The sequence below is a fragment of the Anastrepha obliqua genome, chromosome 6, assembly GCF_027943255.1.
Source record: "Anastrepha obliqua isolate idAnaObli1 chromosome 6, idAnaObli1_1.0, whole genome shotgun sequence".
Taxonomy (NCBI): Eukaryota; Metazoa; Arthropoda; class Insecta; order Diptera; family Tephritidae; genus Anastrepha; species Anastrepha obliqua.
Window position 1 is genome coordinate 32,888,344 of NC_072897.1, and position 72,089 is coordinate 32,960,432.

General features: G+C 40.4%; 1 protein-coding gene, 5 non-coding genes and 4 pseudogenes across 6 annotated transcripts; 1 reads left to right on the forward strand and 9 right to left on the reverse strand.

Moving 5' to 3' along the window:
* Positions 1-15,163: 15,163 nt before the first annotated feature.
* Positions 15,164-15,289, reverse strand: LOC129251020 (U2 spliceosomal RNA; annotated as a pseudogene).
* A 536-nt stretch (positions 15,290-15,825) lies between these two features.
* On the reverse strand, positions 15,826-16,007 carry LOC129251025 (U2 spliceosomal RNA; annotated as a pseudogene).
* A 414-nt stretch (positions 16,008-16,421) lies between these two features.
* LOC129250942 (U2 spliceosomal RNA) lies at positions 16,422-16,617 on the reverse strand. Its single transcript, XR_008582868.1, has one exon. It is a non-coding gene; the product is annotated as a U2 spliceosomal RNA (small nuclear RNA).
* A 12,460-nt stretch (positions 16,618-29,077) lies between these two features.
* Positions 29,078-29,273, reverse strand: LOC129250893 (U2 spliceosomal RNA). The gene has a single exon (XR_008582834.1). It is a non-coding gene; the product is annotated as a U2 spliceosomal RNA (small nuclear RNA).
* Positions 29,274-29,686: 413 nt separating this feature from the next.
* LOC129250882 (U2 spliceosomal RNA) lies at positions 29,687-29,882 on the reverse strand. Its single transcript, XR_008582831.1, has one exon. It is a non-coding gene; the product is annotated as a U2 spliceosomal RNA (small nuclear RNA).
* A 414-nt stretch (positions 29,883-30,296) lies between these two features.
* On the reverse strand, positions 30,297-30,492 carry LOC129250941 (U2 spliceosomal RNA). The gene has a single exon (XR_008582867.1). It is a non-coding gene; the product is annotated as a U2 spliceosomal RNA (small nuclear RNA).
* A 10,719-nt stretch (positions 30,493-41,211) lies between these two features.
* Positions 41,212-41,337, reverse strand: LOC129251026 (U2 spliceosomal RNA; annotated as a pseudogene).
* A 738-nt stretch (positions 41,338-42,075) lies between these two features.
* Positions 42,076-42,260, reverse strand: LOC129251120 (U2 spliceosomal RNA; annotated as a pseudogene).
* Positions 42,261-42,510: 250 nt separating this feature from the next.
* Positions 42,511-42,706, reverse strand: LOC129250940 (U2 spliceosomal RNA). The gene has a single exon (XR_008582866.1). It is a non-coding gene; the product is annotated as a U2 spliceosomal RNA (small nuclear RNA).
* Positions 42,707-61,909: 19,203 nt separating this feature from the next.
* LOC129250315 (uncharacterized) lies at positions 61,910-63,182 on the forward strand. The gene is made up of 2 exons (XM_054889948.1): positions 61,910-62,217; positions 62,561-63,182. Exons 1-2 carry the CDS (start codon positions 61,910-61,912, stop codon positions 63,180-63,182), a joined length of 930 nt encoding a protein of 309 aa, XP_054745923.1.
* Positions 63,183-72,089: the final 8,907 nt, after the last annotated feature.

Consider the following 72,089-nt stretch of genomic DNA (forward strand, 5'->3'; position numbering starts at 1 on the left):
ACGACGACGACATCCCACGAAGCGACGCTTGGAGTGTTTGAGAGAAAGATTCTGCGTAAGATTTTTGAACCTTTGCACGTAGGCAACGGCCAATATGGCAGACGATGTAACGATGAGCTGTATGAACTTTACGACGACATAGATACAGCGCAGGAAGAGGAAGACGAAGGCCTCCTCTGCGTTGGAAAGATCAGGTGGAGAAGGACTTGACTTCACTTGGTGTGCCTAATTGGCGCCGGTTAGCACAAGAAAGAAACGACTGGCACGTTTTAGTAAACTTGTCCAAAATCACGTAAGCGGTTATAGCGTCAATTAAGAAGAAGTAGAACACCAAATGCAAACCTATATGTATTTTTGTTGACTACGCTGCGCTATGTTAACTCTCATATGTTAACTTTTCCAAGGCCGTGGTGAGATAATAAAAATTTTTTAGCCGCGTTTTGTTAGCATTTAACCTATTCATTCGTTCCTGAGCCTTCTCTACGAATTTACGTTCTCTGCTAGTTGCGGAAGAGGGCGAGCCAGCATTCGCATATACAGGAGATTTCGGATAGTTAGTTTGATGTTTGGATTTAATTTTTGCACTTTTAGCTTTCTTATCATGGCACCTAGATGCATGTATACAGCCACGGAGTTCATTAACTTCGGTTGTGAACAAGGCAAGAGTAGAGGTGACACCTTCGATGCTAGTGCTTAACTCTGAGTGCAGGGCTTCAATTTGTTCGATCAAAAACTGTTTGTCAGATCGAAGAGCACTAATAACAATCATTTGATGAGCATACTTTGCTTCAAGAGAAAGAAGGACATTGGACAAACGAACAACGCTTGCAAATCATTGAATTTTATTATAAAAATGCGTGTTCTGTTAAGAAAGTTTATCGCGCGCTTCTTCCATTTTATGGTCAGTTTAATGGACCTATTGAAGTGGCTCTTCGAGCTATTGTGACTAAATTTAGAACCAAATTTACATTATTGGACATCACGAACTGAAGAATATATCGCAGCTGTATCGGCCAGTGTTAATGATGACCAGCAATTATCGATTCGTTGCCGTTCACAGCAATCGGGCCTCTGTTACTCAACAACGCGGACATTTTTGCGAAAGGATTTAGCGACCTAACGAAACGCAAAATTTTTGGTGAATGGGCTCTTGGAAAGCTGGCCGAAGATCCACTTTTTTATCGAAAAATTGTGTTCAGCGACGAAGCTCATTTTTGGATTAATGGGTACGTAAATAATCAGAATTGTCGATTTTGGAGTGAAGATCAGCCAGGAGAATTGCAAGAGCTACCAATGTATTCAGAAAAGGTCACAGTTTGGTGCAGTTTATGGGCTGGAGGTATCATTGGACCGTACTTCTTCAAAGATGCTGCGAATCGTAACGTAACTGGGAATGGTGAGCGCTACCGTGAAATGGTAACCAACTTTTTTTTGCCCAAAATGAAAGAGTTTAACTTGCATGATAATTGGTTTCAGCAACCTGTCAGATCGTGCGATATAACGACTTTAGATTATTTTTTGTAAGGCTATGTTAATGCCCATGTCTATTCAGTGAGATACCGAAAAATTGGAAAGAGTATGCCGAAATTGGACTAAGCGGATGGACCATTTCAAGCGCAGTCGCGGTCAACATTTTCATGAAATAATCTTCAAAAATTAAATTATATGGACTGTACTATCGATTTAAATAAAAATTTCATACATTTTTCTGAATTTTATTGGTGTGTTTTTGAAAAATTTTCCTATAGCTTTTAAAAAATCACCCTTGACATATACATGCATAAAAGTTAGTATAAGGTGTTTTGAAAACTATCAAAAAAAAAGTCACTATCTCGAGCACATTAAATTATAAAATTAGCTAGTTAAATGTCCGTTGTAGAGTGAAAAAACTTAAAAACGCGGAGCGCAGTAAAAATCACGTCTACAGACGAACAGCTGTCAACGGTCTCTATGACTGAGGCAATTTTCCGGGGGTTTTCCCTATCTCTGGAATAACTATAACCTTTACGTCTGCTCATTTCGTAGCTATATATCCTAGCAACAGTCTCGATAAAGTAGTGACAGTATATTGGGTTCCTTGTTGTAAAGGGCAAGGGAATATCCCATCAGATACTGAGATGGATTTTGATATAGCCCATTGAATCCGCTTTTCGTGGTAAAGCTTAGTTGTCAGTTTTACTAGCTTGTCTGTAGCAAGATACTCATATGAAGTTTAACATCCCGGTAAATGAGTCTCCATTAAACGTTGAATGGTTTCGTCTGGGAATGGTTTCCTCCTTTCCATCTGACTTTTCCAGGGTCCGTATGCCGTTTGAGTAATATTTTAGTAAGGCTTTCTGGAGACAGTTGGACGGTTTGAAATCTTGTCACAATGACCACTTAAAGAGTCTCTTTATATATTTTCAATTCTTTATTGAAGTTGGTTTAAGCGGTTGGGAGGCTTAATTCTCTATTTGTTTTTTCTCTATTCCACAATTTTCTAGTTCGAGGTCGTACTGTTCGATCAGGGGAAATTGCTTTGTGGTTTTTGGATTTTTTCCAACAACCTTTATGAAAGGCAGGGATTATATGTTCCCTGCCGGTGAGCTTTTCTTTCCCAATCAATTTGTTGCAGCAAACGCTCTTACTGCGTCCCATTTGACGCTGGACGGACACATATCCTGCACAAGTCCGAACCCATTTGGATGGTATTTTAAGACCCCCTCGAGCAAAGTCCAATCTCTGCGCCCTCTATTGAATTGGGGCAGCTGGGAAGCAGAGGCTCTCTGCAAGGTGGAATCGATGTAGATATTCCCAAAAACAGACGTGACGGGTGATTAGTTGGGTGAGATAACATCAGTGCCCCCATGTCTTCTCTTCACCCACTTCTCCAGGTTCGAGATACGTTTGTACGCCCAACGGTCCTCAGTAGAGTATTCCAACCTTCTTTGCCACTCGGCCATAGATCGTGCTTTTTCCGTAGCATTTTTCCCATCCCATCGGGTTTGCTCCTTGTACACCGTATATGCGATGTACCGCTCTCGTACTTTCTACTGGTATCTATCCGGCAATAACTCATACTTTTTCTTCTTCTTAATTGGCGCGAAAACGATTTTGACCGGGTTTAGCAAAGTGCGCCAGTCGTTTCTTTCTCGTGTTAACTGCCGTGAAGCCAAGTTCTTCTCCACCTGATCTCTCCAACGCAAAGGAGGCCTTCCTCTCCCTCTGCTACCACCAGCTGGACCGCAGCGAATACATCCAGATCCAGAGCATTTGTATCTATTCGGACGACATGACCCAGCCAACGTAGCCGCTGGATCTTAATTCGTTGCGCTATGTCTTCGTCGTCGTAAAGTTCATACAGCTCATTATTCCATCGCTTGCGGTATTCACCGTCGCTATCGTGCAAAGGTCCATAAATCTTCATTTTGTCCTCGTGCACCACCAGACCCATTCGCGTTGCTCTTTATCAAGTTTGGAACAGGCAGAACTTACAGCGCAGTTGTTAAAGCCGATGATGTAAAATATCATCGGCCTACGCCAACAATTGTACGCTCTTATAAAAAAATTGTGCCTCAGCGATGAAGTTCTGCGGCTCGCACGATATTTTCCACTATCACGTTAAAAAAATCACATGACAGCGAGTCACTTTGTCTGAAACCTCGTTTGCCATCAAACGGCCCGGAGAGGTCCTTCCCAAAACTGATGACCTGTTCGTATTGACCAACGTCATCTTGCATAGCCGTATTAGTTTTCCGGTGATATAAAATTAAGACATCGGGACACATATATATATATATATATATAATTGGCGCGTACACCCTCTTTGGGTGTTTGGCCGAGCTCCTCCTCCTATTTGTGGTGTGCGTCTTGATGTTGTTTCACAAATGGAGGGACCTACTCTTTTAAGCCGACTCCGAACATTGCCTGCCGAGGGGCGACCGCTATTAGAGAAATGTATTTCCTAATTTTAGTGATTCACCGAGATTCGAACCGACGTTCTCTCTGTGAATTCCGAATGGTAGTCACGCACCAACCCATTCGGCTACGGCGGCCGCCGGGGCATATATCCAAATCCTTTTCGTACTGTCGAATGCATCTTTGCAATCAACAAAAATACAGTGTGTGTTGATTCTCCTTTCATGGGTATTTTCCAAGGCTTGGCAAATTGTGAATATTTGCTCGATTGTAAAGGCTTATGGCTTACACTATCTTTTGCTCTCTTGGCGAAGAGGTCACACTTTTTGGCGATGCAACTTGTAGCTTCATTGCCAGCGCCGAGATTAGCCTAGCTCTTCGACTTCAATCTGCATAAATACATCTGTGTGTGTGCGCTGTTTTATGTTGCACATTCTTCTAATGTCGCCATACAAATTTTTTCGGGGCTCGACATACGATCCCTGCCCTATGCGCTCCAGTTCGTGAAGTGCACTAATGCTTTGCACGTTGTTTTTATTTGACGTCGCTTTCTGTTGGAGCTATCTGATATCATTTTCTAGATTTGATGTTGGCGTTCCGACCAAACCTACGATCACTTTGCTTGTTTGCGCGCTTTTGATTCGTTCCGATCAGCGAGTTATTTTCCTTTTAATTTTCCGTTGTTGCTGCTTTCTCTGGGGGAGACATACTGATAACAGTGGTCCTCTTAAAGACTTCAACAGTTTCACGGTTCACCTGTTCGCTTCGTTGGATTTTTTTGGATTTATTTGTTTCAGTATTATGGCATGTATAATACTGGGCCCAAACTCACAACCTCTATCTCCGCGCGAACATGTAGTTTCAGTAAGTCCTATAGTTTTTTATGAAATAGGTTATCAAGAATACAAAGGTTGACATTGGACCCTATGGACGCTAATGGTCAGAGCCAGAGTCATTCAGGACTACGCCTTTGGGCACTTTGTGAGAGCTCCTACATTTTAATAGAACGAGAAGTAGTGAGACCTTCTGTAAGTCATTTCAGCTGTATGTCACTTCGCTTCCTTAAATTACAAAGACTCACTGCTTCAGCTTGATACCGATATGCTTCAAATTCCAGTATTCCATAATCAGGATCCTACTGGGGTCAATCCTGATGGCCCGAGACCGCGCCGTCTTGATGAGCTCAGCCGTTTCTAACATGGAGAACAGACGCTGACCAGGATAACCGCTTAATCTGAGTCCGACGCTTCTGTATTTTTTTTTGTTCACAGCGCCGAAGCATTAGTTATGTTTATATTACTCATATCAGCTCTAATGGTCCTGGTTTCTAGCATAGGGATAATCCAATCGCTGATATAATTGTCCATCCCTAAGTCTACTATCGCTCTTTGGAAAGCATCAGTGCTAATGTTATTAAATGCGTCTTCTATGTCTAGAAAAACTGCCATGTTTATTTACTAGAGACCTCCCTATTGATCGGAGGACCTCGTGAAGCGCTGTCTCCCATGATTTTTCTTTGAGATAAGCGTGTTGAGCAGTTGATATTCCTGAATTTTCTAAAAAGAGGTATATCCAAAAGTTTTTAAAAGAAAAGACGAAAGACTGATTGGTCTAAAATCATTCGCGGAATCATGCCTCCTCTTCCCTACATTTGGTATGAAGACGAACTTGACTAGTTTCCAACTACATATATGCAATATGACCGAAGTTTAAACACACTTTGAAAATTTCCACTGGATATGCTATGGTACAGTCCCGGGCTTTCCGTGATATCTTTGAAATTATCTCATCAAGGCCTGGAGATTTAAAAGCTCATGCAACTTTTTTCTTCGTAATCAATTCATCTACAAAACGCTTGTCTCCGCCTAATACTTCCACTCCCACTTTCGTGCTTCTCAAAGCCAGAAATTATGCACATCTACAATTCAAACAAAGGCGCCGTAGGTACCAGGTCAAATGATCCCAAATATGTCATGCAACATAAAAACCAAGCGGTGGCAACTTTGCATATTTTACAACATGTTAAATATAGCTTCAGTGAACTTACTTTTCCAAATGTTAAGACAATGCATTGCGATAACGAAAAATCGCTAAACTCTAACCCCATAAAATCAATATTGTAAAATTTCAAAACTGTATGATCAGCGACCTTCGGTGATATTGCACTAACAAATAACTTATACTAGCCAAGCTGCTAAGTTCAATTTCGAGTGTTTTTTCAATTGTAAAGGGTTTTCGAATAACAGGTGTTACAGGTGAATGGATTCCGCTATCGAGAGATGATTAATGATTTTTTATGGCCGGAACTGGATGGTTTTGATCTGGACAACGTTTATTTGCAACAAGACGGCGCTACGTGCCACACAAGCAACGAAACTAATGATCTTTTACGAGAAAAGTTTCTGGACCATGTTATCTCTCGAAAAGGTTCATGGCCACGTGAAAGAAAAGGTCTATGCTAACAGCTCAGGGTCGATTCAAGACCTCAAAGATGGCAGACGGCATAGCTTCCTCTTTATAATGAAATAAACATCCGATCATTTATATTAAGAAATAGCATTTTTCTTTGAATATCAAAATAACACCTCTTATTGGAGAACTCTTTACTTGCACGAAGTAAGTAAAATAAAATAACTTTGAAATTATTGTTTACTTAATACTTTTGTATATTGCTTTAGGATGATAACGACACCTCCTTAATAAAGGCACGCCACAGCCAAGCAACTCAATCATATAGAAGACTTCTGAATGGAAATCCGGGATCTAGCAGGATCTAAGTCCCAGAAGCTCCGCGGGAAGAGCGAATGAGACAAAAAGTGAAGCAAGCTAGCAAAAATGTGAAATAATCTGGGTGGAGCAGTGCTACACGGAGAGAAAATATTATTTATTAGTGTCAAGATGTTTATCATTTCCCAAAAATCTTATGGCGGGAGAGCCGTACCACCTGCAAGGCACGAGATCGGCGAAGACAGCAGGCTTTGACTAGACTGCTCTTATCGGGGAAGAATATATGACTGGGCATGAACCAACAACGGAAAACCTTTCATTGTAGAAGATAAATTGAATGATTTCTAAAAATATATTTTATCTTACTAAATAAATGTGGATTATATCATTTGTTTTGCTATTATTTAAAATACCCTAGCTGAAAATAGCTCTTCAAGATTCAGGAAAATAAAATGATGGCGGAAGCAATACCGCGAATGCATTCAACAATTTAATGAATGAAAATGTCTTAATTTTTATTAAGAAAATAGAGTTTGGAGTTTTTTTAGATTTCTGAACTAGTTATTTTTTAGGTAGGTAGGCGAAATGACTTAAGTATCACTCAGGCTCTCCCCAAGTAGCACTAAAGTGCCGTTTTTATACCACTATGAGGCCTCTCACAGGCTACAGCCAGCTAGAGCTGTTCATGTACGAGGTGTGCTCAAAAAGTATGGCAAATTTTGTGTTCTTCCCAAAATTATTTATTTATTCATTAATATCTATTTTGTCCCCTTCAAAGTAATCCCCATGAGATATTATGCACCTGTGCCAACGTTTTTTCTAATCTTGGAAGCACTTCAAAAAATCTTTTTTTTTATCTTGTTCAGGTCCTCCTTCGATGCCGTCTTTATCTCGTCAATCATAGCGTAGTGTCGTCCGTTCATGGGCTTCTTCAGTTTCGGGAACAAGAAAAAGTCACAGGGGTTCAGATCTGGGGGGAATATGATGGCTTAGTGCATTGTTTTCGGCCAAAAAGTGGCACACCAGCAACGATGTGTGAGCAGGGGCGTTATCGTGATGCAAGAGCCAATTTTTGTTCTTCCACAAATCCGGGCATTTCTGGCGGATTGCTTCGCGCAAATTGCGCATAACTTGCAGGTAATATTCCTTATTGACCGTTTTACCCTGTGGCAAGAACTCATGATGCACAACAGCCCTGCAATCGACTTTGCGCCCTTTTTTCGGTCTTGGTCATAAACCAACGTTTTGTCACCAGTTATGACCCTCTGGAGCAAATTTGGGTCGTCGCGGACAGAGTCCAACATGTCATTAACAATGTTCATGCGATGCTGCTATTGGTCGAAATTGAGAAGTTTTGGTACGAATTTTGCGGCGACCCGTCTCATGCTTAAATCATTGAAGAAAATCGAATGGTGGTTCGTGATTGGCCAATACCTTTTTCTTCACTTCATCAACTTTTTCGTCTGTTGTTGTACCACCGATAAACAATGTATGACACAGTTAATATTTTTCATACAAAATTTGATACAGGTTCCTTGATCCATATTTTTGAATTGTTAAAATCGAAGACGTGTATCCGGCTTAATTAATAGTTACAGTCGCGAGCCTGCCAAAGAGTGATCTAAAATTTTTAATTACATAACCGAAACCATGAACATTATTATTTACTGATCTCTACTCTACCCTGCTCTAACTTACTACTACTCTATCTATCGTTTCTTTCGTTGCTGCGCTGGCGTCATTGCCTCTGCCAGCGCATCCGATATTGACACAGTTGTTTAAGGGGTTAGGCCACTCTAGGATTTTCAAAATATCGAAATTTTTTTTTTTGCTTAAAAGATGCTTTAAACTCTTTAGAATATAAAACAAAAAGTCCTATGCGTGAAAAAAATGTTTATCTCTAATATTTCGCACTTTTGCGCGAGCGCCTCTGACGTCTCTGAACCGACTATTCAAATTTAAACCGTGTTTATCTCAAAACGTGATTTTTCAAAACGGCAAGCAGCATAACACAAACAATTTTTAATATTTTCACTTGTAATTGTACAAGGATCTTTAGAACATTATTCCGCACTGAAATACGTACGGATTTTTTATTAATTAATTAGAAAAATTTTTATAAACAATTAACGGTTCCATTTTAGACGAAAAATTCTACTTTTGACTTCAAACATCTGCAAAATACACAAATTTCAATATTTCTAAAATCCCGTACGTATTTCTACAGCTATACTCACGTCGATTGAGAAGAATGTTTTTAATTTGGTTTAGGTGGACATTTACGTCAGTTGTACTGCGTGCCGTGAAGTGCCTTTTTCGCAGGGCGCGTTCAGAGATTCACTCCAAAGGCGCCATTTTGTAATATTTTTCAATAAAAATATTTGTAATTACACTTAAATACATGCTTAATAATATACTTAAAAAGTTTTTTCCTAGCACCTTTCTTTCAATGTAAAAAAAATCCTTAAAAAACTGCTTTTTTACAGTAGCTAGAGTGGCGTAACCCCTTAATGCAATTCAACATGTCGTTTTGTTTGTTTTAATGTTTTGCATGGCATTCTCAAAGAGCAGACTTATCGTCAGCATTTCTTGTGGGAAAATAATGTGTGGGTAGCTGCCCTTGATATTGACGTAGCACATCTTGTTATTGTAGCAGCATATAAGCCGGTGCAGTTTCTTATTACTTCAAAATAAGTTGGAATGACAAGTATCAGCCACCAAAGGAGTTTGCAAGTTTTTATGAATAAGCACGTAGCCGGCGTTAACTACTCCGCCTTTTAAAAGCGGCCGTCCTCGGTAGCCAATTATACATCGGACGTTGTGGAAGTTCCTGTGTTTCTTATCACCTCTATAATGGCTAACTTCCGGTGCCGTTTAGACCAAAGATAAGCTTTAAGCACAAATGCAGTTGCAGTTGCAACTATACCCAACGAATTGTTTGATATCTGGTGCTTTGTTGCGATTCCTTGTTGCAATGATGAGATGTGCCTTAAGTTTCTGGCATGAATTTCCTCACGATATAGGAAAGATGGTGTTCTTGCATGGTCCGTAAACATGATTGTCGTTGCCGGAGGGGCTTCGGGGCGCGATTGTACCACCTTTTTCCAGCTGACAAAATTTTTACCATTTATAGTAACGTTCCCTTCAAACATTATCGAAAGATTGCCTTTTATAGTGACTCTTGAGTTTGTTCCCTCTGGGACTTCTACCAGAGAATGTTAATGCAATGAGAAGGTGCAAATGTTACTGTGAGCTTTTTTTAGTACAATTGAGATTTGAAAGATTTGTAATAAGGTCATTTAGCACACCGAGTTTATAGACACCTCACTGACTTTTGCCCACACAAAAATTAGAAACACCACATATCTTTCACCTCAACACACAACACATTTCTCACCTCGACATTAAACCAATTGAATTTTTACTATTTTCGTATTTTTGAAATAATAAGCGAATACGTAAAATTTATTACATAATTTTTTTTTTCAATTACATTAAAAAAAAAAATTTAAATACGAAAAAAAAAATTAATAAAAAAAGTTTGCGCCGGGAATTGAACTCGAGTCTAACATGTGGCGAGGAAAAATAGGCGGTGCGTTTATTTCTTCGACTGCTTATTTTTTGACCATTTTGTTACTTTTGAAATGATAAGCGGATTCATAAAATGTATAACAATTTTTTTTACGATTACATTAAAAAAAAAACGATTTAAAAAAAAAATTTATAAAAAAAAGTTTGCGCCGGGAATTGAACTCGAGTCTAACATGTGGCGAGGAAAAATAGGCGGTGCGTTTATTTCTTCGAATGCTTATTTTTTGACCATTTTGTTACTTTTGAAATGATAAGCGGATACATAAAATGTATTACAAATTTTTTTACGATTACATTAAAAAAAAAAATTTAAAAACGAAAAAAAAAATTTGTGCCGAGAATTGATGGCGAGTCACGTGGGGAGGATAAATACGCAGAGCGTTTATTTCTGCGCCTGCGTTGTGAACAAAAGGTTTTGTACATGTGCGCGACGCGAATAAATTTTAATAAAGTTCTGAAAGTAATTCATGAAGTTTTTCATTACACACATATGTATATAAATGAACGTATACTTTATATGTAAATAAATGATGGTATATGAAATATACATAAGTACATAATATGTATGTACATGTCAATAGGAGGTATTTGCATTCAGAAAAGAAGAACGGTTTAAGATAAATCAACACTTATTTTATATTGTATGTCAATTTATAGTTTATGTATTCGACAGCATTTACATACATATGTATGTATGTACATTTGTATATGAAAAACAATAATGCACAAGCGCAAGAACATCATATCACATATGCAAGTATGCCCAAATAACCTTGACTTATGTATGTACTCATGTCATACCACATCACATTCTTACAAGAAATCAAATACACATACGCACTAGTGAACGAGTTTCTTCCTAACAAGTGCAAAAACAATTCTGCTCTATGTATGTATATATACCTACTTTATGTCCTAGCACATATACATACGTACATATATACCTACTTGCCTTCTAAACTTCCTACAAAATAATTGTATTCATATGTTACTACATCCATGCACGTTCATACATTCAAGCATACATATACATATGCGCGAGCACAGCGCTCCCTTCTTGCTTCCGTGCACTTTTGTCTTTCACCAGTCGATATTCCTAATATTGTACTTACAAAAACACAATACTTTGATAGACGCAAAAGCAACAGCAAGCACAACGCGATGGCCGCTTTGCCACCACACATTCTAAAATGTTCTAGAACACAACAAAAACACATACCTCACATGCGCATGTCGCCCAAAGCTAAAATCTAAGCCTAGCGACTACAAAAACAAAATACATTCGTAGACGCAGTCGCAGCGGCCATGATTCTATCAGCGACGGCGCTGAACAATTCAGAACAAAAACAAAAAGTTCATTCATAAGTTAGAGCTCATATTTCAATTTCATTCGCGACCATTCGAAAATAGTCAATATTGGAATATTTCGCGAGGAATTATTTGCCAATATTTGATAAATCTTAAATTTTTGTCATGTCGAGTGGCCGCGGCTCCGTATGTATGTATGCACCCTTATATGTATGTAAATATGTCTTCTAACTGTGCGACAGTCGCGAGTTAATGCGACTTCCAGCGAATCACACATTGCTGTCCGCAAAGCCGCATATACGTACCTTATGATCAGAAAGTACCGGGAATGTTTAAATTAAACAAAACAGAGTTAAATTTAAGGTAAATTTATATTATCTCCTTCAAAATATGACCCGTCTGAAGCTACACACATGTGCCAACGTTTAACCCAGTCCTCCAAACACCCCCGGCAGGCCGATTTGTATTCTCTTTGATCAGTGCGATGGCGCGTTATCATCATGCAAAATCTGAGAATTGTTTGCTCACATTTCCGGCGGTTTGCAACACACAGCATCTCTCTAAGGTTTGAAAACAGATAAATAATATTCTCTATTGACTGTCTGGCCCGATAGAAGGTACTCATGGTGGACTATGCCTTGGCAATCGAAGGAAACAGTCAACATCACCTTCCCGGTTCTTTTTGCTCATAGGGTATACATATCCCAACTTTTCACTGCCGGACAAGAAGACGGTCGCAGTTGTTGTTTTTTATATGCATACATTTTGCGTTCGTTGAAGGTTTGTATATATTTGTATACATATGCGTGTATGCGCGTTTGGCTTTCTGGATGCATCCATGGATATTAGAATATTTTCTCATCAATATGTGTATGTAAGTAGTTCAGATTTGACTGAAGAGATTAAATATAGGAATGCATATTCATATGATTGACTTTATGGCTGTTTTACATATAAATCAATTCAAATGAATAATGTTATATAGAAAATAAATTTCTAAATAACTGGTATTAGAAAAACCTGAATACACTATTTTAAATCAATTTCAATTAAACCAAATATAAAAAATGAAATAAAAATATCGAACAAAAAACTATGCACAGGATTTGAACCTGAGTCAATTATGAGACGATGTACAGCATATACGACCCGTCTTTCACGATCGCGCTAATCTACATCTATTAATGATCCTTTCTAAATCACTCATTTATTCGATTCGCAGTTTTATATGCACATATTCTGCGTTAGTTGAAAGTTTCCCAGCAAAACCTGCGTGACCGAAGCTCTAACACAATTACACTTTTTTATATGTTACAAACACATATGCACTCGTATTTCTTTGGAAATCGACTTTTTTTTTTGATGCTCCGTCCCCTTTGGAAAAGGTGTAAGCAGTAAGCAAACTTCATTCATATATTTTTTCTCATTTTTGCATCAATAGAAAAAAAAAAAACAAAAAAAACGGCAAGTGGCTGTCAAAGCAATAAGTCAAAAAGATATCTTTTCTCTCTTTTTGATATCAAAGTAGGCCGAGAATCAAATTGTCAACCTTTGGCAAATATGTAAGCAGTAAGCAAATTTCATTCATATATTTTTGCTCATTTTTAAATCAGTCTAATTAAACAAACGCCGTAGCCGAGTGGGTTGGTGCGTGACTGCTATTCAGAATTCACAGAGAAAACGTTAGTTCGAATCTCGGTGAAAGCAAAATTAATAAAAACATTTTTTAATAGCGGTCGCCCATCAGCAGGCAATGGCAAAACACCGAGTGTATTTCTACCATGAAAAAAATCTGCTCATAAACATATCATAAAACAAAATGAAATAAATGTATAAAAAAAAAAAAAATTTTTTTGTGATTCGAACCTAGGATTTCGGATCGGAAGCCCACATTGCTAGCCGCTGGGCTATCGCGCTGTGCTGTCGCCGCTGGCCTAAAAGTTATTTTGTTCGTCGCTACGTTTATATGAAACTGGCACTGGCAAACGAATCCATATGTATGAAGGGATAAAAAATCACACGTACACAAAAAATTTGGCACAATTTTCCCAACGCTTTTAACAAAGTGATTGTAAAGGGGCGGGGCTAGTGACAGTTTAACGACCACGCGTGGCGGTCATGTGCAGGGTAACCTGACCACCACTATTCTTGCTGGGTTGTTTGCGTAATTATATGAATATGCATGTGTGTATGCGCGTTTGGCTTTCTGGACGGATATTATAATGATATTTTCTCATCAATATAATTTGGATTTGATGAAATAGATTATAGATATATGTACATATTTTCTGTTTTGATTGATTTATATAAAAGTCAGGTCATATCCAGTATGAACTATTTTATACCGAAAAGAAATTTCCATTTATAAAATACAAAAAAAAACAGTATTTTAAAGAAATTTTAATTAAAATAAACTCAAAAATTTTACCAAACTTTCCTGGTTTGAATTGTAAAAAAAAATGTGTAAGAAAAAAAATATGACTTCAGGACTTGAACCTGAATTATATACGTGCCAAAAAACAAAACGAATAATTCCGTCGACTTTAGCTTCTGCACCACAAACTAACTGCCGCGCGGCCTTCTTAATCGCAAATTTATTCGCTTCGATTTCCTTAGTAGTGTGCCGAAAAATCTTATGAACTTCCTCAGTAGTTTGGTAAACGCAGAAAATATCTGAATTCTTGTCCTAGCGTGGTAAGTAAATATAGAAACCCTCCACTCGCGTCACTCGCGTGGTAAATATCTGCAATTCCCCACTCGTGAAGATAATTGAATTTGAAATGACCTTATTATGAATCTATAAATTAGAACTCGAAAAAAGCTCATTTAACATTTGCTCCTTCTCATTGCATTAACATTCTCTGCTTCTACTAAGCGATCATTCACCACTATTAAGCCATCGTCAATTTCTTTGATAGCGGCGATGTGGTCCACTGAAGTGGTTTTGCACTGTGCTGAATTTCGATTAAGTAATTGATCCACGCATGATGCTGAAACAAGTGGCTGGCAGAATGCTAGATTTGTGGCATTTTTGCAGCCTTTAAGAGGTTGGTAATCGGCGTTGCAATGCGCTGCTATCTCTGTTTCTAACTGAATTATCTTTTTATCATGAATTACAGGCAAATGCCTTACAAATTTTACAAATTTTAGGATATTTAATTAGAAAATATATATAATCATTATCATGCAATATTCTAAGTTTGGAGGCTGTTAAAATATCACTTCTAGTAACGTTAGCAAAGTGTTCAGCAAATAGTAATGTTTTAGTGTCTTCGATATAAAAATAATAAAAAAAAAATACCAGTACCGTAAAACAAACTGAGAGAGAATAAGACGAAAGCAGCATTAGGAGCGGGATAATTATAGGTTCATTATAATATTGCTATAAAGTTTATATTTTATTTTCTTCATTTTATCATTATTCATCCTCAATGTTTTCAATTTCAACAAATGTACGAGTGGCTTATGATAAATAAAATATGATACAAATGCTTTGGTTTCGATGTTGTCAAAAAAAATACCCAAACGGACCGAAGAAACAGACTTACAAATTTCTTCCATTTTCGTCCACTTGTATTCATATACAAATTTATGTCTCTTCCCATCAAAGCTAAATGTATTAGTATATTTCTTCTTGTATTTATTCAAGGCCGAAATCCCGGCGGTACTGCAATACCGGGCCAACCCGTGGCAGAGGTGGAGCAAGCTCCTAAAACACTCCGCCCATTTGATCACTTTGATCTTAGCCATAAGGCCGAGAAGCGATAACCATACACAACCAACAAACTACCTTGTCATTACATTTTCTAATAAACCTTTTGAGAATTACACGCTCACAAAAATTAATGTACGAAATATTTATACCGATTCACTTAAACACGGCGAGCTGTTTGATTTCATGTTCGTGCCTGTGTATGTGCATTTGTGCGTTCATATCGCCACAGTGCATGACTACCAGCCTTGGTTGAGCACAGTAAGAAAATGTATTCGAGCGTATATATGTATGTATGTACGTTAGTGTGTTTGTACGGTTGTGCTCTGCGCTCTGCGCTCAGCTTTGTGTCGATTTTACTGTGCGCTGCGCAGGTTAGGGTATTCTTGCAGAATTTAAAGATGATTCACACACTGTCGACCGACTGGGTACAGTTGTCACAAGTGATGATATTTATAATTTTTATATGAAAAATCAAGGCGCATCTTTTGGAGGTGGTAGCAATAACACAGCTGATTTGTTATTTTTTTCTTCCGCCGTGTACATTTGGATGTCAACATAAAATTAAATTACGAAACGTTTTACTTAGCTTAGTGTATGAATTCACCTTGGAAAAAATTCAATTTTCAGAGGTGGAGAGCAAGTCCCTAAAACACTCCGCCCATTTCCAAAAATCCGTTTAACATTTGTTGTCCTCCGATGCAGGATCTATCAGATGTTAAGCTGATAAGAACAGATACCACACTACCTAGTCAATAGATTTTCTAATAAACCTTTTGAGAATTACACGCTCACAAAAATTATTTATATCAACATATAATATTTATATCAACATATAATATAACGCTTCGTAACTAAATAACTTTCAGGCCAGCGATGACAGCATGGCGCGGTAGCCGAGCGACTAGCAATGTGAGCTTCCGATCCAAAATCCTTGGTTCGAATCACAAGAAAAAATAAAAGTTATTTTTATTTAGTTCGTCGCTACGTTTATATCAACATATAATATAACGCTTCGTAGCCAAGAGGGTCGCTTTTTCGTTTCACTTTTCCTCAAATCACTCCCAACGATTCTAAAGAAGTTTTCACTTCAAAAAAAAAATCCATTTTCGTCTACTTGTATTCATATAAAAATTTATGCCTCTTCCCACCAAAGCTAAATGTATTAGTATATTTCTTCTTGTATTTATTCAAGGCCGAAATCCCGGCGCTACTGCAATACCGGGCCAACCCGTGGCAGAGGTGGAGAGCAAGTCCCTAAAACACTCCGTCCATTTCCAAAAATCAGTTTAACATTTGTTGTTCTCCGATGGAGGATCTATCAGATGTTAAGCTGATAAGAACAGATACCACACTACCTAGTCAATAGATTTTCTAATAAACCTTTTGAGAATTACACGCTCACAAAAATTATTTATATCAACATATAATATTTATATCAACATATAATATAACGCTTCGTAACTAAATAACTTTCAGGCCAGCGACGACAGCATGGCGCGGTAGCCGAGCGACTAGCAATGTGAGCTTCCGATCCAAAATCCTTGGTTCGAATCACAAGAAAAAATAAAAGTTATTTTTATTTAGTTCGTCGCTACGTTTATATTAACATATAATATAACGCTTCGTAGCCAAGAGGGTCGCTTTTTCGTTTCACTTTTCCTCAAATCACTCCCAACGATTCTAAAGAAGTTTTCACTTCAATAATAGTGTTGATTATACTGTGTCTTCCCAACGTTACCGAATGAACAATATTCGTGAGGTCTTCCGCCCTGTTTCTTGCCATGGCTAACCCAAATAATTGACCTGTATCCACAACTGTTTCTTTCGTTATTGTTAACAAATTATTTATTGTTAGTGTCAGATTATTTATTCTTGCTTGGAGCTGTGTGTTAATTACAATCTGCCGTTCGTTAGACTCTATAAGTTCACGTTCTTTGGTTTCTACCTCATTAAAATCGTCAAAGTCAGGTGTCCCAGTGATATATTTAAGTGAGGTGGCCAGGATGTTAATACAACGTGAGTACCGATGATGGGTCTTAATGGTTTCTAGCAAAGCAAGAATTTGGTTGGCGTCTTCCTGAAGCAATTATTTCGCAAGAGACAATGGGCACTGTGCAATCAGTCCTTGTGTCCCCGACGCTATGGCTTCATAATTGGTCAAGTTAGTTCTATGTATCAAAATTTTGTATTGGTCGTAAATATCAACTTTCCCCGCAGAAATCAGCACATAATGTGAGTTGATATAATTAAATAGTTTCGCCCGTGTCCAGGCAACAAACATCAAAACCAAGTATCTGGGAAAATAAAGAGATGAAAAAGAAATTCGTTACCTTAAGTTTGCTTTGTGAGCCTTTCTCCCATTTATCATGACAGTAGCTCTCAAGTCCCATGTGTAGAAGTCCACGCAAGTGGGGAAAGTTACTGATCGCCATTCACTTGGGAATTGCTAGGACGATTCTTCTGCATATGGTTCAAGAAGCTCCCAACGACCGGGATTAGCCCACGTATCCTCTGGGTAGCTTCCGAACACCCGTTTGGGAGTGAGCTGACATCAGAAGGCAAAACATTCCAGGATAGCTGGTTGTGCATTCGGTCTGGGACCCGCCACTTAAAAATCCCCCCCAATGAAAAGTTTAAAAAAGCTTCGGATGAGACCTCCCTATACTAATGACGACCACTGCAAACGAAATAAGCATTACGATTTGAGGGCATGCACCTGGAATATCCGGTCCCTCAATGGGGAATGTGCCACTGCCCGGCTGGTTGAGTAAAGGCTGACATCACTACCCTCCAAGAGATGCGATGGACGGGGCAAGGCAAGAAAAGAGTAGGACCTTGTGACGTTTACTACAGCTTTCATGTAAAGAAGCGCAAATTCGGTGTTGGATTTCTTGTGGGAGAGAGACTTCGTCGCCAAGTACTGTCGTTCACTCCGGTGGACGAGCGTCTCGCACCAATACGCATCAAAGCCCGTTTTCTTAACATATCGCTAATGTTGTTGCAGCCAAACTGCGCACACGCCTCTGTGCAGCAAAAAACGTGCATCTACCAACGCAAAGAATGTTCGACATCGAAAAGCAGCAATCACAACAGGAAGCCAGAAGATTCGCCACTCGACTCTCACTCCTGCTCTCAGAGAGTACTGCCCAACAAACCGGCATGCACGAACAATGGAGCAACGAGGGATGTCCTGCTGCCGCAGAAAGAAAGGATGCCGCCTATAGAGCCACGCTGCGATCGAACGCAACGCGAGCCATGTAGGATCGCTACAGAGAGCTGAAAAAGAAGAGAGACGTATTATCCGACAGAAGAAACGAGAGGCCGAAATACGTGAGTGCGAGGAGCTTGAGATGCTGGCCAATAGGAACAACGCCCGAAAATTCTACTAGAAAGTTCGGCGGCTTACAGAAGGTTTTAAGACCGGGGCGTTTTCCTGTAAGAATAAAGAAAATGATCTGGTGACTGACGTACAGAACAATCTTAAATTATGGATAGAACACTTCTCGAACCTATTAAACAGTGACAGCTGCGCATGTCACCGAGAATGTGAAGATCCCCATACCCCAATCGCTGACGACGGAATTGTCGCTCCGCTACCCGATCATGACGAGGTGAGAATAGCGATAACGCGGCTAAAGAACTACAAAGCCGCGGGCGCCGACGGACTGCCGGCTGAGCTATTCCAACATGGCGGCGAGGAGCTGGTAAGGTGCATGCATCAGCTCCTATGCAAAATATGGTCGGATGAAAGGATGCCTGTCGATTGGAATTTAAGTGTGCTCTTCCCAATCCATAAGAAGGGCGAGCCTGCAATTTGTGCCAATTAGAGCGGGATTAGTCTTCTAAATATCGCCTATAAGGTTCTCGCGAGCGTATTGTGTGAAAGGCTGAGGCCCACCGTCAACCAACTGATTGGATCTTATCAGTGTGGCTTCAGACCTGGAAAGTGTTCCATCGTCCAAATATTCACAATACGCCAAATCTTGGAAAAGACCCATGAAAGGAGAATCGACACACACCATCTTTTCGTCGACTTCAAAGCTGCATTCGACAGTACGGAAAGGAGTTACCTGTATGCCGCGATGTCTGAATTTGGTATCCCCGGAAAACTAATACGGCTATGTAAGATGACGTTGCTCAACAGCAGCAGCGCCGTCAGAATCAGGCAGGGTGACTCGCTGTGTTGTGACTTCTTTAACCTGATTTTGGAGAGCATCGTACGAGCCGCAGAACTTAATCGCTCAAGCACAATTTTTTATAAGAGCGTACAATTGCTGGCGTATGCCGATGATATTGACATCATCGGCCTTAACAACCGCGCTGTTAGTTCTGCCTTCTCCAAACTAGATAAAGAGGCAAAGCGAATGGGTCTGGTGGTGAACGAGGAAAAAACGAAGTACCTACTGTCTTCAAACAAACAGTCGGCGCACTCGCGTATCGGCAACCACGTCACTGTTGACAGTTATAATTTCGAGGTTGTAAAATACTTCGTTTATTTAGGAACCAGCATTAACACCGATAACAATGCAATCCAACGAAGAGTCTCTCTTGCCAACAAGTGCTACTTTGGACTAAGTAGGCAACTGAGCAGTAAAGTTCTTTCTCGACGAACAAAACTAACACTCTACAAGACTCTCATCATGCCCGTCCTAACGTATGGCGCAGAAGCTTGAACGATGACAACATCCGATGAAGCGACGCTTGGAGTGTTCGAGAGAAAGATTCTGCGTAAGATTTTTGGACCTTTGCGCGTTGGCAACGGCGAATATATCAGACGATGGAACAATGAGCTGTATGAGCTTAACAACGACATAGACATAGCGCAGCGAATAAAGATCCAGCGGCTACGTTGGCTCGGTCATGTCATCCGAATGGATACAAACGCTCCGGCTTTGAAAGTATTCGATGCGGTACCAGCTGGTGGTAGCAGAGGAAGAGAAAGGCCTCCTCTGCGTTGGAAAGATCAGGTGGAGAAGGATTTGGCTTCACTTGGTGTGTCCAACTGGCGCCGGTTAGCACGATAAAGAAACGACTGGCGCGCTTTGTTAAACTCGACCAAAATCGCGTAAGCGGTTATAGCGCAAATTAAGAAGCAGAAGAGAGCTCTCAAGTCCCGTTCAACAATGCTTTCCAGGTACAGCTTTGTCAGCTTATTCGCAACCCTTTTGTTGGTCTTTACAAACACTGTCCCCAGTACAGTATTTAGAAGCCAATACCACTATATACATTTATTTAAAAAAAAGAAAGTTAACCCGTTATTTAATTATATATTTATTCATTCTTATTGATAAAATTGTGACACCTTTTAAATCTGCAGGTCAGTTGGTCGTTTGCGCTTAAGACTCCTCGTATCGGTTTCGTCTTTTAATGGAAGTTGCCGAAGTTCCCTGTTAGAATGTTCTAGTAGTCGATTTGTGTGTCTTAAGCTGTTGTTGCGTATTTCTTCGTGGTATATACCACTCATCTTTTGATATTATATGGAGTATCTTATTTTGCGTTTGTTGTATAATTTTTATATTTGTAAGTTTGCAATCTCTGTTAGTGTGCTATGAAACCTCTCGACTTGCCCATTAGTACCATGCTGTGAGGAGTTGTAAATATGGTCACTGAAAAATGGTCTCTCAACAATGATTTTATCGTGTGTGAATTAAAGGATTTTTCATTGTCGCAAACTATGACCTTGGTGTTTTTGAAGAAGTTAAGAATCTGTATAATTGGTTCTTTTATGTCAACTATTGATCTAGAGGCATTTGGTGAAACTACGGCGAATTTCGAAAACTTGTCAATGCATGTCAGGAACGGTTTTATATCCGTCGAGTAAATGTCATAGTAGAGAACGTCACCAGGGTATTGTGGTATAGGCGTTTTGCCTATCGTTGGATTTTGGGGGTGTCACTGGTATTTAGCCTCCCGGCAGACTTTACAGTTAATAATTAACTCCTTTAGTCTAGACTGAATCTTTGGAAAGTAGTACTCCTTCAAGATCTGTGGCTGATTCTCCTTCACTCAACGGTGGGCTCTGTTATGTTCTGTTTCCAGTATCTCCCTTTGATCGTCCTCGTTTGTTACGTCTATCACCTGTCTCGTTTTATGGCGGAATTTACAGATGGGAATCTTGTCAAAGTCACGTTCTGAATTTGTGCCAGTACTGCATACTCGCATAATAGCCCGTTGACAGCACCAGAAATAATGCAGTTCTCCAAGGTCCTCAACAATTCGTTTCTGTCATTATAAATTATGTGGTGTCGCATCTGAGTCCTAAACATAATTTTCAAAGTCTTAGAGGCTGAATTACCCTTTTCAAGAATTATGTGATTTTTAAAGCAGTTAATAGGATTTTGTATGAGTTTGAGTGAGGAATTCTTCGCTCTGTACAGTGGCACCTGTAGAGGAGGCTGAATCATCTAACTCGTTAATATGTTGACGCGATAGCGCATCTGCTACGACATTATCCTTCCCTGGCTTGGGGGAAAACTCCTGAAAAAAACGCTCGCCAACGCTTCAGTTTCGCGTTTGGGTTTCTGTCCGATATAGCAAATGTAAGGCGCCGGTGGTCTGTGTAGATATTGAGCTGTTTAGCGTCATAAAGATAATTTCTCATTTTTTGAAGGGACCAAACTATTGCCAACAGTTCACGCTCATCCGTAGCGTAATTTTCTTTCTGGCTGCATTTGCCAATCTCCTCACGCAGAACGTAATCAATTGCCCGCTGAATTATGCTGGGCGCGTTCTTAAGACCGAATGGAAGACGATAGAACTCGTACTTTCCATTATTAACTGAAATGGCTGTTCTTCCCTGTCTCGTTCAGCAAGTTTTATCTGGTGAAACCCATATTTCAGATCAAGAGTGGTAAACAGATTACCTAAGATGACTGAGGTATCGGGAATTTGATACTTGTCCCCGACCGTTTCTTGTTCAATTTTCTGCAATCAATAACCAGGTGTATCCTTTTGGCACCCGATTCAGTAATCCCCTTCTTTGCAACGACCCCATCCCCATATTCTAGCGCTCCCAGGTTATTTATACGCTGTTGCTTTGGCAACGTCTTTCTATCGCTTTCAACTTTCCTCTTTTGAGCCCCGTCACTATCTCTTAGTGCCCCCTGGGTCCGGTAAGAATTAAAAGGATTTCTTTGGGGAAGGCTACCTGTGGTAGGTCCCTATTGAATCGGTGAAAGGGTAGAATCAACCTCCCTCGACATCACTACATCCTGACGTCCTGCTTCGCTTCTCAGATATTGCGGATAATTTTGGGTATTGTGCTGACCTGTCCGCTGCAAAGTCTCTAAAGACCGATCGTTGCTATTGAAGAATGATTGGGCAAATGAAGACCTTCCCTGATAAGCTTCCAGCTGTTATGCAAAAGCCAAGTGTAGGCATGTCAGTAGGCCTCGAGAAAAACAAAATATCACATAAAGGTCTGTTAAGTCTTGAAACAAACACGCGCAGCGCATCCTGGCGATGCTTTTCATTTAAAGTGCTTATAAGTTCAGAATTTCCGTTATAAGTCATCACCGTTTTATTTGCAAGAAGTATTAATTTCCGTTCCACGTCATCATAGAGCTGTAAAATATTTTTGCCACCCTGTCTTAATGTCGACATTTCTTGTTCGATCATATGAACTGGTCTCTTGTGGGAATATGTAACATCTAGCCTGGCGATAATCGCCTTAAAATTTAAAACCGTATTAAAGGTTGCGAGGACAGTATCGGCTGCCCTGGTAACCTTATTTATGATTATAACCACCGCCTGATAGGGACGAGAACTGCCATCATAGGTTTCATATAATTTGTACGCGGCCTGAGCTGTGTTCCTCCACGACACGTATCGTGATTGCGCCCCGTTAAATTCAGGAAGTGACTTTATGACGTCGAGTGACTCATCACACTGAACGTTTCTTGCAATTGTTCCAGGTGAATGCGAGGGGTGCCTTTTATATGTCGGGATTTGGCAACTCTGGTGTTGCAATCTGGCAACTGATAGCTGTATCACAAAGTTTGACATTTTTTGACCTTTACGTACTCAGAACGTTTTGAAATACCAGCGCTATTTGTGTTGTTTACAGTAACTTAAAAGATTCATCTCGGTCCAAAAATGGAATGAAATCGAGAACATTTTCGTGCGATTATTCTTTACAACTTTCGACATGGATTAACTCAGCAACATTGCATGGATGAACTTAATTCATTTTTTGGTGATGAAGCTCCATCAAGGACCAGTGTTTATCGATGGTATGGTGAATTCAGTCGTGGTCGTAGTTCACTCCAAGACGAATTTCGTGAAGGTCGTCCAAAATCAGTTGTTGTTCCGAAAACCATTGATGCTGTGCGCGAACTGATATTGCAAGATCGTCATGTGACCTATCGTGAGATTGCGACAATCTTAAGCATTAGTGGGACCAGAATACATTCAATATTGCATAAACATTTGACTGTCAAAAACATTTGTTCGCCTTGGATCCCACACAATTTGTCAATCGCTCAAAAACAGGCTCGTGTCGATTGGTCGGAGGAAATGCTCAAAAAATACGATCGCGGGACTTCGAAACACGACTATGACATCGTGACAATCATGGATTTACGCGTATGAGCCCGAAAGTAAACAGCAGTCGACTGTATGGGTGTTTCAAGTTGAGCCAAATCCAACAGAAGTTGTTCGCGCACGAAGCACTTCCAATCAAATGGTCGCCTGTTTTTTCGGAAAAACTGGACATGTCGCAACCGTACCACTAGAATAATTCGGAACAGTAAATTCTGAGTGGTACACAACCATTTGTTTGCCAGTTGTCTTCCAAGAAATTAGGAAAACCAATCGCCAAAGACGGATCACTCTTCACCAGGACAATGCGAGCTCTCACACATCGGCTCAAACAACTGCATTTTTGAGCACCCAAAACAACGAATTAATGGGTCATCCGCCGTATAGTCCTGACTTGGCACCGAATGACTTCTTTTTATTCCCGTACGTAAAAAACAAACTGAGAGGTCAACGTTTTTCGACACCTGAAGAAGCAGTTGCGGCATTCAGAATGCATGTTTTGGAAGTACCTCATTCAGAGTGGCAAAAGTGCTTCGACAATTGGTTGAAACGCATGGATAATATTTTGAAAAACAATAAAGTGATTTTCGATGATTAAAATTTGTTTTTGTTCTCTAATCCCGACATATAAAAGGCACCCCTCGTATTCTACAACTGCAGCAGGGGTAGTTTCTAAAGCTGCAAGTATGTTAGTAAATGTGTCAATAGTCGCTCTTCGTTTGCTCATTAGCAGTTGGCTGCCGTCACTAAAACCTGTAAAGTCGCTGCATCCATGGTCAATCACTCACAAGTACAGAAACACAACAACAAAAAAAGCTTAAAAAAAAGAAAAACAAAAATCAATTCAATCAAAAAGAATCATTCACAAAAATTGATTATATCCTCAGCAAGGATCTGGCAAGACGGTATTGGCCTCCCTTTTAAACAAGGTAAACTAAACGAGCACAAGCTTTTTTGTCAATTAATCGGCTTATACCAATTTTAGAATTGAACAAAAATTTATAGACTACTTCTTTAATATTGAAAATAAATTATACTCTTATCCTTATAGTTTTAGAAGTCGTTTGTCAATTAATCAACTTACACCAGTTTTTTTTAATTGAACAAAATTTATAGATTATTTCTATAGCACTAAAAAATCGTCTCAATTTTTGTTGAGCACTCTACCTACATATTTAACTTAATTTTTATCATCTTAGTTATAAGCTTCCCACGGTGCAGCGTGAGAGTAATTGCCCGCATCCCGCGGTGGCAACGTCTCTGCTTGACGTGCAACGCCTAAGTTATTATTTAATTATTCTCCCTACGAAAACTTTATTATTTCATATTTGTATGACAGTTGTTAACCCGTTTCATCTTTCAAATCAAGTTGGAGTTTTGACTCCTTGGCGTATTAGTTCGCGAAATGTTCTATTCAGCAACCGGATTGTGTGAGTATCACGGCAACGTTAAACAAACGTCTTCTTATGAAGATTTTTTACGTTTAATAAATAAGTTTTACGCGTGGCCATACCTTGGGCGCCAATTAATATTATACGTTATTGTATTTATTGCTCCTAATACTTAGGAGTATCCGGTTTAATAAACAGTTACAGTTACGAGCCTGCCAAAGAGTGATCTACAATTTTTAATTAAACAACCAAAACCATGAACATTATTATTTACTGATATCTATTCTACCCTGCTCTAACTCACTGCTACCCTATCTACCGTTTCTTTCGTTGCTGCGCTGCCGTCATTGCCTATTGCCACAGTTGTTTAATGCAATTCAACATGCCGTTTTGTTTGTTCAGACTTATCATCAGCATTGCTTGTGGGAAAATAATGTGTGGGTAGCTGCCCTTGTTATTGACGTAGCACACAAGTGTCAGTCACCAAAGGAATCTGCTAGTTTTTATGAATAAGCACGTAGCCGGGGTTAACTTATACCTTCAAACCAGAGGAACAAAGAGGTTTCAAAGTTATTTGATTTAACATGCATTAATCAACAAACACCTACGAAATCATCCGAGAACTTAACGAACTCGGCCATGAAGTGACGCATATACACAACATTTTACAGTCAGGTACCAAAAACCCACTGCCATTGTTTTTAATTGATCTAAATCTAAGCCTAAACAATAAAGATATATATCCCGTAAAATCTTTGCTTCATTGTAAAATAAATTTTGAATCCCCTCATCAAAAAAGGATGACACCATAATGCACAAATTGCCAAAAATATGGCCATACACAAAATTTTTGCACTAAGATGTCAGTCTGTGTTAAATGCGCCGGAGAACACAAAACAAGTGAGTGCAAACTAAGTATGGACAACAACAACATTAAATGTGTCCTATGTGGAGGAAATCACACTGCAAACTACAACGGATGTATGGTGTACAAAACACTAAGAATTCAACGCTTTCCACCGCTATGACCAAAAGCGTTCACCACAAACAATATAGAGGACAACATGCAACTGCCCACACAATCCACAAAAGATAAGCCATCGCAACCATCAACCGTGACACCTAACTTAACATTCGCCCAAGCAGCAGCTGTAAACGCCACACCACACCAGACACCACCGGAACTCACAACAATAAATAACGAAATCCCCGAAATTAAAGATATGATGAAACAACTAATAACACAAATGTCGAACATGATGTCCATAATCGCACTCCTCGTTAAAAAACTAAATGAAAAGACAAAAACAATTAAAAATCGCACTATGGAACGCAAACGGCCTATGCCAGCATATTCACGAACTGAAATATTTCGTACTTGACTCCGAAATAGTTAGATATCCTACTAGTGGCCGAAACTCACTTGACAAGTCAAAGCTACGTTAAAATTCCTGACTACAAATTATTTCACACCAATCATCCAGGCAACAAGACACAGAATGGCAATGCCGTAACTGTACGACAAACAATCAAATGCATCAAAATGGACGCCTACAAAAGAGACAACATTCAAGCTACGGCGATTCAAATTAAGGACCAATCCGGATTCTTGACAATGTCCAGCACCTACGGCCCGCCGAAATACAGCAACACGTCTACCCAATATCTGGACTACCAGAGAACTCTTGCCAGCCGATAGCAATGTAAAAAATACAGCATGAGGATTAAGGCTGACAAATAGAAATGCCACGAATTGCTCGACGCGATTAAAACAAACAATGGCGACCACATAAGTACAGATGAGCCCACCTACTGGTCCACTGACATAAAAAAAAGCCAGACCTGGTTGACTTCAATATCTATCAAAACGTAAGCCGATACAACTTGACAATAGAATCAAACTATGACCTATCATCCGATCACTCACCAATATTCCTTGCATATCTCAACACACCTGACATGAATGCTTTCCGAGAAATACTACGACATGCTGTTAACCACAATGTTCCATTTAAAACAGAAAAGCAGATTGATAGTGCCGCTGCGCACTTTGCAGACTGAATTATGGACGACGACATTAATCAAGACTAAAAATAAGAAAAATCCCGAAATGTAGATTTTTTTGTCCAACCCAGATCCAACAACAAACAACACCTCTCCAACCTGCAATTTCAAAGGAAGCAACACATGAGCCAAAACGCCACTAGGCAAGGCTAGACATTCACAAATTAAAAGGACACTCAAAATTATAAGGTGCCTGCTACATCTGACATAGCCAACAAACCAATCAAGAGAGTAACTCTCAAAGCCATAAATAACAAAAAATCTTCTGGATATGACAAAATCAAATTGACAAATATTAAAAGAAATACAATACGATGGAATAATATACTTAAGAAACATCTTCAACTCATCCATTAGACTAAGACATTTCCCCCCTTCCATGGAAAGCTTCAAAAATAATTGCATTGCCGAAATCAAATAAAGACGCCAGTAAGCCATCATCATATAGACCTATAAGCCTATTACCAATTCTTTCAAAATTACTTGAAAACTAGATCCATGATCGTCTTGACCCCATCATACAAGCGGAGAAGATACTTCTCTCCCAACAGTTTGGACTCCGACATAACCATTCGACCATTCAACAAGTGTATCGAGTAACTAACAAAATCATAAGTGAAATTGACAAGAAAAACTACTGTGTCGCAATTTATCTCGACGTAGCGAAGACTTTTGACAGGGTATGGCACCTAGGACTACCATATAAGTTAAAACAAATATTCCCACTTGACTATTATCTCTTACTGCGAAGTTACCTAAGCGGTACTTCTATGTTAAACATCAGGACGAATGCTCGGAGGCATTAAGACATGTATACCGGTGTATCAGAAGGCAGCGTATTGGGACCATATATAATATATATAATTGGCGCGTATACCCTTTTTTTGGGTGTTTGACCTCCTCCTATTTGAGGTGTGCGTTTTGATGTTATTCCACAAATGGAAGGACCTACTATTCAAAGCGGACTCCGAACGGCAGATATTTTTCCATGAAGACCTTTTTCATGGCAGAAATGCACTCGATTGCAAGCAAATCAAATATACCAATAATTCTATGGCTTCAATCAAAAATCTTAAGGACAAACGTAAATGCACCCTGGTACGTAGCAAATCAAGACTTACACGACGACCTTAAAATTCAACCCGTCTTCCAGAAATACAGCACGAAACACACACAAAAATTACTAACTCATTCGAACAAAAAGGTACAAAAAATACCACACATGGAGCTGACGCAGAATTTAAGACTAAAGGGAATCACACCAACAGCATTAGCAGATACAAAAGCTATTTTGGAAAAATATAACTAAGTATATTGTTGTTGCTTATATAGTAAATCTAAGCTATGTAAATATCCATTGAAACATGTTATTTAAATGTTGATTTCAAGTAACAAATAGTCTCCCACCCCAGGCTGCAAAAATTACTAAGTGTCCATAGACAGATGTAATAAAATTGGGATGTAAAAAAAAAATACCAGTCTAACGGTTAGACTCGATAGAAGTGAAACCTTCCGTAAAACAAACTGAGAGAGAATAAGACGAAAGCAGCATTAGGAGCGGGATAATTATAAGTTCATTATAATATTGCTATAAAGTTCATATTTTATTTTCTTCATTTTATCATTATTCATCCTCAATGATTTCAATTTCAACAAATGTACGAGTGGCTTATGATAGATAAAATATGATACAAATGCTTTGGTTTCGATGTTGTCAAAAAAAATACCCAAACGGACCGAAGAAACAGACTTACAAATTTCTTCCATTTTCGTCTACTTGTATTCATATAAAAATTTATGTCTCTTCCCACCAAACCTAAATGTATTTGTATATTTCTTCTTGTATTTATTCAAGGCCGAAATCCCGGCGGTACTGCAATACCGGGCCAACCCGTGGCAGAGGTGGAGAGCAAGTCCCTAAAACACTCCGTCCATTTCCAAAAATCAGTTTAACATTTGTTGTCCTCCGATGGAGGATCTATCAGATGTTAAGCTGATAAGAACAGATACCACACTACCTAGTCAATAGATTTTCTAATAAACCTTTTGAGAATTACACGCTCACAAAAATTATTTATATCAACATATAATATTTATATCAACATATAATATAACGCTTCGTAACTAAATAACTTTCAGGCCAGCGACGACAGCATGGCGCGATAGCCGAGTGACTAGCAATGTGAGCTTCCGATCCAAAATCCTTGGTTCGAATCACAAGAAAAAATAAAAGTTATTTTTATTTAGTTCGTCGCTACGTTTATATTAACATATAATATAACGCTTCGTAGCCAAGAGGGTCGCTTTTTCGTTTCACTTTTCCTCAAATCACTCCCAACGATTCTAAAGAAGTTTTCACTTCAAAAAAAATTCCATTTTCGTCTACTTGTATTCATATAAAAATGTATGCCTCTTCCCACCAAAGCTAAATGTATTAGTATATTTCTTCTTGTATTTATTCAAGGCCGAAATCCCAGCGGTACTGCAATACCGGGCCAACCCGTGGCAGAGGTGGAGAGCAAGTCCCTAAAACACTCCGCCCATTTCCAAAAATCAGTTTAACATTTGTTGTCCTCCGATGGAGGATCTATCAGATGTTAAGCTGATAAGAACAGATACCACACTACCTAGTCAATAGATTTTCTAATAAACCTTTTGAGAATTACACACTCACAAAAATTATTTATATCAACATATAATATTTATATCAACATATAATATAACGCTTCGTAACTAAATAACTTTCAGGCCAGCGATGACAGCATGGCGCGGTAGCCGAGCGACTAGCAATGTGAGCTTCCGATCCAAAATCCTTGGTTCGAATCACAAGAAAAAATAAAAGTTATTTTTATTTAGTTCGTCGCTACGTTTATATCAACATATAATATAACGCTTCGTAGCCAAGAGGGTCGCTTTTTCGTTTCACTTTTCCTCAAATCACTCCCAACGATTCTAAAGAAGTTTTCACTTCAAAAAAAAAATCCATTTTCGTCTACTTGTATTCATATAAAAATTTATGCCTCTTCCCAACAAAGCTAAATGTATTAGTATATTTCTTCTTGTATTTATTCAAGGCCGAAATCCCGGCGCTACTGCAATACCGGGCCAACCCGTGGCAGAGGTGGAGAGCAAGTCCCTAAAACACTCCGTCCATTTCCAAAAATCAGTTTAACATTTGTTGTTCTCCGATGGAGGATCTATCAGATGTTAAGCTGATAAGAACAGATACCACACTACCTAGTCAATAGATTTTCTAATAAACCTTTTGAGAATTACACGCTCACAAAAATTATTTATATCAACATATATAGATCCAAAATCCTTGGTTCGAATCACAAGAAAAAATAAAAGTTATTTTTATTTAGTTCGTCGCTACGTTTATATTAACATATAATATAACGCTTCGTAGCCAAGAGGGTCGCTTTTTCGTTTCACTTTTCCTCAAATCACTCCCAACGATTCTAAAGAAGTTTTCACTTCAATAATAGTGTTGATTATACTGTGTCTTCCCAACGTTACCGAATGAACAATATTCGTGAGGTCTTCCGCCCTGTTTCTTGCCATGGCTAACCCAAATAATTGACCTGTATCCACAACTGTTTCTTTCGTTATTGTTAACAAATTATTTATTGTTAGTGTCAGATTATTTATTCTTGCTTGGAGCTGTGTGTTAATTACAATCTGCCGTTCGTTAGACTCTATAAGTTCACGTTCTTTGGTTTCTACCTCATTAAAATCGTCAAAGTCAGGTGTCCCAGTGATATATTTAAGTGAGGTGGCCAGGATGTTAATACCACGTGAGTACCGATGATGGGTCTTAATGGTTTCTAGCAAAGCAAGAATTTGGTTGGCGTCTTCCTGAAGCAATTATTTCGCAAGAGACAATGGGCACTGTGCAATCAGTCCTTGTGTCCCCGACGCTATGGCTTCATAATTGGTCAAGTTAGTTCTATGTATCAAAATTTTGTATTGGTCGTAAATATCAACTTTCCCCGCAGAAATCAGCACATAATGTGAGTTGATATAATTAAATAGTTTCGCCCGTGTCCAGGCAACAAACATCAAAACCAAGTATCTGGGAAAATAAAGAGATGAAAAAGAAATTCGTTACCTTAAGTTTGCTTTGTGAGCCTTTCTCCCATTTATCATGACAGTAGCTCTCAAGTCCCATGTGTAGAAGTCCACGCAAGTGGGGAAAGTTACTGATCGCCATTCACTTGGGAATTGCTAGGACGATTCTTCTGCATATGGTTCAAGAAGCTCCCAACGACCGGGATTAGCCCACGTATCCTCAGGGTAGCTTCCGAACACCCGTTTGGGAGTGAGCTGACATCAGAAGGCAAAACATTCCAGGATAGCTGGTTGTGCATTCGGTCTGGGACCCGCCACTTAAAAATCCCCCCCAATGAAAAGTTTAAAAAAGCCTCGGATGAGACCTCCCTATACTAATGACGACCACTGCAAACGACTTCTTTAACCTGATTTTGGAGAGCATCGTACGAGCCGCAGAACTTAATCGCTCAAGCACAATTTTTTATAAGAGCGTACAATTGCTGGCGTATGCCGATGATATTGACATCATCGGCCTTAACAACCGCGCTGTTAGTTCTGCCTTCTCCAAACTAGATAAAGAGGCAAAGCGAATGGGTCTGGTGGTGAACGAGGAAAAAACGAAGTACCTACTGTCTTCAAACAAACAGTCGGCGCACTCGCGTATCGGCAACCACGTCACTGTTGACAGTTATAATTTCGAGGTTGTAAAATACTTCGTTTATTTAGGAACCAGCATTAACACCGATAACAATGCAATCCAACGAAGAGTCTCTCTTGCCAACAAGTGCTACTTTGGACTAAGTAGGCAACTGAGCAGTAAAGTTCTTTCTCGACGAACAAAACTAACACTCTACAAGACTCTCATCATGCCCGTCCTAACGTATGGCGCAGAAGCTTGAACGATGACAACATCCGATGAAGCGACGCTTGGAGTGTTCGGGAGAAAGATTCTGCGTAAGATTTTTGGACCTTTGCGCGTTGGCAACGGCGAATATCTCAGACGATGGAACAATGAGCTGTATGAGCATAACAACGACATAGACATAGCGCAGCGAATAAAGATCCAGCGGCTACGTTGGCTCGGTCATGTCATCCGAATGGATACAAACGCTCCGGCTTTGAAAGTATTCGATGCGGTACCAGCTGGTGGTAGCAGAGGAAGAGAAAGGCCTCCTCTGCGTTGGAAAGATCAGGTGGAGAAGGATTTGGCTTCACTTGGTGTGTCCAACTGGCGCCGGTTAGCACGAGAAAGAAACGACTGGCGCGCTTTGTTAAACTTGACCAAAATCGCGTAAGCGGTTATAGCGCAAATTAAGAAGCAGAAGAAAGCTCTCAAGTCCCGTTCAACAATGCTTTCCAGGTACAGCTTTGTCAGCTTATTCGCAACCCTTTTGTTGGTCTTTACAAACACTGTCCCCAGTACAGTATTTAGAAGCCAATACCACTATATACATTTATTTAAAAAAAAAAAAGTTAACCTGTTATTTAATTATATATTTATTCATTCTTATTGATAAAATTGTGACACCTTTTAAATCTGCAGGTCAGTTGGTCGTTTGCGCTTAAGACTCCTCGTATCGGTTTCGTCTTTTAATGGAAGTTGCCGAAGTTCCCTGTTAGAATGTTCTAGTAGTCGATTTGTGTGTCTTAAGCTGTTGTTGCGTATTTCTTCGTGGTATATACCACTCATCTTTTGATATTATATGGAGTATCTTATTTTGCGTTTGTTGTATAATTTTTATATTTGTAAGTTTGCAATCTCTGTTAGTGTGCTATGAAACCTCTCGACTTGCCCATTAGTACCATGCTGTGAGGAGTTGTAAATATGGTCACTGAAAAATGGTCTCTCAACAATGATTTTATCGTGTGTGAATTAAAGGATTTTTCATTGTCGCAAACTATGACCTTGGTGTTTTTGAAGAAGTTAAGAATCTGTATAATTGGTTCTTTTATGTCAACTATTGATCTAGAGGCATTTGGTGAAACTACGGCGAATTTCGAAAACTTGTCAATGCATGTCAGGAACGGTTTTATATCCGTCGAGTAAATGTCATAGTAGAGAACGTCACCATGGTATTGTGGTATAGGCGTTTTGCCTATCGTTGGATTTTGGGGGTGTCACTGGTATTTAGCCTCCCGGCAGACTTTACAGTTAATAATTAACTCCTTTAGTCTAGACTGAATCTTTGGAAAGTAGTACTCCTTCAAGATCTGTGGCTGATTCTCCTTCACTCAACGGTGGGCTCTGTTATGTTCTGTTTCCAGTATCTCCCTTTGATCGTCCTCGTTTGTTACGTCTATCACCTGTCTCGTTTTATGGCGGAATTTACAGATGGGAATCTTGTCAAAGTCACGTTCTGAATTTGTGCCAGTACTGCATACTCGCATAATAGCCCGTTGACAGCACCAGAAATAATGCAGTTCTCCAAGGTCCTCAACAATTCGTTTCTGTCATTATAAATTATGTGGTGTCGCATCTGAGTCCTAAACATAATTTTCAAAGTCTTAGAGGCTGAATTACCCTTTTCAAGAATTATGTGATTTTTAAAGCAGTTAATAGGATTTTGTATGAGTTTGAGTGAGGAATTCTTCGCTCTGTACAGTGGCACCTGTAGAGGAGGCTGAATCATCTAACTCGTTAATATGTTGACGCGATAGCGCATCTGCTACGACATTATCCTTCCCTGGCTTGGGGGAAAACTCCTGAAAAAAACGCTCGCCAACGCTTCAGTTTCGCGTTTGGGTTTCTGTCCGATATAGCAAATGTAAGGCGCCGGTGGTCTGTGTAGATATTGAGCTGCCAACAGTTCACGCTCATCCGTAGCGTAATTTTCTTTCTGGCTGCATTTGCCAATCTCCTCACGCAGAACGTAATCAATTGCCCGCTGAATTATGCTGGGCGCGTTCTTAAGACCGAATGGAAGACGATAGAACTCGTACTTTCCATTATTAACTGAAACGGCTGTTCTTCCCTGTCTCGTTCAGCAAGTTTTATCTGGTGAAACCCATATTTCAGATCAAGAGTGGTAAACAGATTACCTAAGATGACTGAGGTATCGGGAATTTGATACTTGTCCCCGACCGTTTCTTGTTCAATTTTCTGCAATCAATAACCAGGTGTATCCTTTTGGCACCCGATTCAGTAATCCCCTTCTTTGCAACGGCCCCATCCCCATATTCTAGCGCTCCTAGGTTATTTATACGCTGTTGCTTTGGCAACGTCTTTCTATCGCTTTCAACTTTCCTCTTTTGAGCCCCGTCACTATCTCTTAGTGCCCCCTAGGTCCGGTAAGAATTAAAAGGATTTCTTTGGGGAAGGCTACCTGTGGTAGGTCCCTATTGAATCGGTGAAAGGGTAGAATCAACCTCCCTCGACATCACTACATCCTGACGTCCTGCTTCGCTTCTCAGATATTGCGGATAATTTTGGGTATTGTGCTGACCTGTCCGCTGCAAAGTCTCTAAAGACCGATCGTTGCTATTGAAGAATGATTGGGCAAATGAAGACCTTCCCTGATAAGCTTCCAGCTGTTATGCAAAAGCCAAGTGTAGGCATGTCAGTAGGCCTCGAGAAAAACAAAATATCACATAAAGGTCTGTTAAGTCTTGAAACAAACACGCGCAGCGCATCCTGGCGATGCTTTTCATTTAAAGTGCTTATAAGTTCAGAATTTCCGTTATAAGTCATCACCGTTTTATTTGCAAGAAGTATTAATTTCCGTTCCACGTCATCATAGAGCTGTAAAATATTTTTGCCACCCTGTCTTAATGTCGACATTTCTTGTTCGATCATATGAACTGGTCTCTTGTGGGAATATGTAACATCTAGCCTGGCGATAATCGCCTTAAAATTTAAAACCGTATTAAAGGTTGCGAGGACAGTATCGGCTGCCCTGGTAACCTTATTTATGATTATAACCACCGCCTGATAGGGACGAGAACTGCCATCATAGGTTTCATATAATTTGTACGCGGCCTGAGCTGTGTTCCTCCACGACACGTATCGTGATTGCGCCCCGTTAAATTCAGGAAGTGACTTTATGACGTCGAGTGACTCATCACACTGAACGTTTCTTGCAATTGTTCCAGGTGAATGCGAGGGGTGCCTTTTATATGTCGGGATTTGGCAACTCTGGTGTTGCAATCTGGCAACTGATAGCTGTATCACAAAGTTTGACATTTTTTGACCTTTACGTACTCAGAACGTTTTGAAATACCAGCGCTATTTGTGTTGTTTACAGTAACTTAAAAGATTCATCTCGGTCCAAAAATGGAATGAAATCGAGAACATTTTCGTGCGATTATTCTTTACAACTTTCGACATGGATTAACTCAGCAACATTGCATGGATGAACTTAATTCATTTTTTGGTGATGAAGCTCCATCAAGGACCAGTGTTTATCGATGGTATGGTGAATTCAGTCGTGGTCGTAGTTCACTCCAAGACGAATTTCGTGAACGTCGTCCAAAATCAGTTGTTGTTCCGAAAACCATTGATGCTGTGCGCGAACTGATATTGCAAGATCGTCATGTGACCTATCGTGAGATTGCGACAATCTTAAGCATTAGTGGGACCAGAATACATTCAATATTGCATAAACATTTGACTGTCAAAAACATTTGTTCGCCTTGGATCCCACACAATTTGTCAATCGCTCAAAAACAGGCTCGTGTCGATTGGTCGGAGGAAATGCTCAAAAAATACGATCGCGGGACTTCGAAACACGACTATGACATCGTGACAATCATGGATTTACGCGTATGAGCCCGAAAGTAAACAGCAGTCGACTGTATGGGTGTTTCAAGTTGAGCCAAATCCAACAGAAGTTGTTCGCGCACGAAGCACTTCCAATCAAATGGTCGCCTGTTTTTTCGGAAAAACTGGACATGTCGCAACCGTACCACTAGAATAATTCGGAACAGTAAATTCTGAGTGGTACACAACCATTTGTTTGCCAGTTGTCTTCCAAGAAATTAGGAAAACCAATCGCCAAAGACGGATCACTCTTCACCAGGACAATGCGAGCTCTCACACATCGGCTCAAACAACTGCATTTTTGAGCACCCAAAACAACGAATTAATGGGTCATCCGCCGTATAGTCCTGACTTGGCACCGAATGACTTCTTTTTATTCCCGTACGTAAAAAACAAACTGAGAGGTCAACGTTTTTCGACACCTGAAGAAGCAGTTGCGGCATTCAGAATGCATGTTTTGGAAGTACCTCATTCAGAGTGGCAAAAGTGCTTCGACAATTGGTTGAAACGCATGGATAATATTTTGAAAAACAATAAAGTGATTTTCGATGATTAAAATTTGTTTTTGTTCTCTAATCCCGACATATAAAAGGCACCCCTCGTATTCTACAACTGCAGCAGGGGTAGTTTCTAAAGCTGCAAGTATGTTAGTAAATGTGTCAATAGTCGCTCTTCGTTTGCTCATTAGCAGTTGGCTGCCGTCACTAAAACCTGTAAAGTCGCTGCATCCATGGTCAATCACTCACAAGTACAGAAACACAACAACAAAAAAAGCTTAAAAAAAAGAAAAACAAAAATCAATTCAATCAAAAAGAATCATTCACAAAAATTGATTATATCCTCAGCAAGGATCTGGCAAGACGGTATTGGCCTCCCTTTTAAACAAGGTAAACTAAACGAGCACAAGCTTTTTTGTCAATTAATCGGCTTATACCAATTTTAGAATTGAACAAAAATTTATAGACTACTTCTTTAATATTGAAAATAAATTATACTCTTATCCTTATAGTTTTAGAAGTCGTTTGTCAATTAATCAACTTACACCAGTTTTTTTTAATTGAACAAAATTTATAGATTATTTCTATAGCACTAAAAAATCGTCTCAATTTTTGTTGAGCACTCTACCTACATATTTAACTTAATTTTTATCATCTTAGTTATAAGCTTCCCACGGTGCAGCGTGAGAGTAATTGCCCGCATCCCGCGGTGGCAACGTCTCTGCTTGACGTGCAACGCCTAAGTTATTATTTAATTATTCTCCCTACGAGAACTTTATTATTTCATATTTGTTTGACAGTTGTTAACCCGTTTCATCTTTCAAATCAAGTTGGAGTTTTGACTCCTTGGCGTATTAGTTCGCGAAATGTTCTATTCAGCAACCGGATTGTGTGAGTATCACGGCAACGTTAAACAAACGTCTTCTTATGAAGATTTTTTACGTTTAATAAATAAATTTTACGCGTGGCCATACCTTGGGCGCCAATTAATATTATACGTTATTGTATTTATTGCTCCTAATACTTAGGAGTATCCGGTTTAATAAACAGTTACAGTTACGAGCCTGCCAAAGAGTGATCTACAATTTTTAATTAAACAACCAAAACCATGAACATTATTATTTACTGATATCTATTCTACCCTGCTCTAACTTACTGCTACCCTATCTACCGTTTCTTTCGTTGCTGCGCTGCCGTCATTGCCTATTGCCACAGTTGTTTAATGCAATTCAACATGCCGTTTTGTTTGTTCAGACTTATCATCAGCATTGCTTGTGGGAAAATAATGTGTGGGTAGCTGCCCTTGTTATTGACGTAGCACACAAGTGTCAGTCACCAAAGGAATCTGCTAGTTTTTATGAATAAGCACGTAGCCGGGGTTAACTTATACCTTCAAACCAGAGGAACAAAGAGGTTTCAAAGTTATTTGATTTAACATGCATTAATCAACAAACACCTACGAAATCATCCGAGAACTTAACGAACTCGGCCATGAAGTGACGCATATACACAACATTTTACAGTCAGGTACCAAAAACCCACTGCCATTGTTTTTAATTGATCTAAATCTAAGCCTAAACAATAAAGATATATATCCCGTAAAATCTTTGCTTCATTGTAAAATAAATTTTGAATCCCCTCATCAAAAAAGGATGACACCATAATGCACAAATTGCCAAAAATATGGCCATACACAAAATTTTTGCACTAAGATGTCAGTCTGTGTTAAATGCGCAAAGGATGTATGGTGTACAAAACACTAAGAATTCAACGCTTTCCACCGCTACGACCAAAAGCGTTCACCACAAACAATATAGAGGACAACATGCAACTGCCCACACAATCCACAAAAGATAAGCCATCGCAACCATCAACCGTGACACCTAACTTAACATTCGCCCAAGCAGCAGCTGTAAACGCCACACCACACCAGACACCACCGGAACTCACAACAATAAATAACGAAATCCCCGAAATTAAAGATATGATGAAACAACTAATAACACAAATGTCGAACATGATGTCCATAATCGCACTCCTCGTTAAAAAAACTAAATGAAAAGACAAAAACAATTAAAAATCGCACTATGGAACGCAAACGGCCTATGCCAGCATATTCACGAACTGAAATATTTCGTACTTGACTCCGAAATAGTTAGATATCCTACTAGTGGCCGAAACTCACTTGACAAGTCAAAGCTACGTTAAAATTCCTGACTACAAATTATTTCACACCAATCATCCAGGCAACAAGACACAGAATGGCAATGCCGTAACTGTACGACAAACAATCAAATGCATCAAAATGGACGCCTACAAAAGAGACAACATTCAAGCTACGGCGATTCAAATTAAGGACCAATCCGGATTCTTGACAATGTCCAGCACCTACGGCCCGCCGAAATACAGCAACACGTCTACCCAATATCTGGACTACCAGAGAACTCTTGCCAGCCGATAGCAATGTAAAAAATACAGCATGAGGATTAAGGCTGACAAATAGAAATGCCACGAATTGCTCGACGCGATTAAAACAAACAATGGCGACCACATAAGTACAGATGAGCCCACCTACTGGTCCACTGACATAAAAAAAAGCCAGACCTGGTTGACTTCAATATCTATCAAAACGTAAGCCGATACAACTTGACAATAGAATCAAACTATGACCTATCATCCGATCACTCACCAATATTCCTTGCATATCTCAACACACCTGACATGAATGCTTTCCGAGAAATACTACGACATGCTGTTAACCACAATGTTCCATTTAAAACAGAAAAGCAGATTGATAGTGCCGCTGCGCACTTTGCAGACTGAATTATGGACGACGACATTAATCAAGACTAAAAATAAGAAAAATCCCGAAATGTAGATTTTTTTGTCCAACCCAGATCCAACAACAAACAACACCTCTCCAACCTGCAATTTCAAAGGAAGCAACACATGAGCCAAAACGCCACTAGGCAAGGCTAGACATTCACAAATTAAAAGGACACTCAAAATTATAAGGTGCCTGCTACATCTGACATAGCCAACAAACCAATCAAGAGAGTAACTCTCAAAGCCATAAATAACAAAAAATCTTCTGGATATGACAAAATCAAATTGACAAATATTAAAAGAAATACAATACGATGGAATAATATACTTAAGAAACAGCTTCAACTCATCCATTAGACTAAGACATTTCCCCCCTTCCATGGAAAGCTTCAAAAATAATAGCATTGCCGAAATCAAATAAAGACGCCAGTAAGCCATCATCATATAGACCTATAAGCCTATTACCAATTCTTTCAAAATTACTTGAAAACTAGATCCATGATCGTCTTGACCCCATCATACAAGCGGAGAAGATACTTCTCTCCCAACAGTTTGGACTCCGACATAACCATTCGACCATTCAACAAGTGTATCGAGTAACTAACAAAATCATAAGTGAAATTGACAAGAAAAACTACTGTGTCGCAATTTATCTCGACGTAGCGAAGACTTTTGACAGGGTATGGCACCTAGGACTACCATATAAGTTAAAACAAATATTCCCACTTGACTACTATCTCTTACTGCGAAGTTACCTAAGCGGTACTTCTATGTTAAACATCAGGACGAATGCTCGGAGGCATTAAGACATGTATACCGGTGTATCAGAAGGCAGCGTATTGGGACCATATATAATATATATAATTGGCGCGTATACCCTTTTTTTGGGTGTTTGACCTCCTCCTATTTGTGGTGTGCGTTTTGATGTTATTCCACAAATGGAAGGACCTACTATTCCGAGCTGACTCCGAACGGCAGATATTTTTCCATGAAGACCTTTTTCATGGCAGAAATGCACTCGATTGCAAGCAAATCAAATATACCAATAATTCTATGGCTTCAATCAAAAATCTTAAGGACAAACGTAAATGCACCCTGGTATGTAGCAAATCAAGACTTACACGACGACCTTAAAATTCAACCCGTCTTCCTGAAATACAGCACGAAACACACACAAAAATTACTAACTCATTCGAACAAAAAGGTACAAAAAATACCACACATGGAGCTGACGCAGAATTTAAGACTAAAGGGAATCACACCAACAGCATTAGCAGATACAAAAGCTATTTTGGAAAAATATAACTAAGTATATTGTTGTTGCTTATAAAGTAAATCTAAGCTATGTAAATATCCATTGAAACATGTTATTTAAATGTTGATTTCAAGTAACAAATAGTCTCCCACCCCAGGCTGCAAAAATTACTAAGTGTCCATAGACAGATGTAATAAAATAGGGATGTAAAAAAAAAACATACCAGTCTAACGGTTAGACTCGATAGAAGTGAAACCTTCCGTAAAACAAACTGAGAGAGAATAAGACGAAAGCAGCATTAGGAGCGGGATAATTATAGGTTCATTATAATATTGCTATAAAGTTCATATATTATTTTCTTCATTTTATCATTATTCATCCTCAATGTTTTCAATTTCAACAAATGTACGAGTGGCTTATGATAGATAAAATATGATACAAATGCTTTGGTTTCGATGTTGTCAAAAAAAATACCCAAACGGACCGAAGAAACAGACTTACAAATTTCTTCCATTTTCGTCTACTTGTATTCATATAAAAATTTATGTCTCTTCCCACCAAACCTAAATGTATTTGTATATTTCTTCTTGTATTTATTCAAGGCCGAAATCCCGGCGGAACTGCAATACCGGGCCAACCCGTGGCAGAGGTGGAGCAAGCTCCTAAAACACTCCGCCCATTTGATCACTTTGATCTTAGCCATAAGGCCGAGAAGCGATAACCATACACAACCAACAAACTACCTTGTCATTACATTTTCTAATAAACCTTTTGAGAATTACACGCTCACAAAAATTAATGTACGAAATATTTATACCGATTCACTTAAACACGGCGAGCTGTTTGATTTCATGTTCGTGCCTGTGTATGTGCATTTGTGCGTTCATATCGCCACAGTGCATGACTACCAGCCTTGGCTGAGCACAGTAAGAAAATGTATTCGAGCGTATATATGTATGTATGTACGTTAGTGTGTTTGTACGGTTGTGCTCTGCGCTCTGCGCTCAGCTTTGTGTCGATTTTACTGTGCGCTGCGCAGGTTAGGGTATTCTTGCAGAATTTAAAGATGATTCACACACTGTGGACCGACTGGGTACAGTTGTCACAAGTGATGATATTTATAATTTTTATATGAAAAATCAAGGCGCATCTTTTGGAGGTGGTAGCAATAACACAGCTGATTTGTTATTTTTTTCTTCCGCCGTGTACATTTGGATGTCAACATAAAATTGAATTACGAAACGTTTTACTTAGCTTAGTGTATGAATTCACCTTGGAAAAAAATCAATTTTCTTCTATAATCAATTTTAATAAAAAAAACTGTTTTCAATAAATAATCAGAAATGTCCTACAATGCAAATTAAAAAAAAAATTGCATTTTCGTCTACTTGTATTTATATAAAAATTTATGTCTCTTCCCACCAAAGCTAAATGTATTAGTATATTTCTTCTTGTATTTATTCAAGGCCGAAATCCCAGCGGTACTGCAATACCGCGCCAACCCGTGGCAGAGGTGGAGAGCAAGCCCCTAAAACCCTCCGCCCATTTCCAAAAATCAGTTTAACATTTGTTGTCCTCCGATGGAGGATCTATCAGATGTTAAGCTGATAAAAACAGATACCACACTACATGGTCAATAGATTTTCTAATAAACCTTTTGAGAATTACACGTTCACAAAAATTAATGTACGAAATATTTATACCGATTCACTTAAACTGACTTTCAGTATCTAAACCAAAAAACTGTTTTCAATAAATAATCAGAAATGTCCTACAATGCAAATTTCAAAAAAAAAAAAAAAAAAAATTCCATTTTCGTCTACTTGTATTCATATAAAAATTTATGCCTCTTCCCACCAAAGCTAAATGTATTAGTATATTTTTTCTTGTATTTATTGAAGGCCGAAATCCCGGCGCTACTGCAATACCGGGCCAACCCATGGCAGAGGTGGAGAGCAAGTCCCTAAAACACTCCGCCCATTTCCAAAAATCAGTTTAACATTTGTTGTTCTCCGATGGAGGATCTAACAGATGTTAAGCTGATAAGAACAGATACCACACTACCTAGTCAATAGATTTTCTAATAAACCTTTTGAGAATTACACGCTCACAAAAATTATTTATATCAACATATAATATTTATATCAACATATAATATAACGCTTCGTAACTAAATAACTTTCAGGCCAGCGACGACAGCATGGCGCGGTAGCCGAGCGACTAGCAATGTGAGCTTCCGATCCAAAATCCTTGGTTCGAATCACAAGAAAAAATAAAAGTTATTTTTATTTAGTTCGTCGCTACGTTTATATCAACATATAATATAACGCTTCGTAGCCAAGAGGGTCGCTTTTTCGTTTCACTTTTCCTCAAATCACTCCCAACGATTCTAAAGAAGTTTTCACTTCAAAAAAAAGAAACTTTCAGGTGGCAGCGAGAATTCGGAGTCGAACCCCAAAACCACCACTCTTAAGGCAGAAAAGATGAAATCGTGTTCTCTCAAATTTCTTACCTGGTGAGGTAGCCCCGAGGTCTTTAGGAACAGTAAAGCATCGGAAGCGATGTTAAGTGCAATGACCGAGGGCGACTCTGAGGCGGGGGATAAGAAGGATCTACCTGTGCGTGCGTGAGCACGTATCTGGCTCCCTTCTGAGCCGTCTACTTCAGAGGCGATGGAACAAATCCTCCGAAACTGCAGCCTGAAACTTCTCACACACAACTGGTAGGTGCAGAAAATTGAAGGATCCTATCCGCAAGCACTGATTCTGCTGAACTCAGAGCCACTCTGTCCTCTCGCCTAAACAGGGGGAGTCATCACCGACGGATTCAAGAGGATAGTCCTTAAGGTATACAAAACCGATGCCAGAAGGGATTTCCCTGCGCATCCGGATGTGGTGGGAAAAGATAAGCCCACAGTAGGGGAGGCTCCTGTGGACATGGACATCAAATCAGTAACGACGGACGCTGGCAGTGTTGGCGCCCCGGGGTCTGTCTTCAGCAACGGAACACTGTTCAAAAGCGCAGAAACAGAGAGGCTCCTGACCTCGGAGAGCGAGGACATCGTCCTTGAGATACTGGAGAGGATTATCGAAAATGATTATTTTTCAGATAAATCTTTAGCACCCTAAAGCGGCCTCCGCCAATCTATTAATACACCTTGAGCAAAGTAGAGCTGATATAATCTGGACTCAGAAGCCGTGGCTGAGCAGCTGCAATATTTCTGGGCTCAGGGCGAAAAGCTACGAATTGATGGTGGATAGCGGGACAGGTAAACCAAGATCCTGTATGTAATTTCAGCAATGAAGACACTGTAACTGTGAGCCTGGAGAGCTCTACCAGGAAGCTTTGGCTGATGTCGACCCATATGCTGCACCTCCGGCGATACTAAGGGAAGTCCTGGCTGAGGCGGGACGTAGGAAAAGCGGAGTTATTACAGGGATGGACGCAAATTCCCACCACACCTGGGGGGGCGTTCCAACATAAATGCTCGAAGTGAGTCATTTTTGATTTTATTTAAAACGAGGACTTGTTCATTTGTAACAGGGGTAAGGACCCTCCTTTTATCATTGCAACCAGAAGTGCTGGACCTCAGTTTGGCCTCTTCCTCTTTGTTGCATTGAATCTCGAATTGGAGGGTCCTTAGTACTCACTCCTTCTTGGATCATAAGTATATTCCTTTCTTTCTCACTGAAACCCGTCCAAAAAGAACCTCCTATAGGAGTCTGAGGAGAACGGAATGGGAGACATATAGCAGAAATCTGCTGAGCCTACTGCCTGAAGAACCGAGGAAAAAAATATATAGATCTATCGGAGGATCGATCGACGAGCTGGTGGAGATTTTCACCTCAGCTTGTAATAGTGCCCTTGGAAGCTCCTGCCCACTAAGATTGCTCCGTAAGAAGAAAAAACGGGCTTAGTGGACAACTGAGCTCTCTGAGCTTAGGTCTAAATGCCAGGGCATATTTAATAGGGCTAAAAGAATTACGTTTCCCCCAGGATGGGAACTGTACAAGGTAGGGGTAAGAATTTATTAGTTCGAATTATAGAGGGACTTCTGGAGAAGCTTCTTTGAAAGCGCGAAAGGCTGGCATGACTCTTCGAGGTTTAGACAAGTTTTCTCGAGAAGTTCCCCTCCCATGGGGTACTTGAGAGACGAATCACGATTATCGTCGAGGAGTCACGAAAGCTACTTTTCGACGCTTATTTTCTTACATCTTGTAACACCAGTCGGGGAAGCGTTTCAATTCATTCTCTTAACATTGGTTAGTTACTGGATAATATGCTCCTGGTTTGTGCCATAGGCATCTTCAAGCCCTTCAAATAGCCTGGTTCCTATGGTATTATATCTGGCCAACTGCAGAAATTCTTCGGGGATGCTTGGCCTAAAGTAGATATAGAGGAGTCTCTATATAAGAAGGAGTTTGCAGTGGGCGCCTTTCTCGACATTGAGGGGGCTTTTAATAATGTCCTACCGGGAGCAGTTACCAAATCTTTGGATAAAATGGGGCAGTTAGACCCGTCCTTATCAGGTTTATTTACAGAATGCTTAGCGACAGAGTGGTCGTGGCAGAGTGGGGTGACGTGCCTCCGCCGACAGATGGGTAGGAGCACTCCACCAGACGGTGTTCTCTCACCATTTATCTGGGCTTTCGGTGTCAATGAGTTGCTGGAGAAGCTAGTGAGAAGGAGCTGTAGGTTCATTGTCAACCCGAACGACGTGGCGCCTATTGTTAAAGGAAAGTTTGTACGATTTGATGCAGGGATATCTGAACATAGTTGTTAGGTGCGCAGCAGATTGCGGCTCTCAAAACGGAGCTTGTGTTATTCACGAGGAAATACAAATTACCAAGATTCCAATTCCCTAGTGCGAAGTTGGTGCATTCTGACAAGGTGATTAACCTTGGTCTAATTTTTACAGTGAGCTAGCGTGGAAGCCCAACATGGAGAAGAGGATAAGGAAGGCAACAATAGCCTTGCACGGATGCAAAGGCGCTACAGTTACAAGATGGGACCACTCGCCTTAAGTTGCTTGTGGCTCTATAATACCACCATAAAGCCAATGATGTTGTATGGGGTCGTTGTCTGGTGGATCTCACTGGCATCGATGACGAAACTGGAGAGAATCCAAAGTTCTGCCTTCGTTGGAATCAGGCGGGCGCCTCAAACTACTCATACTTTAGCGCTTAATGTAATGCTAAATGTGGTACCTGTAAATATTGCAGACTGTGATACTCAGGCTACGGGATTGACCTAAATTACGGACACTCAGGTATGCTTAGAAACTTTGGGCTTATCCCTTTGGAGGATCAGTTCCAATGATGACAGTTGTTTAGATACGATTTATTGTGAGATTTGCCCTTCGATTTCATGGTCTTTTGTGCCCTCTATTCATCACTGCACCTCACCCAGACCCAGTTCTCTTATTAAACTAAAGATATAGCTGGGTTGGATTGAGTGTATGTGCTTTTTTTCTGGCTGCAGTTGACCAAGATGTCTCAACCTTCTTCGCCCTATAGCACTGCATTCCAGGAAAAGGTGCATTGGAGTCTCTTGAGACTGGTCGCAGAAACGGCAAGAGTCCGTAGAGTCCTTTTTTTGGCAGAGGAGGTTTAAATTGAAAAGGTCAGAAACATCATCAAAGGTGCTCCCACTAACCCTCTAACATTCCTCCCCTCTCGGCTGATTCCATCCTGAGACTGCTAAAAGCAATTTCATCAAGGTGAAGCCGTGTTTATGTCTTTTAGACATACCAGGTACCTGACTCCAGGTTCCTCTCTTAATTGCGTATTGGGGTTATACGGTATCGATAGAAAGAAAATATGAAAGAAACTGTCTTCTACTTTGTTGGGGTCCTCCAATATTGGGTAGCATACGCATGAGTGCGTTATTCACTCTCAATGCCTTATTAGTGGTTATTTTTAGATGATCCTTGAATGTTTGCTTCTCGTCGATGTGTACTCTAAGATACTTTACCCATGTTTGGGATGCAATATCATGACCTCCAACCGATATAGTGAGGCTCTCGCTCCGACTACATTTACTGATAATGGTCAGTTTTTTGCTAGCTCTAGACTAGGGTTCCTCAAACCCCTTTAGATTCTCGCAACAGCATCATTGCACATGTGCTTCAAGCAGTCGTTACGCTTATCAGTTACTACTAGAGCAATATCATCTGCGTAACCCACCACAGTTACGTTTGCTGGCATCACAATCTTAAGAATCCCATCGTACATTGCATTCCACAGTGTTGGCCCTAGAACGGATCCTTGTGGGACGCCCCCCGTTACTATGTATTTTTTTTTTGTACCTTACTATGTGTTGTAAAACAGGACTCGCTGGCTTAAATAGCTGCTAGTGATACGAGTCAGATAACATGGTCCGCGAAGCTTCTGAGTGTCGAGAGGATTTTTTGCCAGTTTGCAGAGTTAAACGTATTTTTTACGTCTAGCGTAATCACTGAGCAATTTTTCCCTTATTGACGGCATCCTTTGCAATATCAACCACCGTTCTTATAGCATCGATTGTAGGTCTTGCTCTTTGGAACCCGAACTGGTTGTCTGAGAGTCCGCCCGGCCCTTCCAAATATTCCTGTAATCGCTCTCTAATTATGCACTCAAAAGCCTTTAAAATAGTGTCCAGCATGCAGAGAGGCCTGTACGCTGTCGGCTGGTCAGGTTGCTTACCGATGCGGCAGGTGTCTCGTATACATCCAAGTGCATCCTCATGTGATTATTACTTTCTTGTTGGGGAAAGAGTGTTGCGACTATTTTTTCTAGCAGAATAGGGCATGTTGGTTGAGGAGATTTAAAGCCTTTAACCTTTGCCATCACCTTTTTGTACGCAAGACCCCACGGATTATCATCAACACCATCAATCATTTTTTTAAAGCACTTGTTTTTACTCGCTTCAATGACTTTTCTTAGTTTTCTGCGTTGCGCTCGGAATTCGTCGTGAAGTTGTTGGAAAAACGGTGTTCCCCTTCCCTCTGGTAACTTCTTCTCAACTTTTTGCATATTTTTCGCAGATCTGCTATTTCTCTGACCACCAGTACACCGGTTGTCTCCTGCTATTAGATTTATATCTGGGCATTGCTGCATAACACGCTGCCATTAGTCGCTTCTCTATAATTCCTGCCATCATCTCTGCCGAATCGGACACTATTTCGCAGCTTTGCCATGCTTTGCGGAAAGGGCTTTCGTTGAAAGACCCTCGTTTTCATGCAAGCTGCTGGACTTTGTTGTGGCGAAGTTTACTCGCAGCTATACTGGTCATTGCGCCAGTTTCCACCTAACTTTTGATGCAGTCGCACGATCTGCAAAGGGTAAAAAAATAACAGATTACCCTCTCCCATTGTCGAATGTGTGTACTCCGGGATCGTTCAAAAGTACCATATACATGCTCGCGAATGCTTCTTCGGTAGCCCTTCCTCTTTCGTTGGTGTTTTTACCACATGGGGAAGGTATACCAAGCGTTGAAGTCTCCAATAATTATTATTGGTCGTCTTCCGCTCAGCTCTGTTTCCAAAAGTGATAGCATTCTTTCAAATTGTTCGATTAACCAGCGAGGTGGAGCCTAGCCGCTCACTAGGTAGGTTTTTTGTACCTTAACCCAGGTGAAACCCTCGTATTCTGCCGTTATACTACATTGAGCACTTTTGTCTCCGGCTACTCAAATCGCAGCAAGGTTCTTTTTATCTGCCTTCCAATCACACGTATTCCGGCTCCGTCAACAGCACCGCATCAATCCTTTTCTCCGTCCCCAATTGGTCTAAGAGGCTCTGTGCCGTTTTGCATTGGCTGATATTAAGCTAGTTTCATGGTCTTCGCGTTTTAACAGCTTCTTGGTAAAGCGGACACTTTGCACTTCCTTCGGTGCATGTTCGCCTTTGCATAATGCACATTTCGCTTTATTGCTGTAATCTACAAATTTGTGACCTCCTTCACCGCACCTTCTGCACTGTTCAGCGCGATCAGAATCCTTGTTGGCTGTGGCATCGTGTCCATATCCCCAACATCTATACAGTGCTTGGGTGACACTACTTTCGAGACTCGACATCTTATCCAGTCAACTCTTAGATGCCCCAGTGCTAGGGTCCTCTTAGCATCTGCTGCCGGAAGCTGCATGTAAACGGAGTGCGTACCTCCATATGCTGCTCTAGTATTCTTTATCGCACCTTTGTCTGGCCTCTTCATATGCGCTTGCTCCACCAAAGCATCCAATAATTCGTCTGTCGAACTTAGTTCCAAAATTGGGTCTATAATCTACACTGTGACCATGTTTGTTCGCAAATCGACCTCACTTCGGTTCTTTAACTCTATAAGGAGTCATCTTTCTGTGTTGACCCGAATCGTTCTCACCTCCTCGCTAAATTCCTTGAGATCGAAGTTGGATTTTACTGCCTTCAATATGCTCGCGGAGGAAATACTGTCAGACTTTTTTGCGATTATAAAGGCATCTGCCCTTGGGTCTATTGCTATTGCCCTTTTATCCTTATTTTGCCTCGAACTTTCGTCCACTCCTGCTTCTTTTGCGTTGGCTTTAACAATTGATTTTGTTTCGCCGTTGAGGCTGCAGCTCTCCTTTTTTTTGCCTGCGGAGTCTTCTCAGAGTCAGTGCGGTTAGATGGGAAAGTAGTGCAAACAATACAGCCACTCCCCTCCAAATGGCAACCTTTAGCCACGGTCAAAGACTTGATGTCCTAGACTTGGTACTCCCTGTTTTCACAAACGAGGCTCCGTCGACCGGTGACAAGGCGGTATAACCTTGTCAGCACTTTAGGTTAAGGGGTTGAGGTACCCGCGCCGAGAGCTGCATGGCTGTTAGTGCGTAAATAACCAGTCTCTAACGGTCCCCTTCGATGACCATGCAAGGTCGGTTGTATTAAGTGCCTTACCGCGGTATGCCGACTCTGAGGTGGCGTACCACCCCTTCCTTGCCAACTCGTGGAACCAAATAGCATATGGAAAAGTTTAAAACAAGGAAAGAAAAAGAAGAAGAAAAGAAAAAAATTGAGAGTCATTCGGGCAAAGATTGTCAAGAATGAACAGGCCGGTAAAGCGCACGAGCAGGACCTCGACGATGCGAGGCTGCGATCAAAAAGTACGACGCTCCGACCAGCTGCGGTCTTAACCAGCCACAACCTCAACCACATCAACAGCCTAAATCGGCACGGAGCTCGGCTAAGCGTAATCATTCACAGGATGAAAGTGGACGCGAAGCCAAGAAGAGCAAATACTCCCCAGCCCAGGGTGTTGAGGGCCCTTCAACCAGTGCGGCAGCCACGGCCGAAAGGGCCAAGTTGTCCTCGCGGACGCTAAAACCAATAGTGGAAGGGTGGTGTTGCCCCTTTGGGATTCTATTGAGAGACGGATATCTAGTATGGTCGTCAGACACCTCATAGGCAACAAAGGACCAGCACCTCTCTTCGACTAGGGTTAAATCTGTCGAGGTTATAAGGTAATAAAACGTGCCAATGAGTTATCGGAGGAGTGTCTGGAAAGGAGCCTTGCTAAGGTAAGCAGCGACGCCTGGGAAGGGCTTTCGCTAAAGCTCATCCCTGTTTCAGAAATTCCAAGGCGACCACGATCTCGAATTTGGTTGCCGAAAATGGAGCTGGATAGTTCGGAAATTGTCCAGTGTCTCAAGATGCAAAATTATAAGGTACCAATGGATGACTGGTCTGTCATCAAGGTAGAAGAACCTCAGCAACACAGCTTCGCCGTTTTACTAAGCTTCGCTTTGGCCTCAGGACGGACGCAGATTCCGAACAATGGCAGCAGACGGTAAAGTAAGCAACACTTTTGATCAGTTTGTTAAACCTTTCTGCTTCGCAGTAACCCTAAAAGAACTAATTGGTGTCTTTTTCATAGGGTTTTCAGCAAGAAGTCGAACAAAAGTAAGTTGTTGACTACCACTAGAGAATAACTGGACATGCAAGTTAGACACTTAGAGAGGTCCAATGAGACTGCCTCTACAGTGGCCTGTCCAGTATCCTTTAGCAAGAAAGACTTTCCTCCCTGGTGGAGTAAGTCGCTGACCGACTTGAAACAGAAGGTTAGGAGAGTCTTTGATAAATGTTATCAAATATGGAACTTTCAATATTATCGAGTAATTTTGAAAAAGTATAAGAAAGCCATTAGAGATGCGAAGCGCAACTCTTGGAAAGAGTACTGCCAGAAACCGTAAAAGCCTCGGCCAGACTCAGCAAGATTCTCTCCAAGGACTATTCGTGTAAAACTCTTGTCAAAAGAGAATTTCTAAAAATCCTTGTTGATGACCATTTCCCGGAAAATGCTATTGCTCCAGTCTGTAACGAAGGTGCGAGTCGGCAGAAGGGGTTACCTGCGATGACCCTGACATCTGTTCTGTCCGTCAAAAGAATAAACTGTAAGCACGTAAGTGCTACCTGTAGTGTACCTGGGGTACTCTTGCCATCTAACCTATCTACCTACCTTCTCAGAGTCTTGCGAGTTTTCCTTGGGACTCAATTGAGCCCTGATTCGCTTACCGCTTTGTGGTGGACTTTGTATGGCTATGACACGGCTGTCGGCCGCTGTTTGGACTTCCACCGTCTTGCTGTACCGTTTTTTGATATCGCCATGCACGTTGTGCCGCGGTTCAGAGAAAGGGATGAGCTCCTCTATTTCAGAACCCAACTTGCCGACGAGAGCAATAAGCTTCTTATTTTGCGTAGGTAGAACCGTTCCGTTTGCCTCAACTCTATTGTCACAGCTCAAAAAGCTCGTCAAAAGTCTTGCTGGCTTTGCTGCGGCCTTTTAGACTGGCGTAGGGCCTGGTTTGTCTCTGTTTTGGGTAAATTTTGGAGCACCTTGTTAACTGTCAGTAGGTGTCTCCGTTGACATTAGGGACATGCGGTTTTCGTGCACTGCGGCTGCCACCATTAGGTTCGTTGCTCCGCCTGTTTCTCTATTGCTTCGGTTATGTTTAAGGGGAGGTAAATTCATCACAATCGAGCCTAAATTTATTTGCCTGCTCATCTGTTGTTTATTTTTTGTTTTGTGTTAGTTAGTATTATTCATGATTTTGGGTCCAAAAATAAACCGCTATCTCCGATCGTGTGTGTAGTTTCCTAAAAAGCGCCATGATTATCTATGCAAGCACGGAGTCATACAAGGGTTGACTCTGACCCTTATGGGGTCCAGAGTTCAGAGCACAACCTCAACCGGAATTAATGGGGAGTCAACTCAACCCAACCTACACAACCAGTGTTAGTGGTTAAGATCATTGAACATATATTAAAACCTGCCAAGGTTTAAATAGGACGGAGGAGATGGTGTTCCTTTCTGCACGCCGTTTCCGCGGGGTTTTAAGCCGTTTATTAAGGCTGCAGGGGAACACATCCCAGCCCAATTGCCTCAATTCGAAATCGTGTCCAGCATGCCGTAATCAGAATCTTATTGGTCTCGATCCTGATGTCCTATCTGCCAGGAAAACTGTTAGGTAGTTAGACGCTCTAATGACGGCAGGATTCCCATCATCGCCAAGCCGTTTATGTACTCGTTTCCATCAGGCTTTTGTCGTTGAGTTAATGGTCATGGCTAATAGGCTGAGGAGGGGACTTTAGTCGCCTCTTGCTACAGGCATCCGTTACCGCGGGCAAATTCTATCCTCCTAACCCGTAGAGTCCGATATTTCATTTCTAGTTATACACCTGTGTCCTGGGATCCAAATTAGCAATTGTACATCCCTAGTAAACTAAGTTTCTCGTTACACTCAATGATCAGTGAGGATTTGATTCACAGAAAAATAGGGCCATGAGTGCCGCCTGACTGTCACTAAGAATGCAAATTCGCTCATTCCTGACATTCCTGTCTAAGTTATTCTCTGCACATAGACAAATGGCATACACATCCACCTGAAAGATACTTGAAAACCTGTCCATAGGCACAGAGTGCTTGGTTCTGGAGCCATAAATTCCAGCACCTATGCCTTCTGGGGTCTTCGAGTCACCTGTGGAGGAATGCAAGGTACACTCCAGTTTTCTTAGCTTATTGTTCAGCTCACCTCTGAACTTATTTTCGAATTCATTATTCTAGTGATATCGTCTCTGAGTAGCTGGGTAAGTGGGAGCTGCACCCTTAGCACTTCTATGCTTTTACATGAGATCAATTTTCCTCTCCTGAAGCCTTCCTTGGTAATATTCATCAGGGTATGCTCGACTGATTACTGAATAACTATATGAAGCGATGTTAGCTCAAGCATCACCTCCATCGCGGCTTTAGTTCAGGTCCGCATTGCCCCCGCGATGCACACGTGTGATAAGCGCTGAAGCACACTGACTCTCGATGACGAGCGACCGCTCCATACACCACCATTGCTCTTATTATCATGATTGATTACCAAACCAATAGCAACCCCATCTATGCTGATGTGTTTCATTGCTGGTATTGCTATTTTTCTGGTAAAAGGAATGATGGCTGTTTTGGACGGGCTTACATCCAGATCCACTCCAGCACACCATGCACCAGGTTAATTGCTCTTTGCAGAATATCGCAAAGGTTGTTCTCGAACCTGCCCTTCGCTAGAATTACAACGTACGTTATCCCCGGCAGCCTTCTACCTCCATGGTTTCATGGTGGCAGAGCTCAACCGGTAATTCAGTCGATAGCCCATTCTTCTTACGTATGAGTCGTCGACAATCCTCAAGTTAGGCCGTAGCCCTGCATCCTCGACGCTGCTGCTCAGAATGCGCCCGCTTCTGTTTTCAAGCCACCTTCAGCAGCGCTACGGCGAATTCCGCAGATTTGTCCGCGTCCCTCGACAGGTACACTGTGACATTGCGCATTGGGGTATATCATCCCCCCTTTTCGTGTCAGGCTGCTGGCCTTCCATGCCCCGAGCTTGGGTACTGCAAAAGGACAGCAGGTGAGTGTTCCTTAGAAACCTCCTGCATTATGGCCTCCCGAAGCACAGTAAGGTCTTCTTGCCCTAGCGTCTCCACAGGATAGTTCTTGGGTAGCACTGCCAAGCAGATGCCTTTTTAAGGGTCCGAATAGCTTATGTGCTGCCCGTTACTATCCTCCGGAGCTGCCAGGGGAGGAGTCACCTGCCGCTCCCTGGGCCCCACTGAAGGAGGTGTAGATACGCTCGCGGCCTCTTAGCATAAAGTACCCGCTTGGTGATCTGCCCGCTTTGCAGCGGGTGCGTGCTCAACTATTAATTTCTCGCTTCCTTGTTCTGGGGCGGGTGCAGGAGCAGTTCCTTTCCTGCCTGACCTGTAGCAGATTGGCCATCGGTACGTTCTTCGGCCGTTGCTCCATAAGTTGGCGAGCTGCTCCTGGGATTTTGCCCTCCTCCAGGTATTCGACCTTGTGCTAGGCAGCAACGGCGACGGTGTCAGTTGGTAAGAGCCGCTAGTAGCGGTTCCCACTGCTGGATGGTTCATTACCCTCATTGGCCTCAAAAAGCTAAAATTCCGACAGTGAGGCACGCGAGAAGATTTTTACCCAGCTTTTTACCGCTGCTCTTTTTGTTGTTGTTATTTTTGGTTTGGTTGTGTTTTGGCAAGGCAAGCTCGGCAATCTTCATTTTTTTTAGGTATCACAACGCATCCGCCGCGCCTCTTGTCGCGGTAAAGCCACTCCTCAATTCCGCCCAGTGTTATGGAGGCGCCATCATAATACAGACGAATTTATCTCCTAACTGTAAGTCATCCAATGGGCACTGTGACACATAACATCCTGTATTAGGAGGTAGCCGTTCTCAAGCGGTAGCAAATATCAGGGTGTGTTATCGTCAGAATGACAATTCCTCCCGATGCCTGGATCTGTTTTGAGATTTGGTGAACGTATGAAACCTGGTGAATGTATCGTCATTGACGAGTCGATGATGCCGTTTAGAGGCAGGATATCATTCCGTCAATACATCCCATCAAAAGTTCATAAATACGGCTTGAAAATCTATAAACTGTGCACAGAAGAGGGTTTTGTCTGGAATTATGATATTTACATAGGGCGTGACCCCGAGATTGCTGATTTGGATAAGCCTGGGAGTGTCGTAATAAGAAATAATTAAAAATAATTTGTGATGTCTGCGTAAAATAAAAATATTTTTTCGTATGTCCCGGCGTTTTTCTTTACTTTATTATCGTACCAGCACGTCCAGTGCAGAAACTGTACAGTTCCGTTACGTCCAGTCGAATAACTTGCTTTAGAAGTTTCATATACCCCCTGATGCACATATGGCTCAGGAACGTATCAGTGCTTATCAGGCGCACGTTTCCTGAACCATATGTGGCTCAGCGGACAGGGAACGTGTTAAGCGCCTGCACCGCGTCACGGTGTCTGTCGTAGCAGTAAAATGATGACGGTGGTCTTCCGTCTTCCCGCCTCAGCTATAGTTTTCCGTAATAACATGGGAGGGTGGTCTACTTCGTTCTCGTCTGCAATATGTACTGACACTAGCCAAGGATTCTCCACAGGCGCACCGTAGCAATGAATCCGTTGCTGAAATTGTGCAAAATGAATGTTTTTAGTTCTTTTCAGATGAGTGCAAAGAATCGGGGCTTATCTTCACTTCAATAAATCATTTTTCGTCCTGATACCACTACTGCTCTGCCATGGTTTCTGGATCAGAACAACATCGGCTCCACATTGCCCAAGGTGGTGCAATAAATTGGCGGACGCCACCTTATAGTGCTTCGATAATTCTCTCCAACACCTCCAAGTTAGCACCCTGCCGAACAGTTGTTCGATGCTGAAGACAGCCCCGTTAATGGCCTTGTCGATAGTTCTGCCAACATCCAACGCAACAGATTCATACCCACAGGAGCTTCCTTTACGGTAGTCTGTTTCCACCCGGCGGTTTTACAATTGCACGAGCATCCCTCCTATGAGAAATTGTGTGATAGGTCGTCGAACCAGTTAACTGGGAAAAGGGTGCTCCACATTACTCCCGTTCTAGACGAAAGCTTAATAAATCGGCTGGTGAATCTAAACGTGTGTGGCTTCCTGCAGCTCCTGCGATACAAACGTTGCGGGAGGCGAGTCATGTGAAGTTTCAGTAGGGCGTAATTTGACTTACGAAAGTTTGCTACTGCGTCGATAGCTGCTTCTGTAGGGTTTGTGGAATTAAAAAAACTCACCAGGGATTTTTAAGGTTGTTCCGTACACGAGCTCTGCCGGGGATGCTCCAATGCCAGGTTTGAATGCTACTGTGAGTCCGTGAAGTATTGTTGGTAAATAATGTATCTATTTGTTGGCATTATGGCAAAGTTCGCGGATTTTAAACAATGATTAATGATTCCGAATTGACGGCCGCGCTCGGACGTGATACGTTCGGGAACACCAAACCTCGAAATCCACTGCGACATTAACGCTTGACAACAATTTCCGCTGTCATATCAGGGACGGGAACAGCTTCTGGTCACCGCGTGAAACGGCCTACAATAGGTTAGCAATATCGTTGCCCTTCACACAGTAAACTGGACCAACGATGTCAATGTTTATTTGTGCAAATCTTTGTTGAGGTGTTACGTATTTAGAGAGAGGAGATTTCGTATGGCGATGCATTTTTGCGCGCTGGCATGCCTCAAAACTTCTCATGAATATTGACGTATGCTTCCTTATGCCTTTCCACACAAAATGAGTTGTAACTAACTGAGCTGTGGCACTAAATCCACGATGTGATAAGTCAGGAGTTGGTGTCGAAAATCTTGTGGAATGTATAGACGTATTATAGTTGTTGATGTATCGCAAATTAATGGACGTTGGTTCCTGGAGGCACAAACGGTTTTAATATTAGTCAAGATTTCGAATTTTCGAAATCTGCAGTTCTTGGTCGTCTTGTTGTGCTTTTGCAATTGTGCTATAGTCGACAACTCACTCTAGAGTCTATAACCGAGAGAAAAGATCCGCAGTAACGTAGGATTCACCCGTCGGTGGTAAATTAACCTATGTAGGAGGAGAGTTTCATATGTAGAAGTCCACGCAAGTGGGGAAAGTTACTGATCATCATTCACTTGGGAGTGGCCAGGACGATTCTTCTGCATATGGTTCAAACAGCTCACAACTCCCGGGATTAGCCAAAGTATCCTCTGGGTAGCTTCCGAACACCCGTTCGGGAGTGCACTAAAGTGAGAAGTCGAAGCATTCCAGTATAGCTGGTTGTACGCTGGGTTTGGGATCCGCCATTTAAATGCTGTGCGAGCGTAAGTGTTTTGGAGTAGAATCCTACAGGCTGAAATTTTCCACCGACCACTTGATGCAAAGCAGCACCCACCGCAAAGTCTGAGGCGTCGGTGTGCAGAGATAACTCTGCATCTGGTGATTGATGAAATAGTAAGGTTGCAATCGCTAGTTCATCCTTGCAGAGTTGAAATGTGGCGTCAGCATTCGAATTCCAAACGAGTGGTATAAGATCGTTTTTCTTACTACCTGTGATTAACTGCTGTAGCTTAGATTGACGACAGCGTGAGTAACAAATTTTCGATAAAAATTTAGAATAAGTTACGCTCCTGTATTTATATGCAGGAAAACCAAGCGACCTAGTAGGACTTCATCCATCAAGCGTTGAAAGGTCTGTGCCGCGTTGCAAAGTCCGATTATCATGTATTGAAATTCATACAAACCGAAAAGCGTCGTTATTGCGGTTTTGGGCACGTCTCCGGAGGAATTGGCCAATTGTGAAGCGCTTTTGGAAGTCAATTTTAGAAAAGTGGGATTTTTCGCTAATAATATTAGCAAAGTCTGTTAGATATGGAAGCGGATATCGATCCGGCAAGGTTTGCGCATTGAGCGCCCCATAGTTTCCACATGGCCTCCAAGTGTTAACTCTTTTTTTGAACCTTATGAAGCGGACTGGACCAATTGCTGCTAGAAAGACGATAAATTTCGGTTTTCGAGTTTCGGCTTTCAATTTTTTGATACCAGGAAATTCGCATAAAATTTCGTTGCAAAGTCCGTCTATTACAAATGTTCTTAGCTGTGCTGTGTTATGATTTCTATGTAATTGACGAAATTGTTGTTTCTAATGATGTCGTGTTGTCTGTAAGCTTATTCCGACGCGTGTCTATAAGAAGGTCGTAGAATTTAGTGAAATAAGCTCCGATTATTGGTTACGTGACATCGGCGATTATAAATGACTACGTAAACTCTCGCCGAAGACCAAGGTCGACCTTCATTCGCTTCTAACCCAGAACTTTATCGCAGCTCTGTTAGCAGCGTACAATTTCGTGGCGCTAGGGCGGATATCGTATGAGTGTTTTGTACGGAAGGATTGACACATCGGCGCCGGTGTCGACAAGGAACGTTGTTTTGGAGGCGAAAAATTGTAGTGTATGTTGAAGGCTTACAATTCCTTATTTTGACGTGGTCAACTAGGCATTGTTCTCGTGTTTCCGTAGTTACTGCTTGGGCTGTACTGTCTATGACAGCATGGACTACTACATTTACGTGCGTTTGCTCCATACTTTTGATGGTACCAACATTGATAGTTAGCGGATGAAACGGGTGAGCTTGGCTTAAATCGTTGTAGGTCGGGTCGATTGGAGCTACGTGGACGAAAATTGTTAATAGACTGCTAGCAAGTGCGGGAGCATGAATGTATGATGAATCTATCTAAACGCTTGCCGAAATCTTGTATAGGTGCGCGAAGTTGGTTTATTTCGCTCGAAACTCCAGATTTAACTCGGTGGACCTGTTGCGAGGTAACTGCGTCTATAACGGAATCAGTGATTTTCAATACGCTTTCGCCTACAGTGCCTCCGGGCAAGCGTTTCATTTCGAAGTATAACTCAGACGGCTTTTTATCACGAAGGAAAAGTTCGGAAAGTAGTCGATTCAGGCGCGCTGCTCACTATCGGCGAAGTGTTGGATTATCTGCGATTTGGCATACTCGAAGCGATCCAATTGCGGTACTTCAACTATAACCTCTGACAATTGACCAATCACTGTAGGGTCGAGCGCTGCGAATACAGTTGTTGCTTTTTGCTTGTCTGATTTAATTCCGGAAGCTGTAAATCAAAAATCCATCGAAGTGAACCAGTTTTCTATGTTGCTGCTGAATATGGCAGGAATCGGTAAGTGAGCGAAAACGGCGACAGCTTGTCTCTCGACTGTTGGTGGAGTCCCATTTGAATAGCGGGAATTCTGAGACGGCGCAATGTTTGCGGTACTGATGAAATTCCGTTGTCGGTGTTCAACATATTGGCTGACTTGTAAAGACACGAGTTTTGGGGTTGTAAAAATGCGGCTCAAAATGGGGACACCAGTTTTTAGTGCTTTATTGTAACTTTATTTTATAACAAAACCAATGGTCACGATAAATAGCTATTTACACAACGAGAGACTAAACGTAAGTGACGTTAAAATTCAAGCTAATTAATACTAGGTTTATGGTTTGTTAAAATATAGTAACGGGAAATGGGATTACCGTTGGCTTATGTACTAGAAATGTAAATGCTTGCAAGAATGATTTAGCAAGAGAGATATGAGCAAATGAGTAAAGCAAGAGAAAAATAAGCATGGAATATTAACAGTATACAGTATAAAACGTAATAGAAATTGTGTAATATGTGGTCAAGCCAGTTAACTGGGTAAAGGGTGATCCACATCTATAGTTCACTAGCAATTTCAACCGACTTTCACACCTTCGTACTCAAGAAGTGGAATACCACACGTGGTGGTTGCGTCAGAGATCAACGATAAAATAAAGTAAAAGTTAAGGTATACTCCAAATGAAAGCAAGAGTCTTCGTCTAATGCGCATTTAATGTTTTACATGATTAGTTGGTGATGAAAAATTGTTGGCTCTATGGTGCAAAACTATCGCGCTATAATCCAAGCGGTTGGGCTGGCCGATTATTTAACCCTAGAAGGGTACGGTTAAATTGTAGGCGCTTATAGGTACCGATGAGTAAATTTTACTCACTTCAGAATTTTGTCGTTATTATCTAATTTATTTTGTAAAATAGTAGTTTTAAATGAAAAAAATTTAAAGCCAGCATATAATATAAATGTAATTTTTTATTATAATATGTAAAATAAGCAAAAATAATACTTTATTATTGATTCAGGACACTTTTTTTGTGCATGTTCACCGCAAATAGCTAAGCCTCTTGGCTTGCGCCTACAATATTCTGAATGGATTTTTTCAACGCGAGGTTCATGTTTGTATTAGTTGCTAATCTTTTATTTTGAAATCCTTCCGTTAACTCCTTGTGTAGAGATAACATAAAATTATAGTCGAGATTCTGGGGTTTTCCCACGGCTACACATGTTGTGCGCGTAAATGATGTATGCGTTTATTGCAGCTATGTTCATCATATTTTGGAAAAATGCTAGAGGCCACCTTCTGGTTTTCCTGACATGGTTAATGTTTTGGCACATCTGGTCAAAACTGTCAACTCCTCCTTTTGTTGAGTTGTACACATGCACTATTTCTGGTTTTCCAGTGGTCTCATGAATACTACCCGTACTGTGCATACTAGACGCCAATAATACAAGTTTATTATTATTGGGCTTGTATGATACAACTGTCAAATCCTCATGAAATATAAACAATGAAGTGGATGCGGCTCGTTTTTTGAAACTTAATATCTGTAGCTTCAATAGGCAATTGTGGTATATTTTTTTTTATTGTGCCAACAGTTGTTGTTTTGTATTCATGGCGGAGACGTTGAATGAAAGGTACACTCGTAAACCAATTGTCTATCGTGACATTTCGATTGGTGCCCTTTACATTTTTCAGCAGTTCAAGAACGTAATATTCACCAGCAGCCATTGCAGGTGGAACACTTCCTTTTCCAAGGTAAACAATGGCATCCAACATATACTTTGTTCCGCTATCACAAGACATGACAATTTTGATGCCATACTTGTTGGGTTTAGAGGGAATATACATCCTAAATGGGCATTTGCCTCTAAATCCAACTAGTTGCTCATCAATGGTTGTATAGCTTCCAGCCTTATAGTTCGCTCTGCAAACTGGAGCTAGTTTGGTCATTTCTCTTCTAGCTGTTCTTGTTTCTTTGTCATCGAACCTTAGACAATTTAGGATAAATTTGAACCTTCTCTCAGGCATGGTTGCCTTGTACCTTTCCCCACAGTAGGTAGTGTCAAACATCATATGTGTTGCCAAGTGATTATCTTTGAGAGCAGCGGACAAGACTAACAAACCAAGAAATGCTTCAAGTTCGTCCATTTCCAAATTTGACAAAACCGCGTGAGATTTATCGTATAGTTCTCCCTTTGAATGTTTATTTCTTTATTTGTATAAACCAAAATCTCTTCCAATATGTCTGCGGTAAAAAACAGTTTGAAGCAGCTGGCAGGACACAACGAATTTTTAGCATTTGCTGTTGGGCCAGGGCGAATGTGAACAATATTTTTTGAGGGAGGTTTTTGACCTAGCGCAGCAACAGGTTCCTTACTCCAACTAAAATTTCCATCTTTTCCGATCAGATTGTTGTTACTAGGTGTAATAATTGTAATTACCTCTTCTGTTACACGAAATTCTTGGGCAGCTGATCTTTCATTTCTTCTCCCCTCAATAAGTTTCTGTTTTTTACGTTTGCTGCTTCCAGGTGTTTCCTCCCTTTCTTCCTTTTCACTAAGTTACTGATAAATAAATTTGACTCACACAATTTAGTACGTAAAGGGTACCGATGAGTAAATTTTACTCACTAACTTTTTTTAAATTGTCCACAAGCGCGATAAATCAAACAACACCATTCAATACTTGCGGCAGCCGATTAATGACAGAGTGGGCCAAGCACTGCTAGTGGCTTGACTTTCAGTGTGGCCAACCTGCAGATTTACGAACAAATCTATTCCTTATGTGAGTAAATTTTACTCACAGTACCCTTCTAGGGTTAAACGGTCTTGTGTTGCTTAGTGACCTTGTTGCTAAATTGCCAAGCGATCAAAGGCTCAATTGGGGCAGCTATCGTATGTCGCTCAGTCGCGTCGACATTGCTGTGTTTGATAACTGGCTTTTTGGACTTGCTACCTGCGTGAGTCAAGTAACAAGATGTGACCCACCCAGAACAACAAATGCCTTTGACAATATTGAAATAAAGCGAGGTGGCCGTAATTCCCTCAAGGCGAGAGTTTTAGTTCATGAAGTTATCCTAAAAAATATAGAAGTAAACGCGATATGCCCAAAATGTGGTGCCAGCTATAAGTTGTTGGCAGACTGTGCAGAATTAACTGCGCCACCGCACAGTGAGCGATGGCTATTTGTATGAGAGAAAAAACTTTGCTTACGCTGTTTCAATTCACACTATGTTCGCCGATGCAATTTGAAGAGTTAGAGTGGGGTTGACGGCTGCCAGATGGCACACAACGCTTTTGTGCATACACCTGTTCCCGTTAAGAGCAACGTCGGTCATGAGCAAACAGCGCTATACCACGAACGTCATTCAGGCTCACCAAAAGAGAAGCAGAGCTCGCTATTCAGGTACGTCGACATTACTATTCGTAACGCACCCAAATCTGTTGACACCTATGCACTCACGGACGAAGGTGCATCTTGCATTTTAATTGAGAGCGAGGTTGCAGATGACCTTGACTTGGACGAGCCGTCCAAGGCGTTGTACCTGCGATGGACTAACGAAATTACTCAAAGCGAAAATAACTACAAGTTTGTAAGTTTTGAGATCGATGCGAGTCCTACAGCTGGGTTCTCCAAACTACTTGTTAAGAGGTGTACGCACTATTGCTCATTTAGGTCTGCCTGTTCAAAAATTGGACAGTGATACAATGGGGAAGCATTCCCATCTCAAAGGTCTACCTATACTACCATATAACGATGCTAGGCCCCGGATTATTTTTGGAGTCGACAACGCGAAAGTTTGTGTGACAATTGAAGTTAAGGAGAGGAGCACCTCCAACCTGATTGTTGCTAGATGCCGACTGGGATGGACCGTTTATGGTCGAGATACATCTGTACAACATGTGACATCCCGTGTGCTCCACATCTGCAGCTGTGATCCTACGGGCAGGGACCGAATGGATGATCAAGTGAAGGCGTATTTTACTATCGACACTATCGGTGTCTATGCGCCAGCTAAACCGCTTTGCTCAAAGGATGATGAACGTGCTTTACAATTGATGAAAAAATCCACCAAGTTTCTACCAACAGAAAAGAGATGGGAAACAAAATTGCTATGGAAACAAGACGTCGTCGCTTTACCCGATTCACTTCCTATGGCGCGCCACCGACTAATGTGTCTGGATGCCAAGATGAAGCGGGATCTCCAACTCCACCGCTTTATGGTCGACGAAATTGACGACTACAAAAAAGGGTTACATACGCAAATTGGAGTCATGCGATATATCGATATGCGCCAGATCATGGTACATCCCGTATTCATGGTGCTTATCGTCAACAAGAACAAAACTAGATTGGTACGGGACGCTGCAGCCAAAGCTGAAGATATGGCGCTTAACAACATGCTGTTAAAAGGACCTGATCAGCTAAGCTCCATGATGGGCATTCTCCTTCGCTTCCGCGAAAAGCCTTTTGCAATATGCGGAGATTTACACGCGATGTTTCACCAAGTTAAGGTAGCCAAAGAGAACCAAGTAGCGCAGAAGTTTTTATAGCGCGGCGGTGAGTCTAATCGACAGCCAGATGTCTATGCCATGTACCGAAAATTATCCCGAAGCTGTCGAAGTTTTTATAAATAACACTTTTGTCGATGATTGGCTTCAGAGTGCAGACAATGAGAAGAGTTATCGCGTTTGGCCACTGTTGTTCCCAGGATCCACAACGAAAGAGGCTATGAGATGTGAAACTGGGTATCCAATTTTAAGAAAACTTTGACTGCACTCTCTGCTGATAGCACGCTACTATCCAGATATTTTGAGGAACCTGAAGCTACTATCGAAAAGGTGTTTGGAATGTGGTGGCTACCAGCGTCGAATGAGCTTACTTTTGTAGAAAAGTTTCTACAAGAAGGTTTTGGTGAGCATACATATCCGTCGAAGCGGCAAGTTTTGCCTACAATCATGAAAATATTCGATCCCCTTGGACATCGTTCTACAGGACATTTGGCGCTCAGGTGTTAATTGGGACGAGCCTATCAGAGAGAATTATCACAGTAACTGGTGGAACTGGTTGAAAAGAATTTCTTCGATAATTTATATATATGTATATAATAATAATATATATATATAATAATATATATATATATAATTGACGCGTACACCCTTTCTGGGTGTTTGACCGAGCTTCTCCTCCTATTTGAGGCTTGAGTTTTGATGTTGTTCCGCAAATGGAGGGATCTACAGGACAGCTATGAGGAGCTTTTTCATGGCAGAATATACACTCGGAGGTTTTCCATTGCCTGCCGAGGGGCGACCGCTATTAGAAAAATGTTTTTCTTAATTTTGGTGTTTCACCGAGACTCGAACTTACGTTCTCTCTGTGAATTCCGAATGGTAGTCACGCACCAACTCATTCGGCTACGGCGGCCGCCTCTTCGATAAACAACGTCAAAATTCCTCGCTGCTTATACTTACTTTCCAGCTGTAGCCAGAGTAGTCATTTGCACATTTACGTGGATGCAATTAGCAACACTTATGCTGCTGAGGCATATTTGCATGCTGAAGTTGGTAACGCTGTGAACTGTTCATTGGTGGCTTCGAAGACAAGGGTCACGCCATTGAAGCTCATTTCAATACCGAGGTTGGAGTTAATGGCAGCAGTTCTGGATCTGCGGTTGGCAATTTTAATAGGGTAGCAACTTCCTGTTCAGGTAAACCGTAGAATTTTTTGGATAGATTCGAAAAACGTGATATGGGCATTTCTCCAATGTCGAATGCGACATTCGTACGCATTCAAAGTGAAAAAAACATATACCAAAACATTATTTTATTTTGAAAAAAGGCAAAAGCTATAGCACTTGATTAGTACTATGATTGGTGCTAAGGTTGATTTTGGGAAATTGTTCGTTTTCAAGATAATTACAAAAAATGAAGCCATTCGCATGCGACAAAAACAGAAGTCGCTTTCAAAGCAAAAAAATCAAACACTTTTTTCAGCGAAACCTAAAGAAATATATTAATGCGACTAATTTTTAAATATTACACATTGATGTATCTTAATAATGCTTTTTATTTTATTCACAAATATTAAGTAGTTTATTTTTTATTTAATTTTAATCACTGTCGCACGCGACATGTCGCATGCGACATTTTGTTCCATCATACTTTTTATGTTTATTTTTTTACTTTATATGTAATAAGACATGTTAAAGATGATTATAAATGATTTTTAATATATTCAATATATTTATTTTCACAACCAAAATTATAAACTTAACAAAATATCTTCAATAAAGAAAAACGAAAATAAGTATATTAATCTTATATACTATGTAAAAACAAAGAACAGAAACTAACTTAACTGAGAATAGTATTACTAATGTCAAATAAAGTTCTTTTAATGGAATATGCAGCCCTAGCTGCTTCTAACTGTTGGCCATCGCAACAAAACGAATGCAACTGGGATATACCTGGAATATTTTTCACTTCCTTCCATTTTTCGTCCAACTTATAATGAAGAGACAAATTTTCAATTTGAGCAGATGGCATAAAATACATTTTAATTCCATTTGTGTTGTTTTGTGCACATTGATAAAACGATAGTGCATCTGGTAAAACAACGATTTTAGATTTTGTTATTTGCCACACTTTTCTTTTAATGGCGGCTCCAACTCCATCAACGGCTCCCTCTCCGTGAGAACTGGCATTACTAGTCATTAACATAAAGCGCTTAGCTACTAATTTGCCTTCAATTATAATGGCATCTTTCTTTCCCGGCATGATGGCATTAATTAGGCTTTCTGGTACGGTTCTGTTGGATTGGTTAACGTTTTTCTTTTCTTCAAACTGCTTATGTTTTTTTACCAGGACTTGAAGAACTTTTAGCCTTCTGTGCATGTCTTTTGGCATCGCTTTCTCCACGTTTTTAACAGCTTTCGCCATGGTTTGTCTACATTCGTAAGATGCGTTTTGGCTTGACGTGCATATGACATTCCATTTTCTAAGAGTTTTTGGCGCCTCTCTCGTTGTCGTATGCGATTATATTTCCGTTTTTCTTGAATTATATCTTCTTTGCCTTCAGCCAGTGCTCTCCACGTTTGTCTAGCTTTCCGCATTCTTTCCTTGTTTCTTAATTTATAGTTTTGTAATTTTGTTTCATCATCCTTTAACCTTTCTCTCCACCGTTTACAGTTCGCCTTATTTTTCTCGCCGCCGTTTTTACTCATCTACATTCAAAAATTTTATATTTTGTATTTACATATACTAATAAAGATATTTTCGAACGAAAATTTATTTTGAATCTGTACATTTTACACTTACGATGTCGCACGCTACAAGCTTTAAATAAGTAAAAAGAGAAAAGCGCTGATTATTTTCCAGCACAGTTTTGTTTATTTAATTAGCAATAAAAATATCTATTTGCTACTAATATTTGATGCAAATTGTACAAATACCTTCGACTCACTGATAACAAATGTTCTTTTTCAATGTCGCACGCGACATCGAGTTATACGGTAAATCAAAGAAAAAATTTACCGTAATTGGCAATCGCATCGTTCCTTTTACATTTTTCTTACATTCTTTACATATAAACCGAGATTTAAAAAAGCAAATGTCACGGCATAATATATCTTATCAAGATCATTAATCAAAACAAAACATGCAACAGAAATGTTTAAAATGGAACTTTTGCACTGGTTCGACTTTGCATTCGAATATTTCAAAATGTGGTTTGTACAAATTTAAAATTTGTTTACATTAGTTACATTTGATAGATTCCCTATAAAAATATGTTAAAACAACATAATTTTATAGACTTTGAATTTTTTGGCTTCGGTTGACATTTCTGTGGAAATGCCCATATGCTATGTGCGCTCATATGCAAGCAAATTCCACCAATTCGTTGTGTTACGTATTGGCGAAATTCTTGAGGGCTCCTGCGCTAAAGAGTGGAGGTGGTTGCCATCTTCTTAAAATATCGCTGATGAGGGTACAAAATGGTCCGACGTTCGCGACTTTGACGACAATGCAAGCTGGTTTCGAGGGCGAAAGTTCTTAGTCCAGCCCGAATCTAGTTGGCCTGTAGGGGAGCTTGTAGGCACTACATCAGTGCTGCATCACATAAGCCCAGATGCACCATTGCCCCCTACACTGTCAGTAATTTTAGCACATGGGAGAGACTGCGTTCAACACAACAACTTGTTTTGCGTTTCCTGCGCTGGATCTTGAAGTTTTCGCCACGTTCGCTGCTAAAACTTTGAAAATTGCGTGATATTGAAGCAACAGAATAAATTTTTATAGCCGTAAGCCAAGAAAATGCGTTTAGCGAAGAAGTCAAGAGCCTACTGAAAATCTTCAGTGGCAGACTGCTATCTATAAATGGTCGCCGTATCTGGACGAGATTAGGATTCTTCGCGTCAAAGGTCGAATCGACTACTTAGAAGGAGTAGCAGTCAATGTGGAGCGACCTGTAATACTCCCGAAAAATCTTACCATATGATAATTGGTTTTTATCATAGAAAATTTCACCACCATCATAATGAGATTATTGTGAATTAGGTGCGCCAGCGATACTACTTAGGTGATTTGTGAGCGATGGTAAAAGAGTACGCCAAAAGATGCCAAATGTGTCGCAATCGTAAAGCTAAGCCGCAACCATCGGATAGGGGAAGTCTGCCTGTAGAACGACTGTCACCATTTACAAGGCCATTCACGTTTACAGGAGTGGACTATTTTGGCCCCATCGACGTATCTATTGGGCGGCGGCGTGAAAAGCGCTGGGGTATACTATTTACGTGCCTGATGAGTAGTGCCGTTTGCATTGAGATCGCGGCGTCGTTGTCAACGGAGACATTCCTGTTAACGCTGATGCAGTTCGTGCGCCGAAGAGGAGTCCCGAAGCGCATTGTGCCACACAACGGCACAAATTTTCGTTGCGCTAACCGAGCACTTATCAGCGATATAGAAAGGGCGTCATCCGATGACCTAGAGAGAAGACATCCCCAAATCGAGTGGTCCTTCATTACGCCTTCGGGTCCTCACATGGATGGGGCATGGGAGCGAATGATAAAGTCAACAAAATCTATTTTAATGAACATTACGCATGAAGCAATACTACGTGAACAAGTTCTAAGGTCTACTCTGGCTGACATTGAAAATATTCTCAATTCAAGACCTCTAAAATACGTGCCCTTGGAACCTGCAGACGACGATACACTTACACCCAATCACTTTCTGTTAGGAAACTCAAACGGAACTCGCGAATCAGGCTGTGATGACGACAGTGAGCCAGCTCTCCGTCGATGCTTTCGAATTTCAAACCAGCTAGCTAACCAGTTCTGAAAGCGTTGGATCCAAGAATATCGTGCCTTACCAGACGCTCTAAGTGGTTCCACCCGCCGATTCGATCTATCGAAATAAACGACGTCCTGGTCATCGTTGACAACAATTCGAAGGAACTCATGGCCGAAAGGAATAGTTATAGATCTCCACCGTGGCAAGGACGGAGAGGCTCGTAGCGCTGTGGTGAAACTAGCAAACGATCTGTGCACCCGACCCGTAATTAAATTAACAAAACTCGATGTTACCAGTCACAATTGAATTGGTAAATTTCATACTAGAATTCGTAGGAAATTTACGAGAGGGGTATGTTGCGAAAAGTTGCAATGACCCCCTTTGCATTCTACTATTTTCTCATTCCCACATTCGCGAATTACAAGTGTCACAGCAGACGTTATTTCTATTGCATTCATTTTCTGGTTGTTCAAGAGCGCACAGACAGCGCAAATAAAACAAACTATAAGTTATTTGTACGTATTGAATATTTAAAAACTTGTATCAATTGAATTCAATAAAGATTTAAGCTCATTAAAAAAGGAGACTTATATATTGTATCAATAGCGGATCGCCAATTGCCGGGACAACAATATCTATACAGATATACAAGTATATATATACCAGTGCGCCATGTATGGAATTGTTTATTTTTTTAACGAAACCCCTTTTACCGCTCAGCAACCGTAAAAAATATAATTTTAAGTTGTATTCAACCTTACCTAAAACCTACAGGATACTGACATACCTAATTTGTCGGTTATATTTTCAGTGTAGCACCGCAAAACGCACAAGAAGTGCGTCGGACAAAAGAAAAACGAATAGTGTTCAAATAGCAGCTATGGGAGTAGTAGCAAGGCAAAATCTCCAGTTACAGTAGCTAGAATACAAGTAAATAATTTTGCCAGCATCGCTCCGGTCCATTTCGAATTCTTTACTTCTACTCCAATTACAAAGAACACTTATCATGTTTTTTGACTATTGCTCTGATTTACTAATAGTCCCTCTTTTTGCGCTACCCTCTCCATTACTTATCTGTTCACGTTCAGACCATTAGTGAGATAAAAAATGAGAACTAGGAAATAGTGAAGCAATTTCAATCCCTCTTTTTTATAAATTAAGCGTTTCGTATTGTTCTTTATTTATGTGTTACTAAAAAATTTTACGATTTTTTTTTAATTTTTAAATTCAATGCACTCTCATTTATGATACATTTTTATCACAAATCAAATTGTTAAATTCATCGCTTTTCTAGTTGACATTGCCTAATTAACTATTCCATAACTCAGTTTAGAAATTTATTTCCCTTTGTTTCATTCACTTACAAAACTATTAAAAACCCAAGATTTAATATGAAAATAAATCTCTTTCAATAAAATAAAATTATCACTCCTGATTCGTTTACCTAATTTACTATTTAGCTTTTAAATTAATCACTTATTAACTTACATAAACAATTTGGTTTTTTAATAATTTTTTTCGTTTTATGGTTTACGGATTATTTAGTATTTCGGCAATCATTTTTTAGATTCCTTGTAAAACCTTTGTTTTAACTCCAGTTTTTTTTTTCTTACAATAACTCTCTGAGGTCGATCACTGGATTGTCGAAAAGAGCACGCAAAACATAATGGCACGCACTTGTTTTACTTTATTTTCAACACTTTTCTTCTGAATGTACACGTTCAGCTAAAGACTAGATCACTCTATTATTTTTCGTTTATTCGTTTACAAGTTTAACTTAGCACTGAATACCCCATGCGCATGCACCTCTTCTGGTGTGTTCTGTTGGAGTAGCTTACTAGTCAACTGCCGTCTTCGTATAACTCATATAGCGGTAAGTAGACCCAGAAAGCGTTCTCTAAAGCGCTCCATGCCACACACGGTGGAGCGAATGGTGAAACTCGTTACTGAAGCTTCGCTTCAAGTATGCGGAATTGACGCTCGGGATGGATTTATTCGGTGTACTTTAGCATCCCGTCAAACTATGCCTCAGTTTGACAACAAAGCACAATACTCCCTGTGATTTGATAAATATGAAATGAACTATTGCTTTACGTTTAAAAACCGCAGAGTTTCTTGAAAAACTTTTTATTTTATAATTTTTTTACAATATTACAAAACATGTAAAAAAGAACAAACCAGTTAAAAAAAAATAAAAAATAATAAAAAAAAAAAAAAATTTTATTAAAAAAAAGAAGAAAAAAAAAGGAACCAAGAGTGCAGCAACCTCCACGTTGTGGGTACTGGGCTACAAAATTATTTATGTATGTACTCGTATTTTCGCAATAAAAAGTAAGCAAAAAGCTGCACACTCAATAACGTTTTATTATTTTTTATAGACAGGTGCTTAATCTTTGATTAATTTATGTCTAATTAGTTTATATTCCTTATTTTTGGTATGAAATGGGCTCCGGAATGTATGCATAGAGAAAAAAGTAAAGTTTTTCAGAATATCAACTGAAATTTCAATATTTCAGGCCTCTGCTGGCGACAGAAGATATCGTTCGATTCGGCTGAAATTAGGCACACATTTTATTAGTCTAACAGTGCAACTTTCCCGCACTATTAGAATTCGATCGTAAAAAAAAATTTGTTTCGGCTCACTCTACTGCTCACTCATTGATTATGTATCAGCCTGCGTTTTTGATACTCCTTAGGATTTTTTATTGTAGTCGTTGCATTATTTTAAGGTTTGATATGCATGCTGTTCCCCATAGTTCGATGTCACATTTCCAGATTGGTGTTATAAGAGTTTTGTAGATTAACAATTTATTACCAAATGAAAGTCGCGAGTCGTTTCGTAGTAGCCAGTATAGTTGTCTGAATCTGTTTTTAACTTCATGTCTCTTTTGAAGAATATGTTCCTTCCAGGTCAGTTTTGCATCAATTATTATGTTTAAATATTTGGCTTTTGTATCATATTTAATTGCTTCTGTAGCATACTTATTTTTTATAAATTATTAAGTTATTTATTTCTATATGGCAATACCTTCTATTTGTTAAGCGTTAATTTAAAGTGTTCTTATATGGCAATGCCTTAAAATTGCCTAAAAGAGCCTGAGCGCTCTTCGAGAGAACATATTCCGTTTGGTAATAGGCGATGAGCAAAGCTTAGCTGCTTGACAATGACTACTTTTCTAGTGTGCACAGCGTTGGCTGGGTGCTGCAAAACAGGTGTTGCTCTTGCTCGCGCAGCTTACTAAACGTATTTGTTTTTAGTTTTCCAGCCTTCTTATTACGGTTAAAATTACAAAAGTTATATTTTAAAATAAATTAAATAATATTTTATAATAAAATAAATACAAATTTACAACGGTCGCCCAACGTGGGGCCAATTTGCCCAACCTTTCAAGATGAAGCTAAAGACTGCAAAGCGGCATAGCTGTATCCTTTACAACGGACCAATAGCTGTATCCTTATGCAAGCGAATTCCAGAAAAACAGCCTGAGCGAGTAGCAGATAGACCGAAAATTTACATATCCGAGTTCAAGTCTTATGGTCCGGAAATTCCAAATTATAACTATTTACCACACTCTATACAAGCAATTTTTAAAGAAACGTTGCCAGCCGATGATGTAACTCCAGACAGAAAGCTGCAGCCGTCACTATGTAATAGTCTAATTTACAATATGATGACAACTCAACAGCGCACTTCATAATCACGCAGAAACGTTTGGGAAAATCGACGAACCGACTCCATATGCAGAGCATAAAATTGATACGAGGGACCATAAACCTATTTTTAGTCCACCTTATCGACTCTCTTTTGTGAAAACACTTACGATAAAACCTGGCATATGCGCTAGGTGCAGCTTTACTCCAGGGGGAGGGGAAAGATAAGCATGACATCGAATACGCGAGTCGACTTTTAACTGAAGCAGAACGAAAATATTCCATTAATTATTCAAACAGCGCCAAATGATACAGTACAAATTTTACTCCAGCGTATCTCACTTTTGGACTAGAAATGCAAACTCTCAACGATGTACAACATGATGTTCGGGCAATAGTAGAGAGCGAAAATTTTATTCCACAAATTTGGCCTTACTTTCGAAACATCACTGACAATTTAAAGTCAGCAAATGAAATTGAGCAACGTCTTCAAAACAAACAGCGCTAACAAAGATGAAC

What these genes read in the sequence shown, in the direction of transcription:
- LOC129250315 (XM_054889948.1), top strand. Translation starts at nt 61,910, where the DNA reads ATGGCACACAACGCTTTTGTGCATACACCTGTTCCCGTTAAGAGCAAC. An exon ending in CAAAGCGAAAATAACTACAA is followed by an intron (nt 62,218 to 62,560) that starts GTTTGTAAGTTT and finishes CCACATCTGCAG; the next exon opens with CTGTGATCCTACGGGCAGGG.